Source organism: Chenopodium quinoa, unplaced genomic scaffold, assembly GCF_001683475.1.
Source record: "Chenopodium quinoa cultivar QQ74 unplaced genomic scaffold, ASM168347v1, whole genome shotgun sequence".
NCBI classification, from domain to species: Eukaryota; Viridiplantae; Streptophyta; class Magnoliopsida; order Caryophyllales; family Amaranthaceae; genus Chenopodium; species Chenopodium quinoa.
The window spans coordinates 1,211,103-1,283,191 of NW_018742287.1; the positions used below are offsets into that span (position 1 = coordinate 1,211,103).

General features: G+C 38.1%; 1 protein-coding gene across 1 annotated transcript; it reads right to left on the reverse strand.

Annotated features, from left to right (window-relative positions):
* Positions 1 to 27,566: 27,566 nt before the first annotated feature.
* On the reverse strand, positions 27,567 to 40,128 carry LOC110685057 (vacuole membrane protein KMS1-like). The gene is made up of 8 exons (XM_021861522.1): positions 39,763 to 40,128; positions 37,856 to 38,067; positions 37,472 to 37,550; positions 36,817 to 37,116; positions 35,197 to 35,354; positions 28,870 to 28,986; positions 28,587 to 28,766; positions 27,567 to 28,159 (listed from the first exon to the last, which is right to left on the reverse strand). The coding sequence occupies exons 1-8, from the start codon at positions 39,842 to 39,844 to the stop codon at positions 27,989 to 27,991; spliced, it is 1,299 nt and encodes a 432-aa protein (XP_021717214.1). The 5' UTR covers positions 39,845 to 40,128; the 3' UTR covers positions 27,567 to 27,988.
* Between the last annotated feature and the right edge of the window lie 31,961 nt (positions 40,129 to 72,089).

Below are 72,089 nucleotides of genomic sequence, written 5' to 3' on the forward strand. Positions count from 1 at the left end.
AAGTCTAGGTCTTCCCGCAGATCACGGGCCGGATCCGAACCTTGATCAACAAAATATCTTCGGCAAGCTGCCGAACCGGGGGGGGCAGCGGCTGAATGCAGCATATCCCGGAGACTTGGCTCCCCGATACGCATTATGTTTTCCAAGAGAACATGCTAGCAGCTGTTGGCCTTAGCCGAAAGTTTAAGGATGGTAAGCTTCTTCGGCTGGGGCCGAGGCTTTTTAATTATCTCTTTTTCTCCTCACTTCGCTTTTTTATGTTGTGCCAACCTAACTGAACTGACCTTTCCCCTTTTCTTTTTCAGAGCGGGATGAGACCAACGTCGGCATTAACTACGCTCGTCTTGGTGTCAACCGAGAACGAGTTGTAACTGATCGGGCCCCGTCTATCACTGAACCGAGGCATAGGGAAGTTCACCTAGACTCTTCCCACTTCCAAATTGAGGCTGTTGCTCTGTATCAGAGGCAGAAGCCTTGGTGGAAGAAGAGAGATCCCTGGTTTCATCTGCTGGACGAAGAAGCTGAAGCTGCCCGTACGGCCGAAGAGGTTGCACGGGTTATCGAAGCTTGTGAAGGAGGAGAAGGGTCCTCCAGGGCTGCTGAAGAAGAAGCTGCAGCTAGGGCAGCTGAAGAAGACGAGGCTTTGCTGAAGACCCCGGTGAGCTTTCAGACTTAACTTTGTCTTTCTTTTTTTTTTTTTTTTTTTTTTTTTTTTTTTTTGTATTCACATTCTTCCTCCCCCTGTCTTATACAGTCTGAAGAGAGTAACAGACACAGAGAAGGGAAAGCCCCTGTTTGTCCCGAAGACCAGATACAAGAAGAGTCTTCAGACTCAGACATGGACGAACAACCGCTTCAGAAAAGGCGCCGAAGAATGGCCATCATCGGCCCGCATGACTTTCAGCGGAGGCCGATGACCATCGGCGTTGAAATAAGGGAACCCGAGGAAGGCAATGGATCGCCGAGGGTTCCCCGGCCACAACCTCAATCACCTCAAAAGACCCCTCCGCCACCTCCTGAGATGGAGGTGGATCAGAAAACTCCCGAATCTAAGGGAGGGGTCCAAGAAGAAGTTCAGGAGAGTGCTGCTGAGCACAAGAATAAGGATGCCGTGATGCCTAGTGCTGAGGGTTTCACGGCAGACATTGCAAGAGAGGTTGAGGCTTTCGTCCTCACCCCTGAAGAAGAAGAGGTCATAGTAATTGACTCTTCTGAGAAGGATGATGCTGAGCCATCCAAAGCTAAAGAAGCTCCGTCATCATCCTTTCCTTCCTTCCAGACTCTGCAATCTGGAGAAATGGGTTTCTCGGCCCCCCGAATTCCAATCCCAGATCACATCTGGGACCTCATATGGGGTCAGAACCGAGAAGGTGTTGCAGCCTACTTCGGCGATTTTGCTGGTACGTCCGAAGTAGATAGGGCAAGAATCTGGTCGCTGAAGGCCACTGCTGGGATGGGCGAATCCAGCAGATCAGTTCCTGACCCAGCCAGGTCTAACCAACTGCTGATGATGCAGGTGACTTTCCTTGCCTTTATTTCCTCTAAAATCCAGCTCTATTTTTATTTTATTATTTTTTTTTTAACTTGTGCTCCTATTTTCAGTTCGTGCACAATCAGACTCTTACTGTAGAGCTGATAGATACCCTACAAGATAGGGTAGACGCTGCCGAGCACGACAAGAAGGTAGCCGAAGAGGAGTTAAAGCTTGCTAAGCTGAGGCAAGCAGCAGCTGAAGAGAAGCAGCAGAAGGGTGAGGAATACGAGAAAAAGGCTGCTGAAGCCTTCAAAACCTTCTGCGACGCTATGGAGAAGGAAGTTTTTCCCCCGCTGATGGAAGGGGAAAAATTCCTCCAAGAGCACATGGGAGTGGACGTCTCCAAATTCAAGGCTGCCATTGAGAGCCGAATCCAGGAAGGAGCTGCTGCACAAGCTGAAGTGCAGCAACGGCTAGAAGCTCTTGAAGCCAGCAGAATGGCTGCTGAAGAGCTGCTCCAAGCCAGGGATGTCCAACTCTCAGAGGCTGCTGCTGCTGCTGCTGAAGCTCAGAGAGCTAAGCTCCAAGAGGCTGAGGATCAGCTGATGGCCAAAAGGGAAGAAGTGGCCCAGGCTCAGACAGAGGCTTCCCAAGTTCAGCAGGAGCTGAATAAGCTGAAAGGTTCCTCCTCTAAGCTCGCCGATGAGCTGAAGAAATCCAAGGAAGACTTGGAGGAGACCCAGAAGAAGTTGGCTGATGCTGAGGCTCTACTCAAAGTCCGTGTCTATACGCAGGAAGAATATGAAATGGGTTTCAGAAACGGGTTCAGAGTATGCCGAAGAGTCTGCCTTCATGCTGAGCCGAAGTTGGACTGGTCCAAATGTGCTGAATGGGTCCAGAATCCCGAAGACCCTCATATGAAGTATGCAACTCCAGTCGAAGCTGAAATTCTTAAGGTTGAGGAAGCCGAAGAAGAAGCTGAGAGAATGGAGTTGGAGGCTGAACAGAGGGAAAGGGAGGCTCGGCAGAGTGCAAAGCCTGCTTCTTTTGCTGCTGGGGCTGAGACCACCATGGGGCTCAACAATGCTGACCAGTCTGATCCTCGGGCTGAAGCATAGGAACTCGGGCAGTCGTCTTCATAATCTTGCGGTTCATCATGCGCTCAACTTTAGACTTGCCGCTTTCTGAATTTTTTGCCTTGTCTTTTGCTTCAGCTTGCCTTGTCGTACAAAACAGTTTATTTTTTGCTTCTGTACGTATTTCGGCAGCTGTTAATTTCCGCTTGTGGGCGGCTGCCGATACAGTTTATTTGAACTTGTAGCTCAATTTCTGAGCATAAATTATTAATTTGATGTTCTTTTCTTCAGCTGCTTTGTTTTTTAATGCTTTTCTGTTTCTTCAATTCTGCTAAACATAAACTTGCACTGGTAGTGCTTCTTGCCCCCCCAGAAATTGAAGTATGGCTTCAGCTGAATAAACAATTTCTTTATTTCTTCAAAATGGGTATTCGAAACACAGGGCCAACTGAAGGCAATGCTTCGGATAGCTTTTTGGGATACAAGGCTCAGTTAAGGCAATATCCCAGAATTGTCCATGGACTCATGTCTTTGGAGAACAAGTCTTACTGAAGTTGGACTTCAGCTGAAAGACCAGTGTTCTTTAAAAAGACGGATATCCGAAACACAGGGCCAACTGAAAGCAATGTTTCGGATAATGGCTTTCTGGGATACAAGGCTCAGTTAAGGCAATATCCCAGAATTGTCCATGGACTCATGTCTTTGGAGAACAAGTCTTACTGAAGTTGGACTTCAGCTGAAAGACCAGTGCTTTAAAAAGACGAGTTTTGTCAGCCATCTGAAACCCAGTTACCCGAAGGTTTCAGACGAGGCTGAATAAACAATTTTCAACTGTTGCTGTTATCCTTGATTTTCTGTTTATCTTTGAAAAATGGATATCCGAAACACAGGGCCAACTGAAGGCAATGTTTCGGATAATGGCTCTCTGGGATACAAGGCTCAGTTAAGGCAATATCCCAGAATTGTCCATGGACTCATGTCTTTGGAGAACAAGTCTTACTGAAGTTGGACTTCAGCTGAAAGACCAGTGTTCTTTAAAAAGACGAGTTTTGTCAGCAATTTGAAACCCAGTTACCCGAAGGCGAAGGTTTCAGACGAGGCTGAATAAAAAACCCTTAAAGAGTAGATAGAACAAAGAAAACTTTGAAAGGATAAAAAGTTGTAAACATTTATATAAATGGCGGCTCCAAGGCCTTTCATTAGTTCAAAATGTACTTACAAAGATTGTTCTGCCCCGAAGGGTTTACACATGATATTTTTTCAGTACATCAGCGTTCCAGTGATTTTTCAACTCAGTTCCATCCAAGTGCCGAAGTCGGTATGTCCCAGGCTAAAGCTCATCACAGATTTCATAAGGTTCCTCCCATGCAGCTGAGAGTTTCCCATGGATTCGGCCTTTCTGAACTGCAGCAGCATTCCGAAGGACAAGGTCTCCAATTCTAAGAGGCCTTGCATGGACCCTTCGGTTATAAAATTTGCTGATTCTCTGCTTATAAGCGGCCATTCTGTCTCGGGCTGAGTCTCTTACTTCGTCGAGGAAATCGAGAGATTCCCTCATCAATTGCTCATTCTCAGCCGAGAAGTGGTGCACTCGTAGGCTCTCAGAGCCAATTTCCACTGGGAGGACGACTTCAGCACCATACACCAGTTCAAAAGGTGAATAACCCGTTGCCTCTTTTTCAGTTGTCCGAAGGGACCAAAGGGTTCCAGGGAGCTCCTCCAGCCACTTGGACTTTTGATCTTCCACCCTCTTCTTGAGGGCATTTAAGATCTGTTTATTTGCAGCTTCGGCTTGTCCGTTACTTTGCGGGTGGCATACCGCTGAATATGCCAGTTTGATGCCGAACTGATCTGTATACCGCTTCAGCGGTAAGTTATCAAATTGCCTCCCATGATCGAAGACAAATACTCTCGGGATGCCAAATCGAGTGATGATATTCTGCCAGATAAATTTTCTGACAGTTTGCTCTGTAATGTTCGAGGCTGCTTCGGCCTCGATCCATTTACTGAAGTAGTCAATACCAACTATCAGCCATTTTTTCTGGTACACAGCCTCTGGAAATGGTCCCAGTATATCCAGTCCCTATTAGGCAAACGGGAGTGGATTAAGGATCGGCTGAAGATCCCTTGCTGGCTAATGGATAACTGGAGCGTATTTTTGACATTTTTCGCATTTCCGAACCAGCTCCTTAGCATCTGCGATCATGGTGGGCCAGTAATATCCAGCCCTCAATGCCTTGTGGGCTAAGGTCCTTCCCCCAATGTGGTTCCCACAGATGCCGAGGTGAATCTCCCGTAGGATATAATCTGCATCTGTTGGTCCCACGCATTTCAGCAACGGGGCTGAGAAGGACTTTTTCAGAAGTTCCCCCCTGAAGACAATGAACCTTGAGCTGGTTCTCTTCATCTTGGAGGCCAAAGCTTTATCTTCGGGAGTTTCTCCCCGAAGCTTGAAAGCTAGGATGGGGTCCATCCAACTAGGCTCTAGGTCAGCGCAGCACACTTCAGGTGCTTCGTCGACACTTCTCTCTCGACGCACTTCTACATATACAGATCTGTTCAGCTCGGTAAGAGATGAACTGGCAAGTTTGGAGAGTGCATCGGCTTGAGTATTCTAACCCCTTGGGATCAGCTGAACCTCAAAAGTTTTCAGCTCTGCAATGACTGACTTGATCTTGGCAAGATAAGCTATCATGGAGGGCTCTTTGGCCTCGTAGCTGCCGCTGATCTGATATGCAACTAGCTGAGAGTCTGTTTTCAGGCAGACGTGATCGGCTTCCAGGGAGATGCACAATTCTAGGCCGGCGATTGCTGCCTCATATTCGGTTTCATTGTTCGAGGCCTTAAAAGAAAATTTTAGTGCATACTCAAAGGATTTGCCTTCGGGAGAAGTTATCACTACTCCTGCCCCCGAACCGTTTTCGGTGGAAGATCCATCCGTAAACACGGTCCATACTTTCTTTTCATTGTCTAGCGCTTCATGGTATGAGCATTCGGCCAAGAAATCCGCTAGAGCTTGAGCCTTAATGGCAGCCCTCGGACGGTAGCTGATGCTGAATTCGGTGAGCTCAAAAGCCCACTTGGCTAGCCTACCAGATTTTTCAACCTTGCCGAGAACTTTTTCCAACGGCTGATCAGTTAAGACCATTATCTAATGGCAATCAAAATAGGGCCTCAGCTTCCGAGCAGCTACTACTACCGCGAAAGCGACTTTCTCGAGTAGAGGGTAGCGAGTCTCGGCATCCGTCAGTGTATGACTGACAAAATAGATCGGTTGCTGACTTTTACTTTCTTCCTTCAGCAATACTGCGCTGATGGTGGCTGGGCTAGCCAGCGTTGGGAGTTGAGCTAGATGCTCACGAAGCTGTTTAAAGGCGTCTTTTTGCTCTTCCTCCCAAACGAGCTCTTTTGTTTTCGGGAGTTTCAGGGCTTTGAAGAAAGGTAACCCCTTATCCGAAGCTCTGGAAATGAACCTCGAGAGGGCTGCCATTCTTCCGGTGAGCCGCTGAACATCCCGCTTTGTTTTCGGCTCAAGAAGGTCGAGCGCCGCTTTGACTTTGGAGGGATTGGCATCAATCCCCCTTTAGCTGACTATGAACCCAAGGAATTTCCCTGACTTCACGCCGAAGACACACTTCTTCGGATTCAGCTTCATTTGATGCTTTATTAAGGTGGCGAAAGTTTCAGCCAGGTTCTTAACATGGTCCTCAGGTTTTTTGCTTTTGACGATCGAATCGTCGACATAGACTTCCATGTTTCGGCCCTTTTGATCGGCAAAAACTTGATCCACCAGCCTTTGATAGGTGTTACACATTTCTCAACGTCTCCTTCGGCCAACTCAACTGTTTCAGTCTGTTGGTCCATGTCCATTGCTGATGGACTGGACTCTTCATAATCTGGCCTGCTGCCTATGTCAGCAGGTGTCCCAGTCTTTTTGTTCTTCGGCTGGCTCTCTGAGTCTTGCGGCTCAGCTGAAGAGCTAGCCTTTTCCCTTTCGGGCCCTTTACCTCTGGGTACAGATCCTTGGGCCGAAGCACTTAGGCCTTTCGGCTTTTTTGTGCTTGGCTCTCTTTCTTTTTCTTTCTCCTCCTCATCCTTGTCGTCATCTGGGCGACTACTGGATGGCTTGAGGTAGTTGCACCTTCGGGCGTCCTTTTGGTTGCCCTGTATCCTTTCGGGGAAGCCGGCGTCTGAGACGTAAATCATCAGCTGATGATAAGTTGAGACGACCCCTTGGATCTCATGAATTATGGGTCTCCCCAAAATCACGTTGTATACTGAAGGAGCGTCAATGACCAAAAATTCAATCATGACGTTCCTGGCTGCCTCATCGCAGCCGATGGTGATAGGAAGTGTCACCTTCCCATCTGGATAAGTTGAAGCCCCGTTGAACCCGGATACCGGGTAGGGTACCGGCGTAAGGTGCTTGGGCTTCAGCTTTATTTGATTGTAGGCCGTTCGGAACAGAATGTTTGTTCCGCTGCCACCGTCAACAACGACCTTACTCCAAGGTCTGCGGGGTATGCATGACCATGAAGTAAAGGAACTTCCCGGGCTGAAGGCCATTCTGCATTGCAAAAACGGCTAGCCCCTGGTCCAGCTGAGAGACGCTGGATGACTCGTTACTGAAACGGGTCAGATAGTCTCGGAGGCCTTCGGTTTCCCCCTGTTGCAGACTCATGAGTTCTGCAGTAGTCTTCTCTCGGCGGTTTGCCGTGGAAAACTTGCTCCTAAATTTGGAGGATAGATCATCCCACCCTGTTATGGAGCCTTGCTTTACTCCCTTGGAGATCCACGCTTGCGCGACCCCCTTGAGAGTGGTTGGGAAATATTTGCACCAAGTCGCTTCGGATCTGGGGCAAAGATGCATATGAGTCTCAAACGAGGCCACGTGATCCTTCGGAACCGAGGTCCCGTCATATGTGATGTGCGACGGTATTTTAACCGTGGGCACGCGCTCTTCCAGTATCCATTGCTCGAATGGTGAACTGGCGGGTAGCATAACGGCCTTGCCCTTGTTCCTGGCCGAAGGGACCGCGCTCCGCCCTCTTAGAGAGGTAGGAGTGGTTTTCGTCCCTGGCTGGGAAGTCTGGGCCTTGGCCGCAGGGAACGAGAGGCGACTGCGCACGCTCGGTTCCTTGCCGCCGAGTCGGCCGAGGACGCTTCGACGAACAGTCTCAGGTTCTCGGTGAGTAGATTCTGGCCGAGAAGCTGAGCTGCTGCTCTTATGCGTTTCTGGTCGGGAGGATGAGGATCCTTTTAAAAATTGAGGGTTCTTTTTCCTCTCTTTTTCATTTTTCCAGGTATCCTCTTCCCACTCTTCCAGTTCCCAGAAGGAAGGAAGCTTCCCACCATCATGGTCTAGCTTCCTCCGCTGATGCCGGGTATGCGGAGGAGTTCGATCACGAGGTGGTGGGCATATTTTGTGCCCTCATCGCCTCCATGAGCACTGCCAGCGCTCTTGCCACCTCCTCCGAGCTGGTTCCCGTCAAAGGGGTCCTCGGCCGAGTATGGGAATGAGGGCGCACAGTCGATGGTTGGCTTTGGGGCACTGAATGTGTCCTGTGATCGGACTCACCCCTGCTAGACCGAGAGTGACTCGGCCTATGATGAGAGTCATGAATTACGGGAGAAAGGGAATCCTCCTTGTATGATCCTCCCCCCGAGCTGGCACCCTTGGGAGAATTCCAGTCCGGCGAGGGTGATGGTGTAGGGGTTTTAGGATTTTCGCCCGCTCCTTGACGGAGGCCTTTGCTCTTGCGGTTCTTAGCCATTGCTACTAAGATTATTGCAAGATGATCTTGGTTAGAAATTTGGCTTAAAGATTTTTGAAAGTCTTCCCCACAAACGGCGCCAAATTATTTCGGATGAAAACAATGGGACCTTGCCGAAGGTCCGATGAAACGGGGAAGACTAGATTCGGTCCAAGTAATGTTGGGCCGAAGGTTTCCTGCACAGTAAACACACGTAAACTAGCCTCGGGGGTGTTGCCGAGGAAGGCCCCTTCGATGCTAAAGTCAGTACAATGTGCAGAAAGAGAACACTATGCAAGAGAATTTGTTGCTTGAGGCTTTGCTTGAATTCATGAGTATGAATCAGAATGTCCGAGAATATATAATATTGATGGCTTTTATACCTCTTCATACATGGAGAAGTTGGGCCTTAGCCCAATTGGCTTGCCTTGTGGGCTGATCTTTGACTTTAGCACAATTGGAGAGATGAACCTTGACCTTGGGCTTTTAATTGGATCATTTAATGCCTAGGCCCAATGGGACTAAATTGGACCCAAACAACACTTATTTTTGACTTTCAATATACTATTCAAACCATACTCAAGCAAGGGTGGTGGCCAATGTGTTATGCAATATGTATAGTGCTTGATCTAATGATGAAGAAAAATATATGTTTATTAATTAAGGAACCTTTTCAGCTTTCCTTCAACAATGTATGGTAGAAAATTAATAAAAATGACAATGTCATCCTCATAAAATCTGCCCTCAAACTAAAGTCAATGAAACGTGTATTTCATTAATAACACTATGTTTGGATAATTGGATATAGAGCAAAATGGAGGGAAAGGAAGATAAGAGAAAAAGAGGGATGTATCGTCCTTTGTTTGGATATCTAATACAAGGAGGGGAGGGAATTGAAAAGATTCATTTTTCTTCCCCTTTTAGTAAATCAAATTTCTCTACATTAGAGAGATTCGGAAGGAAAATGGAAATTCACCTTCCCCCTTCCCTCTTTTTCCTTCTCCTCCCTTTACTTCCCTTCACTATTGTTATCCAAAGATAGCATAAGGAAGGAATTTGAGAGACTGAAAGTGAGGGATACATTTCTCTTATTTGGATAAGATCGACATAGGGCCATGGAAGGGAAATAAAATGAAGGGATTTATTTTCATTTTCATTTTCATTATTCTTTTAATAAACGAATTAACTCTGTAGTTATTAAGATTAGAAAGAATGTGGAATATCAGTCTTTCTTTCCCTTCACCTCCCTTTCTCTTCTTTTTCTAGCTTCGCTTCCCTTTTCTTTTTCTTCACTGTTGTCATGCAAACATAGTGTATGAACCCAATTATATTTGAATGACCTTTACATCTTGCTTGGATAAAGAAAGAGGAGGAAAAGATGGAAAAGGAAGGGGGAGGGAAGAAGGAAAACCATTCCTATGTTCGGATAATAAAGAATGTGAGGAAAGTGAGATGGAGGGATTTGGCTATTTCTAATCTTGCAAGAGGGGAGGGTAAAGGTGGGCAACGTGTCGTGCCGGGCCGCCGCGGGCCGTGCCTGGCGGGCCACGGTCTCCAGGGTGTCGGGTCGTGCCGTGCCACCGTGCCTGAAGATGCGTGTCGTGCCGTATCACCCAAAATCGTAGGCCACCCCACGGCACGACATGACCCATGTGCCGAGCGGGCTCGTGCCGGGCCGGCCAGCGTGCTGGCCTACCGTGGGCCTACGTGCCTCCACCGTGCTGCTGCCTTGCTTTGCTTCTTTTTTTCTTTTTTTTTTTTTTTTTGTAATGTTTATACTTTATACTATTATTTTGCTAAAATAAATTAAGTTTAATATTTATGTTTTATTATTTATTATATTTAATATTTATATTTATATTTAGTTTATACTATGACTTTATAGTTTAATGTTTATAATTTATTATATTTATTTTTGTATTATTAATTATTATAAATTTTTTTTGTTATATTAATGTACAAATTATAATTTAATGGGAAAAAAAAGGCAAATTGGACTTTGGATGTGAATAATGCATACTTCATATTATTATTACTTGAAAAAATTGTAAAATGATAATAATAATAATAAAAATCGTACAAGGATATCAAACAAAAATTGGATAATGATAAAAATCGTACAATGATAATATTGATAATGATAAAAATCGTACAATATACAAAAATTGTCTATTCTTCATCTATTCTTCTTCTTCTTCTTCGTCTTCGCCTTCAAGGTCATCGGCTAGTTGAATAGATTGGGAACTAGCCGAACCCGTACGGTCGGAAGCAGAGGTTCCTTCATCGTTGTCGTTGTCGTCGTAAGTACGGTCTTGTGAGCGATTTCAGCATCCAACCAATCTTTGAAACACAAGCACATTTCAAGTGTTTCGGGTTTTAGACTTGTTCTTCTATCGTCTAAAACCCTCCCGGATGCACTGAAAGCTCGTTCGGAGGCAACGGAGGAGACTTAGATACTAAGAATGTCTCGTGCCATTGTCGCCAAAGTTGGATGCTTCGAGCTTTGTTGTTTCCACCATGCAAGGAGGTCGAGGCTGTTTATCTCATCGTCGTCTATGCCCTTGGTGAAGTCGTAACTTAGGTACATTTGCAACTCTGAGACATCGCTTTGCGTTCTCCTTATTGATGAATCACCTCAAAACCTTGAAATCAAGTTAGTAGCTTGTGAGAATAAATGTTTGGCCTTTTTACTTACATTTTTGGATGGTTGGGAAAGTCCAGAGCAAGGAACGGTGCCATATTTGGTTTCATAAACTCTATATAAAGCAAAAAATTAATCCTTCACATTACTCTTATAGGTTTCTACATTATCGTCAATAAGCATGCATTGAAAATAAATGTCAACTAACATAAATGTATTTTCATACTTTTGCCTAGGATCTAATATGGAAGCAAAAATATAAATTAAAGGAATTTCACTATAATATTTACGCCACTTTGTTTCCATTGCTGGAAGATATTGATCATAATCACTTTGGTTGCGATGATCAGCAAAAAGCTGAGCAAGTAAACATGCATTTGAAAGAAAGTTTTGAGCACAAGGATTATAAACAGAAGAAAAACAAAATGTCATGTTATATAATAATTGTAAAAATTTCATATATCTTTCACATTTATCCCAATCATCCTCATATATACATTGTTTGAAAGTTTTCCGTTGTAAGAAATTGTTAAAGGATTCTTATATTCAATTGCCTTGATTAACATGTTATAGGTGGAGTTCCACCTAGTTGGACAATCGGTTTTAATTTGATTTTTATTGCTCTTATCTTTTGTTGTCTTAGAAAACTTTTACATTCTTGGTATCTCATGTTTGAGCTATTAATAGACATAATAGCTTCTCTAATTTTGTTATAGTATGGACCAATTGCTCTATTTTCATCTTGTACACATAAGTTAAGAACATGGAAAATACATTTAGTATGAAGTGCGTCACCATCTAATATTACATCGGTTAAATTTTGTTTCACATAATTAGCAGTATATGTCATTGAGGTTGCATTGTCAAATGTCATAGACATGATTTTTTCTCTAAGGTTGTATTCATTTATAGCTTCCATTAAATGGTGGGCAATGTTAATACCGGTGTGGGGGTATTCTAGCATTTTGAAATGGATTATTCGTTTTTGTAACAACCATTGATTATCTACTCAATGGCAAGTCACACATAAATAGTGATATTTATAACCACTATCCCAAGAATCGACAGTCAAAGATACTCTACAATTAATTTTACTCAATTCGTCTTGTAACCGCATTTTGTACTCTAGGAAGTTTTTCATGGCGGCGGAACGAACGGTTTTCCTAGATATTCTTTTATGTTGGGGTTGTAATGCTTTATTAATGTAAGTGTTAAATGGGTCACTTTCGGAGAAAATAAAAGGTTGTTCGATGTGTACTATCATTTTCCCTAATTCATCCCCATCCCTCTCATAGTTGTAGGTAAAACCGTGTAGATGAAATTGGAAAATTTTTGGTTGGGTTAGATCACTAGCTAGTTGTGCATATGTTCTAAAGTGTCTACTTAAGTGTCCTGTCCCAGACTTGGATTCTGCCGAGTATATTTTACCACATGTTTTACATTTTGCTCTTGTTTGGGCTTTATTTAGCACAAAATAATTCCATACATCACTTTTGCGGCTTTTAATATTTACCATATCACTTTCGGGTAACCATTGCTCTTTTGTGTTTGGGAATTGGGTTGTAGATTCGGGGATTTGTTGGTTAGTAGTAGAATCGAAGGCATTTAGGATATCTTGTTCGCTACCTTGGCTGGTATAAAAAATTTTGTGGGTCAAAAAAATTAGGTGGGAATTGACCGAATTGTGGAAATTGGTTTTGTGGTGGAAATTGGTTTTGTGGAAATTGGGCATATTCATATTATTCATGTTATAGAGTTGAAAACCGGAAGTACCATCGTGCCTAAATTGTTCAAAGCTTAGGGGGACGTTACCGGGGTCATTGGTTGGAATGGACGGACTCGGAATTTGGGGGCTCATTGGATTAGGTGATTCCCTAGAACTATTACCACGGACAAATTGGGCTTTCCTAGAGGATGATGGGTTGTTCATGTTGGGTGATGTCATAATTAACAAATTAACAATTATAACAATAACAATAATAATAATTAATAACAACAATTATAAGAATAACAATAATAATAATTAATAACGACAATTATAACAATAACAATAATAATAATTAATAACAATAATTACAATAATAATAATAATTAATAAGTAATAACAATAATAATAACAACAATAATAAAGATTAGTTAGATTTTTACAACCGTGCTTCAACGCTTTACGATTACGAACTTTTAATTTTTTTTCGATATTAATACATAATAATTAGAGAATATAAGAGATTAAGATAATAGATGAGTTGAATTGTGATTTGGAAGTGAATGAAATTTGGTATTTATAGGAAAATTTAGGAAAATAGTCGTTAATGGCTGTTAGAGGGGAAAAAGAGCTGTTAGAGATTAAGAGCAACGGCATTATGGCCATTTTAATAGCCGTTGTTGGGCGTGCCAGGCTGGGCCGGCACGTGGGCCGTGCCTGGCAAGCCACCCACGTGCCAAAAAACAGGCCAGCACGGCGGGCTAGTGCCGTGCCGTGCCTGTTTACTAGCTGGCTTGCACGCGGCACGGCCCATGGCCCGCTTGGCGACCACCGTGCCGGGTCGTGCCTGGTGGCAGGCCGTTCCGAGCCGCCTGCAGGCTGGCACGACCCATGCCGAGCTTTAGGGAAGGGTAATATTTATATACCATGATTAGAAAGTTTCGTTTTTTTTACTGATGCATAATAGCAATACATTTCACTCAATACTTGGTATATCATTCTTCGTAAAAGGAAAAAAAAAATCCTGTCATGTAAGTTGATCAAGTACAGTCAATCTCAAAAAGTATAGCCAAATTCCTTCTTCAACGCTTTGTTTGGATAGCAAATAAGGAAGGAAATGAAGGGGATGTGATAAGAAGGAAGGGAAGGGAAAAGAATGGTAGAGGGAGGTGAGCTCCATTTTCCATCCAAATCTCTCTAATTTTGAAAGGATTATGCTTATTCAAGAGAGATGGAAAATGGATCTCTCCCTCAATCTCTTTTCCCTTCTGATTAGGGGATTTTGCTCCCACCAATCGGAATGCGCCACGTGGGCCAATCAGGTCCTGCCAAGTGTCCCCCAGTTGGACATCTCAGGGCTTGCCATGTGGCACACGCTTATTCGTCCACCCTGGACTTATTATGTCATGACACGTGGCATACTCCATGCCTAATGGAGAAGCCGGTCACCTAGGCCCAACTTCCGAGGGAAGCCCAATCAGCCCAAGGTTAACCTAAACCTAGATTGTCACGTTTCCCGAGGTTATAAATACCTCCCTTAATCCTCATTAAGGGAGATTACACGAACAACGCAGATTACACACATTAAACACTCTCACCTAGAGAGACCCAATCACTTTAATTTCCGCATTAATTACTCCTTAATCAAGTACTAACTTGACCGTCGGAGGCGGATCTCCAACCATCCGGAGTATCCGTTTGTTTTGCAGGTACAGGCGTCCGGTTCCAGTCTCGGAATTGTAACTCTCCCGCAGAACATCAGAAAATCCCGAAACATTTTGGCGCCGTCTGTGGGGAGAGTACTTCTGAGATGGCACCCACATTTGTACCGGCTTCTGAAGAGAGACGTCCCCTGGACGATCCTCTAGTTCAGTCGGACCACGATATCGAGAATGAATTTGAAGTTGAAGCTCACAGAGCTTCAGACGGGACCCTAAGGGCCCGACGTACCCGTCATACCGAAAGGAGGGAACGGGAACATCTTCAAACTGGAAGCGAGCCAGCAGGCGCACCGCTTGTTCGGCAGCAGCCGACTGATGGGTCTGCTCCCATCACAAGGAACGAACTTATGACCTTCCTGAGGAACTTCAAGGGAGAAATTCAAGAGTTGATCAACAAGAAGCCGCCTGCTCTGGACAAGGAGCAGTCGGCTAAGAAACCCTCCACTTCACGGAAGAGGAAGCCAGTTCAAGGGCGAGAGGCGACCCCTCATCCTAAATCTAGGAAGTGGGAGCCACCTGCCCTTGATTTCACAAAATACCGTTTTCCTACTCCAGGAAATAGGAAACCTGTTTGTCATATTCAGGCGAACGGGTCGAGGAAAACATACACAGACGCTCGGCTACTGCTAGAGCAGAAGAAGAGTGACCGATTGTCAGAGTCGGCCTCTACTTCATACTTCCAAGACAGTCTGCGAAATACCTCGATGAGGCATACTCAGTCGTATCATGAGAGTTAGTCAGGCGGCACCTCCCGTCAGTCCGGCTTTCATAGCGACCAGGCGGTACCAAACTTACCGTTTGTACCGCAACAACAGTATTTTTTACAGCCACCTCTGTTTGGTGGACATGCAGCAAAAAATGTCCAACCTATGGACTGGCAGCTACGGTTGCTTAGACTTGGTGAACAGCCGTCGGCCTTCTCCAAGGAAATTACTGAAGCCGCTCAGCCGGCCAAAGTGAAAAATGTATTAGTAGGCGCCTATGACGGCACTACTAACCCAGAAGACCATCTGATGGCATTCACCAACCTGATGTACCTTCAAGGGTTGGATGATCCCACTTGGTGCAAGTGTTTCCCAGCGACTCTCAAAGGAATCGCACAACAATGGTTCGGCAACCTGCCGACTGGTTGTGTAAATAACTTCAAGACGCTTGCTTACTTATTCACCTCCAACTTCGCCATGAACATCCCTGCGAAGAAGACGACCCTTGATTTAGGAACAATTCAGCAGGGCGAGAAGGAGGGGCTTCGTTCTTACATCAGGCGGTTTAACCTGATGAGAATACAGATTCAAGGGTTACCGGATGAAGTAGCCTATACTGACTTTTTCAGAGGTCTCAAAGACGGGTCGACCTTCAAATTTGATTTGATCCAAAAGAGGGTGGCGACTCTTCAAGAGGCCTTGATTGAAGCGGAAGCCTATATACAGGCGACTGATCTTTGTAGTACGGTAAAACAGTCAGACGGGAGAAGGTCCGACAAAAGAGAAGGACGACAGAAACAGTCGTCAAACAAAGACGAGAAGAGAAAAGAGGTCTGGGCGGCTGATTTATCCATACTCCCCAAAGTATGCGTTTAACAAGGATAGCCAATTTATCCTAAAGGAAATCAAGGGACGGATCTCAATTGACAAGCCGGTCCCCATGAAGGGTTCTGCAAACAACCGGAACCAAGAAAAATTCTGTGATTATCATGAAGATGTTGGTCATCACACCAATGAATGCATCAGTCTCATGCGGTATCTGGACCGCCTGGCTGAGCAAGGTGATCTTGACACTTATGTCAAGAAATCTACGAGGAACACTTCCTCGAAAAAGCAGTCAGCCAAAAAGAATCAACAGGCCGACAGCTCCGATACAGATGATGCAGTCGTCTACACCATTGCAGGCGGCTTCTCAGGAGGCGGCCCCACTATTAGGGGCAACAAAGACAATATCAGACGGTTAGATGTAAATTCCGTTCACCAAGAACGACCCTCCAAATATTCATTTCCTGAGATTGTCATCACTGAAGAAGATCTAGGAGGGGTAAGAGGGCCGCATGACGACCCTATCGTTATTGAATGTAAAGTGGCCAACTAGAGAGTTGGCCGAATCCTCATAGATACCGGAAGCTCCTCAGATCTCATCAGTAGCAAATGTCTGTCGAAACTAAAATATCAGATTGATTGCATACATCCGGCATCCCACCCTTTAGTAGGGTTTGGAGGAGGAGTCGTCCACCCAGTGGGACGAGTAGATTTACCCATCCGCCTGGGCGAAAAAGGGGAAGGACGAAACGTGGTAGTCCGGTTCCTGGTAGTAGAAGAACTCTCGGCCTACAACATGATTCTGGGACGACCAACCCTGAATAATTCCAAGGCTGTTATAATCCCATCTCTTATGTTGCTCAAGTTTGAGAGGGATAATGGAACAGTCAGGTCCCTAAGGGGAGATCAGAGGATGGCCCGAGAGTGCTATCTCTCGGATGTCAAGCCCACTGTTATGGCCAGTGGGTCGAGCGGTGGAAAAATAGACCTTGACAATGTCAAGGAGAGTGCGCCTGTTCAAGAAGCAGGCGGCAAGAAGAGAAAGGCATCACAAACAGGGGCCGCAAGAAAAGACAGAAAATAGCAATCATTGGCAGAGGAGCGGTTGGATGAATTCCGCCCTCAGCCAGCTGGTGAGCATACGGACCTGATCTTAGATGACTCGCGTCCTGACAGAACAATCAAGGTTGGGACGACTGCTCTAAGGGACCTGGGTGATGACTTGCACAAACTATTGAAAGAATACAAGGACATCTTTGCATTCGAAGTCCATGAAATGCCAGGCATTAGTCCTGATCTGGCGGTACATAAACTGGCCGTGGATTCGAAAAAGAAACCGGTACGGCAGAAGAAGCGGAACCATGGCGAAGAAATAAGTCAGGCGGCAGCCGCCGAAGTTAAAAAATTACTTGATGCAGGGTTCATTCGGCAATGTTACTTCCCAGACTGGGTTGCAAATGTGGTGCTTGTTAAAAAGCCGAATGGCACCTGGCGAATGTGTGTAGACTACACATACTTAAACAAGGCGTGCCCCAAAGACAGTTACCCTCTGCCTAAAATTGATAACCTGGTCGACTCAACAGCCGGCCATGCTTTTATGAGCTTTATGAACGCCTACTCTGGTTCCCATCAAATTCCTTTATGGAAGAAAGATCAGGAGAAGACGGCCTTCGTCACTGATCAGGGGTTATACTGTTACACGGTCATGTCGTTTGGTCTTAAGAATGCCCCGGCCACTTTCTAGCGAATGATAAACACTGTGTTCTTTGATCAGATTGGGAGAAATGTCGAGGCATATATTGATGATATGATTGTCAAGTCTAAACTTCAGAAAGATCACCTGTCGGACCTCCGAGAAACTTTCGCCACACTCAGGCGGCACCATGTCATGCTCAATCCCAGGAAATGTTTCTTTGGAGTTGAGTCTGGGAAATTTCTCGGATTCCTTATCAATCAGAGAAATAAAGGCGAACCTTGAGAAGGTGCAGGCGGTCATCGACATGCAGTCGCCTCGTACCATCCGAGAGGTTCAGAAGTTAACAGGTTGTCTGGCGGCCTTGGGAAGATTTCTAAGCCGATCAGGCGACAAATGCCTATACTTTTTCCAGGCAATTAAGAAAAAGGCAAGGTTTGAATGGGGGCCGGATGCTGAGGCGGCCTTCCAGAAATTGAAAGTTCACTTGCATTCCTTGCCGAGGCTGGTCAGCCCTTTGTCCAAAGAAGTACTCTACATGTACCTGGCCGTCTCGGATCATGCGTTAAGCGTTGTTCCCCTTGCTGAAAGAGACGGTTGTCAGCTCCCGGTCTACTTTGTCAGTCACGTACTGAAAAATGCCGAGTTGAGGTATCCCTTAGTGGAGAAATTTGGTCTTGCACTCTTCATGGCTGTTAAAAAATTGAAGCCCTACTTTTTGGCACATGCAGTCGTCGTGTATACAGACCAACCTATCAAGCGGCCACTGACCATCATGGAGTCGTCAGGCCGAATGATCAAATGGGCCATAGAAATACAGAGCCTCGAAGTTACCTTCGAGCCTAGAAAAGCAGTGAAGGGGCAAGCCTTTGCTGACTTTATTGTTGAGATGACTCGTCCTCCTGACTCTCAAGTTCCAGACCAAGTCTGGAAGGTATATGTGGATGGAAGCTCTACTTCAAATGGTTGTGGAGCAGGCGTCATATGTCAGTCGCCAGAGGGCGACAGGTACGAGTATGCTCTACGCTTCAGTTTTCATGCCTCAAACAATGAGGCAGAATATGAAGCTTTACTAGCCGGAATCCGCATGTGCAAGGCGGCAGGGGCAAGAAAAATAGACGCCTGTTCCGATTCACAATTGATAGTGAGTCAGTACAATGGCGAATACGAAGCAACCCATCCGTCCATGATCAAGTATTTACAGGCGGTCCGACAAGCAGTCGGCTCCCTTGAGGATTTCCATCTAACCCAAGTGCCGAGATCAGAAAACAACCAGGCGGATGCACTTTCAAAATTAGCATCATCCGCCTCCTGTGATACTCCTCGAACTGTTTTTTGGGAAGTAATGGAGAAGAGAAGCATCGAGGAAGACCCTATTGGAATCCTAGACAGAAGCTCAACCTAGATGGATCCAATCAGGGCATATCTGACAAACGGTACCCTGCCGGATGATCATCAACAGGCGGCAGCACTGAAAAAACGAGCAACCAGTTTTGAAATAATAAAGGGAGAACTTCACAAAAGGGGGTACCTTCAACCCTTCTTAAAGTGTGTTACTCCAGAAAAGGGACGAGAGATACTAGACGATCTTCACTCTGGTTACTGTGCTTCCCATATAGGCGGTAGGACGCTTGCTCAACGGGCAAGGCGGCATGGCTACTTTTGGCCTACTTTAGAAGCAGATGCAATGGAGATGGTGAAAAAATGTGACAAGTGCCAAAGGTTTGGCAAGCTAATTCACCGTCCGGCTACTGACCTCACTACCATTCATATCCCACTACCGTTTGCTAAGTGGGGCATGGATATTCTAGGTCCATTTACGTCTGCTACAGGCGGAAGGAGGTACATACTTGTTGCCGTCGACTACTTCACTAAATGGGTAGAGGCGGAGGCTGTAAAGGGAATCAAGACGAAGGATGTAATTTCATTCATTTGGAAAAATGTCATCACTCGGTTCGGGGTTCCCATGTCTATGGTTTTTGATAATGGTCCCCAATTTAAGACGCCTGTTCTCAAAAGCTGGTTGGGTGACCAAGGAATTGCACACTACTTTGCATCTGTCGGCCGTCCACAAGCAAACGGCCAGGTAGAAGCCTTTAATCAAATCATCTCAGACGGTCTCAAGAAAAAGATTGAACGAGCAGGCGGCCTATGGGCGGATGAATTACCACATGTTCTCTGGGCCATTAGGAAGACTCAAAAAGGGGCGACTGGAGAAACTCCATTCCTCCTAACTTATGGTGCGGAAGCTGTTCTTCCAATAGAACACTACGAGCCGACTCTTCGAGTAATGCTATATGACGAAGAGGAAAACTGGGAAGCCATGCGCCTGGCATTAGACTCACTTCCTGAAAGGAGGGGCAATGTTGTCTTGCGCCATGAAATTTACCGCCTGAGAATGACTAGATCATACAACAAAAAAGTACACAGGCGTCCACTCAAAGTGGGGGACTTTGTACTTAGAAAAATGGAAGCAGTTGGAAGGGCTAATGAGTCTGGCAAACTAACTCCCAACTGGGAAGGACCCTACCGAATCTGTGAAGAGGTCAGGGACGATACCTACTGTCTGGAAACACCAGACGGCCAACCGTTGCCTCGAACTTGGAATGCAGATAATCTTAAGAAATATTTCTTTTGAATGATATAAATAGTCAAGGGCTACTTAATAAAAGTTTGCATACTTAATATTCAATTTTGTACTAAGAGGGGCACGACTACTAACAAACAGTCGGCTACTCTCCATACTCAGTTTTCATTTTTACTTAAGAGGGGCATGCCTACTGACAAACAGTCGGCTACTCTGCATGTTTAATTTTTATTCTTACTTAAGAGGGGCAGGCCACCTATACATTTACAGTCGCCTACTCTCCATTGAGTATTTCACTTTATCATCAGAGGGGCATGCCGTCTGTACCTTTACAGTCGGCTACTCTCCATTGATTATTTTACTCTATCTTCAAAGCATGTCGTATGTACCTTTACAGTCGGCTACTCTCCATTGAGTATTTTACTCTATCTTCAGAGGGGCATGCCGCCTGTACCTTTACAGTCGGCTACTCTCCATTGAATATTTTACTCTATCACCATAGGGGCATGCCGTCTGGATATATAGTCGGCTACTCTCCATAGAAGAGGGCCGACTGGTTCCAAAGCACACAGCCACCCCCCTTATACTTAGCTAAAAATGATCAGGGTCTAGCCGACCCTGTGCCTAAACAGGCGGCTACCCTCCTCTTACTTAGCACCTACGTTCACCAAGAACTAACCAAGGCCACAAGCCGAATGATCAGTCCAGGCGCCAAGCCAACTGATCCAATCTTTAAACTAATACGACATGTCCCAACATCATAGCAGGCGTCCGGCGGCATCCCTCCGGATGAAATTCGTCGCAGAGAGCAGCTCCCTTTTGGGTGGAACATTGCTCTATAAACTAATTACACGGCACCTATACGACTGTCCCCAAGGGCAACCACGTAGCCTTTTTTGAGACAAGGATAACTCTATCACTAACCAAACCAGTGGTAGCAGTTGACATCTGAGTCAGATGACCGCCTGTATTACTTGGGATAAATGCAGGGGGTACCTCTTGAGTTAATAGCCAACAAACATTGGCGAATCAAAAGGTTCAGCCGGCCTCCGCCGCCTGGTACCTTTACTACTCAAGCAGGAGTGACGGCGACTGAGTAACACCAAAGTTAACTCATAGTCACTCTCTCAAACTTAGTATGGAGCCTAAAAGGTATGAGTCGTCCGCCTGTTTTTAGCAAACAGGGGCTCTCAACCACTACTCTTGCTAGGTTAACAACCTATGAGTTAAAAGCCAACAAACATTGGCGAATAAAGGGGAACAACCGGTACCCACCGCTTGATACCTCTACTACTCAGTTACTTGGTCACTCCTTAAAAATTTAGTATGAAACTAAAAAGGTGTTCATACAGCACCTGTTCACACTAGATTAAATATGGCGGGGAACAGTCGACCTAGACGGCCTAAAGTCTCTAGCCTAAAAGCATGACATGTAGGAAACCACTTTCCTACTTGGTTAATTTTACAAATGACAGGACCGCCTGCCTAAAGGGGATCCAGTCTTTAAAATGTTTCGAATACCGATTGGATAAATGGCCGACTGATCGTCTAGCCTGGAAACAGACAACCAGTCGTCCAGGGGCATAGGCGGCGTGACTAACTATCCGTACCTGTCTGCAACTATCGGCCATGTAAAACAGTCGGTATAGTGTACAATTGGATATCAGAATATTCAATACTTAAACAAATTTGAAGCAAAACAAAAATATTCATTAAAAAGAAGCCGGTCATTAAAGACCGGCAAAATATTCAGAGACCCGGCCCCCTGGCCGGGTAAATACAAACAAACGGCACGCAGGCCGGGGAAAGAAGACATAAAGCTTATGAAGGGGGCAGATCTTCAATATTAGCAGCTGCCGCCTGGTCAGCACTCTTTTTGCTGGACTCGGCTTCAGCTGCATCCTTCTTTGATGTATTACCCCCAAGCGGCACAAGCGCCACCACCGGCTGCTCCTCCTCCTCCAGTGCCTCTTCCTCAGCAGCCGCCAGGATCTCTTGATTATATCTATTAGAACACTGGCGGTACGTTTTTTCCCAGGAGGCAAAGTCGGCATTGGGGAAGAGGCGGCTCCAAGTCATGCGCTGGATTTGAGCAGAGTCTTCCATCATCTCCCGGACCAGCTCTTTCTTTTCTTGCTCGGCCTTTTCCGAGAGCTCCTGAATAAGACTCTTCTCCTTGGTCACCAGGCGTACCTTTACGCTCGCCAAGGATTTCTCCAAGGTTTCGTATGAGGACATCTTTTGGCGAAGAGGTTCAGCTCGGCCTTGAGGTTGTTGATGGTCGCCTCCAGCTCGCTATTCCTCTTCTGGGCCGCCTCTAACTGAGCCCGGATAGCGGCGGTAGCCTGCGCCTGATAATAAAGAATATCAATGGTCAGAACTTCATTTTGGGCAATTTGAAACATTGTCTTATCACAGTCAGAGGCGGCCATAGCTTTTGCAGCCTTTACCTCTTTGTTCTTCCGGCCAAGCGGCTTGCGAAGGCCGTTCACTCGGAGCAGGGCCTAAGTAAAAAGGGGAACAGGCGTCAGTTTCCAAACAAAAAAGAAAACAGGCGTCCTGGAATTCAAATACTCAAAAATATGCTAAGTATACCTCAGCAAGGACCCCTGCAATCCCGTCTAGGTCAAGGGTGCCGACACCCCTGACCGCCTCCCTTTCAGCTGGAGGAACGGCTTTGATCATAGACTTGGCCACTTCGACCAAGTCAGGCTCCTGAGGGCCGGCTGCATCAAGCATAAACAAACGGATTAGACCTAGTAAAGGAGGGAGCAAGTCTAAAATTTACAAGGACAATTTCATACTTCTAGGTGGCCCAGCTGGAGTTTTAGAAGAAGTGGCCGGCTGTTTCTCAGCCGCCACATGTTTCCTGGAAGAACCAGGAGAGCTCGCAACAGTCGTCCTCCGGGCCTTGGGGTCCGGCTGTTGGGAAGAAGAAGCTCTTGGAGCGCCCGTCTAAAAAAGAATAAAAGAGTCAGTATATGCATAAACACAACTCCAAAAAGAGGGTGAAAGGTTCGAAGCCCACCAAGGGTGCCCCCTTGTTCGGGGATTCGGTTGAAGACTGTTGCATGATGGAGGCCCGCAACATGGCCGCCACAGTCTTGGAGGCGGTAATTTTGCTCATGGCGTCCGCTGCAAAAACAAATAACAAAGTCAATAAAAGTCATAACAAGAAATGCATGGAACAACAGAGTATTCGACAGGTCGGCTACCTCTTGAGCACCGACTGCTGAGGCCACAGGCGGCCAAAAAGTACTCGTCGTAGAGCCATTTGAAGCTCGGGACGCAGTGCAGGGGTACTTGCTCTCGTACCCCTGAAGTAGAGTTCACCTTCGACTCTACTTTGAAGAGTCCTTTATCTAGGATCTCTTTCTTAGCCTTGGGGGGAACAGGCGGCATGCTGCGGCCGCCTGCAAGAAGGGGCGGATTCCTGTTCCACCTGTTGAAGCGCTTGTTCAGCTCTGTGTCTGAACTCTCAATGATAAGGAAGGTGCTCCGCCAGTCCTTCCATTTGTTTGCTTTACCTCTCGTCATGAGGTAGCCCCTGTGGCTCGTCAATTGATACCAGCCGGTACCGCCTGCCTTAGGGGTCCGGCTGAGGTAGTTCATGTGGGCGAAAGCCTCGAAGTTCGGCTCCACCCCGTGCAGTTCGCACCCGGCCACATAGCCGAGTACATTGACCCAGGAGTTTAGGGCTAACTGCCATAACCCCAACTCATACCCATCCAAGATCCGCTGAACAGCCGGATGTAGTGGGAAGCGCATCCCAGCCTTGATGGCCGCCTCGTAGCAGCCAAAGCAGGCGCCATCTTAACTGGTACCAGCCGGCCAGACGACTGTGTCTTCTGGATCCGGCACGAACACTAAAAAGTCGGGGCCCATTGTGTGGTTTGCGATAAAGCTCTCCACTTTCTCTTGCATGGCCGTGATCCGGCCCCGAGGTACCGTGCAGTAGTAGGGGGTATTTTGCTCTCGGTGAGAGGCGGATGGCTCCGCCCAATCGTCCCCCTTCTCAACTGCGTGAGAAAGCCTCGCCTCTTGTAGGCGACTGTTTTTCTCTTCTGTGTCCAGAGAAGCATGGCCAGAAAAGCTGGACTCGGAATCGTCCTCTGACGAGTCCGAAGAGGACGACTTCTCCCCTCTCCCGGAGGGGCCCGCCTCCTCTCCTTTAAAAGGAGCAGGAGAGAATGTAGAATTGTCAACTGTAAAATTGGAAGGGGTCACTTTGACTCCTCCCTCAGAACTGTCGGCTTTCAAGCTGCTTTGTTTCACTTCCACATCTGGCGCCTGGTCAGATGTTTCACTAATCGGCACCCTGTGGGAGAAGCCGTCTGAGTTTGAGATCCTGGCAGTCTTTTTTGTTCTGGCCATCATGCTCTCCATAGATACAGATACAGTCGGACTTTGTATAAAGGGCAAAGATGGGTCCAGAAAAGGGCAGGCGGCACTCCTAGTCCTAGATTCAGCCGTCCCCGGTGACCGGCTGATCACTAACCTAGGTCGTGTCGTGTGCTTCCGTGGTGCCATTTCAAAAAGATAAAGTAAAGAGAAAATTAAGAGTAAGAGAACCGACGGTTACCTGAACGAGTGACGATTGATGAAGTTCTGAAAATCCTTTGCAGTCGGCTTGTCAGAGCAGGCGGTAGGTAGAAAGGGTCCAAAATGTCAGAGCAAGTTCAGGGGTCCGAATGTTCTCTCACAAAGTTTTCAAGTGTGAAAATGACCGAAGTCAACACTCCTTTATATAGGCGAAGTGAGAAGGCGAAGGGTCACTTCCAGAATTCAAAATTTTGGCGGGAGAATCTCTCGGCCTCTCGCCGAGTGACACCTGTAGCAGGCCGTCGCCTGTTATAGGGCGATACCTGTCACAGGTAACACGTGACTAGTCACGTGCCACCTATGAGGGGAAAATGATTAGGGGATTTTGCTCCCACCAATCGGAATGCGCCACGTGGGCCAATCAGGTCCTGCCAAGTGTCCCCCAGTTGGACATCTCAGGGCTTGCCACGTGGCACACGCTTATTCGTCCACCCTGGACTTATTATGTCATGACACGTGGCATACTCCATGCCTAATGGAGAAGCCGGTCACCTAGGCCCAACTTCCGAGGGAAGCCCAATCAGCCCAAGGTTAACCTAAACCTAGATTGGCACGTTTCCCGAGGTTATAAATACCTCCCTTAATCCTCATTAAGGGAGATTACGCGAACAACGCAGATTACACACATTAAACACTCTCACCTAGAGAGACCCAATCACTTTAATTTCCGCATTAATTACTCCTTAATCAAGTACTAACTTGACCGTCGGAGGCGGATCTCCAACCATCTGGAGCATCCGTTTGTTTTGCAGGTACAGGCGTCCGGTTCCAGTCTCGGAATTGTAACTCTCCCGCAGGACATCAGAAAACCCCGAAACACCTTCTTTCCTCCAATCCTTTGCACAAACAAGACAGTCTCCCTCCTTTTCTCTTCCCTTCTTTTTCTTTCCTTCTATCCAAACAAAATGTTAGACAAGGTGTATTTGATATCAAGCAGTATTAGGCCCTGTTCTTTTGAGTTTCTGGGCAGAGCATAGCAGGGCAGAGCAGAGCAGATTTCAGAATTATTATTGCATTATTATTATCGCATTATATTATCGCATTATTATCATTAATTATTACTATTATTATCATTAATTATTTAAATAGATTTAAACCCGTGCGATGTACGGGTTTTATTCATAATTAAACTTAACATTTAATATTTAATTGAAATAACCAAAAATATTAATACATAATATTACTATTTTTTTTTATACGATTAAGGTTCACACATATACAAACAAATTTTAAATCTTTTAAAGCAATTATGATCACCACTGTTCATCGCATTCAAGAATTTTGCGGTGTTCAAATTCTAAAATATGCTTAATTGCCTGCAAAAGTTTTACGTTTATTTGTGTGAAACATTAAATGATTTTATATAGGATTGAAAAACTAATGGATTTAAAGTGGCGATAAAGTTTATAAAATATGATAAATTTTATTAACGTAGAGCTTAATCTTTTAGCCGAATAAATAATAAATGATGAACATTTTTTTTTGTTGGAAAAAGAGAAAGGATATATTTTTAGTTTCAATGATTTGTATCTAATTCAAAACTGATATTTTTTATAATTCAACGCGATTTCATATTTTTTTATTAGTATTTTTTAAAAAAATATTTTATTATAATCACTTCTCATATTTCATTATTTTTTTACGTGAATATCATTTTTTAAAGTTTAATAGTATTTTTGTATATATACGAAATAAAATACATTGATTCTTTTCTCTTAGATAAAATTTTCAATTTTAAAAGATAATATTTATTTTTATAATAAATTTAAATCTTTAATTTTAATCCTACGTGGAGCTTTAAAATCTTAATCCTACGTGGCATAATCCTGTACGTAACGCTCTAAAAATACTAATCCTACATGGCGCTCTAATAATTTTTTAAAAAATTAAAATCCTACGTGGCTCTCTAAAATCTTGGGAAAAAAAACTCCCTTATATATATATATATATATATACATATATACATATACATATATACATATACATACATATATATATACATATACATATATATGTATATATATACATATACATATATATATATATACATATACATATATATATATATACTTCGTATTATTATTATTATTGCATTATTATTATTATTATTATTATTATTATTATTATTATTATTATTATTATTATTATTATTATTATTATTATTATTTGATTTTTTTAGATTTTTTTTTACTCTTTTTATAACATTAAAAAATGTGTTAAATAATATAAAATATTAATTATTATTAAATATTAGTTATTATTATCAATTATTATTATTATTATTATTATTAATTATTATTTTCTATAAATATTAGTTATTATTATTAAGCAAAACAAAGCAGAACAGATCAGATCAGATTTCAGCAAAGCAGAGCATGATAGCTCAAAAGAACAGGGTCTTGTTCGGTCTAACTTTTTAGAAATCCATTTAACAAGAGTAGTATTGTTTTATAAAACTCTATACCTCATTTCCTTCCAAATCTTTCCCAAAATCACCACCGCCACTAATTACAGATGACCAACAAGTCAACTGCTCGTTACAACCACCATCACTAAGTCAACCAACATTACTTAGAAAAGTAAGAAAAATTTTGATTTCATGTAGGAAGAAACATGACTAAATTGCTGCAATTCGAGAGAAAAGCATAAGGTTCATTATTGTCTTAAGGTCTCTGATGAAATTGGAAGGGCTTAGCTATGTATAATAGAACTTTCAAATAACAAGACTATCATCCAACTCGTACCAGCAACAAACAACTCAAACTCAATGGAATATTCAATAGTGTGAATGCAAATTTATCTTGAGCAAATTCATCAAATACTAATAGTGAACAAAGCGTAAAGATAGCAAAAGAAGATACATGCAAGGAACTTCTTTGTCTCTTGCATTACGAAAGAATCGTGACATATCCCAATACCCAGTGTGAAGTTACAAACATCAGGTCGAGTTAATTTAAAAAATTCAAACACTATAAGAAATGTTAACCGTTACTTCTCCTTGCCACCATCAATCCTATTTCTATGTCTATACAAGGCATCTAAGGCAGTGGCTCTTGCAGGAGGATGAATATGAGGTAGAATTCTAACTGTAAGAAGTCCGTTACGCAAATTTTTAACCATCACCCATAACTAGATCTTGTCATGAGATTGAAGCAGAAGAGGAACACAAAAAAATCCTTTGATTCAAGTTCCTCAACTGGTTTCCTCTCACTGTTTTGGAATCGAAGACTTCTTTGTAATCGAGGATAGTTCCTTTTCTTGCTCTTTCTTTAAAAAACTCTGAGCAGTGGAATTCACAATCTTGAAGAAAAAGTTCAGGAGGACAAGCCATACAACAGTATTCCAAATTGAATTAAAAGAAAGGCCCCACTTCTTTACCTGCAACAATGGTTTCAAACATGCTTTACTGATCTGACCTAAATGATAAACCCGGAATAACCTTGGCTTAAACCCAACTCTACCAATTATAACTTCATAAGGTAACCCTTTTATGACCCAAACCAAATAAACCTGACCCCATCCCAAAATGATGTGATCAAATATATTCATTTATTGAAATGAACAAACGGAAAATAGACCCAAAGTTAAGTAGCCCGACCCAAAATTAAAAGTTAATTGATTCATCATGATAAATTAATTAAAATAAGACCTAAACATGACCCTACCCAAAATGAACTAGTAAACCAAGTATAACCTGAGCTGAATGGTCACAAATGAAGCCTTATCTGAACAACCCTTTTTCCACCAGTAAGACTCATTAAATGTTCAAGGAAACCTTGAAGCATATTAAAGGAACAACCCCTACCTGGACATTAGTAGCCACTGGTGGAGCAGTAACAAGATACTTGTCTTTCGCAGCATGAAGTTTGGCAACTAATGTAGGCAGCACAGCGGCAACTCCAGGTATATGACTAAGCACCCATATTAATTCATTCTCCACCCAATTTAGGAGCTGATTGTTGCATACTGAGATGATAAAAATTGTCTGCAGCATGAAAAAAAATAGGTGGATCAAGATCAATACACAAAAATGAATAAATACATGCCTCAAGCTTGGAACAAGTTAAGTCAGGACAGCATCAACCAACCTGAATATGCGTCTTTATAATTGCCTTTCCAACTAATGTAGCAAGGAAAAATTGCCAAAATGGTATCCCAAATTGTCCACACATTATACCCGCCAGATCAAACAGAGGATTCGGCACCTAAAATACACATAGGTTGCTCGTCAGATTATACAACCCTTACATGAAGAAACACTAACATGCATATAAAGGAACTCCACTTTTCACCAACAGTAATCATTTTAAAAGTAGCTATTTCTAAAGGAAGCCCATGAGACTTTCTAAATTCTAATCATGTATCAACTCATATACATTATTGCAAATAAGTAATATTATAATAATAATAATAAAATTTCTATCAGGGTAAACAAGGTCTTAGGCTCTTATCCTAGAAGTGAATTTTGTAAATGAACACCTCTCTCTCCCCTTGTTGAAGCAAACTTCTGGGTCTCCTATTTTCTTACAGAAAATAAAGAGAGATAAAGAAAGCATCATTTTCTTTAATCTGCACTCAACACAGCCCGCAAACCTGGCCCTTCTTTTATGTGAGTTTGTCAAATAATAATCGTTTCATTTACCCTTTTGTAGTGTCAGAATAAAACGGAGGATAATGAATACCCCCATCTCAGCTGACAAAACAAACTGTGCGTGGGCTGCGACAGAATGTCTACCAAAAGCTTACCCCAAACCTTTGGACACCAAAAATCTACCCAAGATTGATCCAAACCCGTATAAACCCGTTGAAATCTAAAATCAACCCCATCTGTTACTAACTCAACCCGAATTCAACCCGACTTGTTACTAATCCGACTCGAATTCAACCCAATCTGTTATTAACCCGACCAAAACCTAATGTAACCCGACCCAAATAGTAATGCAATTAACTCAAATTGACCCGAACTGAGCTAACTCGACCCAAACACTCAAATTGATAAATCTAAACTAAACTTATTTTATCCGAATTTATATGAACTTATTGTTTTTTATCTAAACTTATTTGAACATGTCATCTCGAATATGAACTTATTTGAAATTGTTATCCCTAAAATAAGTGGAAACAATGTGAATAGATCATAATAGGGTTTGAACTTATCTTCTAAAAATCTAAACTAAACCTGTCTTACTGGAATTAATATAAACTTATTATATATATCTTATCTAAACTTCTTTGAACTTATTAACTCGAATTTAAACTAATTAAAAATATATCAGAAAAAGGTCTGAACTTATCTTCCAAAATTCTTAAATAAACCTATTACCGGAATTAATATGAACTTATTATATCTATCTTAAATTTATATGAACTCATTAGTTCGAATTTAAACTTATATGAAATTATTGACCCTAAAATAAGTGAAAAAAATGTATTTTAAATTTATTAGCTCGAATATGAACTTAACTGAAATTATTTCTCTTACAATAAATGAAGAAATTGATAATGATAAAACATGAACGTCAATACATGAACTGTTAACAAACCGACCCGGAAAATGTACCCGAACCCATAGAATAAAAACTCGCCCGTTACGTCGCGATGCGGCCGAGACGTAACAGATTTGAAGGCCACCGTTACGAGATTTCCCGTTTTGTAACGGGATTTTAAAAAACTCCTAAATTTAGGCCGATACGGCCGATACACTGCTGTATCGCCCAAAAAGTAGCTTTAATCCGTGAGTCGGTAGAATTTTTGTGGTAAACTCCATTGTTTCCGACATGTAAAAACTACATAACAGAGAAATAGAGAGAGAAAGAAGCAAAAAAACCAGAAAATAAAAGTTCGGCTAATAACGAGGTAAATATGGTGGAAGTATGAGATAGCTGTTATCAATTATAGGAAGGTGGACAATTGTCATCTTTATGGTGGAGTATTTTTTTACTGTTGACTTCTCATCCTTTCTTTTCTACTTTATTTTTTATTGAAAGTTGTTTTGTTACTGTTAAGTACTTCCGTATTATACTTGGTAAATTAAATTTAATTTCTACCGCGATGACCGCAACCCGGTCCGCAATCAACGCATCATTTCCGTTACCGCAACACCGCGACCGTCTCCGCGATCGCGGCCGAAACCGCATTTTGTTCTATGCCCGAATTTGATATGACCCAACCTGAAATCAACCCGAGACCCAGATTAACCCAATATTTGAGACCCGAACCCAAACATGACCCGACCTGATTATAACCGGCAAATTATTGACTTGAACCGAACCCGAATCGAACCCGTGAATAACCCGAACTCATTTTAACCTTTTAAAACCTTAATTAAATCCGACCTTTTATCCACCCGTCCCGAATGTAACCCGACCTATTATTGACCAGACCTAAACCCGACCCAAACTCGATAAGATGCATGATCCGACGTGACCCGAACTCGACCCGCATAGGTTATGACATTAACCCGAATTGAACTGAACCACACTAACTCGACCCAAACCCGACTTGTTTACCCGCTACTTAGATTCAACACGGAAAACTGCATTATCTCCACGGATTGCAAACAAGTACTTTACCCGATAAATGGGAATGAGAAAGGAGCGACCAGCAGACTAGCTACTTTATTGAAAATAAAGCTGGGAACTCTGGTGCGAGCTAATAGGTACAGAGCTGGATTTGAACCAAGGACAACTAATGCTGCTACTGATGTTCTAGCTAAGGAACCAAGGGCCTTGAACGATCTTTTGTACAAGACCATTATTTTGTGTACACCACCGATGGCCTGTAGTATAAGTGTCTGAAGACATTACTATAATTGTAGCTACGGATGACTGTACAAGTACTAATAATCCTCTCGAAGGGAACCTTGCTGTAGCTGCTTCTACTTCCTTGAATTAATTATGTGCTCCTTACCAAAAAAAAAAAACAAGAACGAGAGGGCCCGGATATTTCTTCTTAGGCACGTAACATAGTCGCTTTCCTAATAGTTTATTATAGACCCTCTATGAAACAAAAGGGTTAACACGATATAACTATTGAGATACAAAGAAAAGAAAAATTGATTTCGGTTGTTTAACTAAACCAATCTACAATATATTTGTGAATGTGTTTGTCTTTGTCATAACACTCATGAACAAATTTGTCAAAAAATAAAAATGAAAACGGCAAGAGTAAATGATTTTCCTCATTATCATCTATTCACATAAGGAAAATCATCTCTTTTTATAGAGAATGAGGGATGTACATGAAAGAATGTCTTTTCCCTCAAGAAGCATGTCTTTTCACTTAAAAGACATTAGCATAACTTAATTATATTAAATATCATAACTAACTAGTTGTGTTACAAGCACGTGAAAATTTAGCAAGAGACATTTTTTTCACTCAAAAGACATCAATTTAATTTAATACTCCCTCCATCCAGAAATTAAGTGCTCGTTTCTTATTTTTCACACGTTTTAATGCAAATAAATAAAGCAATTCGATTCCTTAAAACAATGATTGGTGATTCTTTAAAAGTAAATAGGAGAGGAGTGAAATGAGTGGGTGGGAATTAAATGTTAAAAGTAAATTTTCCCTTAATTTCGGGACGGAGGGAGTATACAATAACGTTCATTGCTAATTTTTCATTTACATGCATTCCTCTTGTAACAAAAACATATCATTAATTTCCTCAACTCCCAATGATATAATTGTGAATCCAAAAGGCAAATATGTACATGTTCCAACATGTAGACCTGCACTGATTGACTGACCACCCTATCCCTCAAATTTAGATGTACTTTCTAGTCTCTACTTCATGCCATCGATAAACCATCTACATAGATGAAGCCTTCAAATCACCATCCATATTATAAAGGCTGCATCACTGATTATACTACAGCAATATAACCTCAAGGTTCTACGGTTTTGGTATTAAAATTGCAAAATAGAGACCACATCAATTGATCCTATTTCTACATCATACTACTCTGATCTATTTGAGCATTCCATCATTCAAAACTAGCCCTCTATAAATAAATATCTTATCACTACTTGGATTTTAACTTTGGCAGGTAAGTGAGACATTGGCTTATAAATAATTTGGCAATTCTTATAGGATATACTCTTATAAAACATTCAAAAACCCTAGCGAAAAAAATCAGAATCCCACAATCTTCCCTGTTTCCAACTTCATTTGGAAGATGAATCATTAGAAAGTTAAGGTGTTTTTTGAGGACAATAAGGATAAAGTGTATTTCATGGACATATGTGTTGCATAGGTACAAATTCTGGCTTGATCCTTCAGCGTGAAATGGTTGTAGCTTTAATGTTGTATAGTGCAGAAACTTTCATTTTTTAAGGAGAAGGAGAATCTTAATCATTTTCTACTCCAATGGGCCATAGCAGGTAGGTGAATTGGCTTGTTTTGGGAATGGAAAGCAACATAAGGTGCATTGGAGGTGCGATGCCCAGCTTGATTGGCAGAGTTTCCTATGTCCTCCATCCCTTGTATTCATTAAACTTTAGGTAGTAAAAACTACAAAGTATGATAATTAGATAAGGGAAAAAAAAAATTGGTAGTTACCAATCACCATATGTTTGCAATTGATTTGTTGTTATTTTCTGGAGCAAATATTACAGCAGTTTCTTTATAGCTACATGCAAACCTCTTTTCTAAAGCTTCTGGTCTATTATTTAAAAGAAAAAAAAAAAAAAAAAAAAAAAGTGATGTCAATTTAAGTGGTGTGATTCTTGGTGACAAGGCAAGCATCCCTCAACTCTTAAAGATCCAGAAAGTAGCTTCCCTGAGAAGTTTTCAATTTTCGTGATCCAAAACTCTAGTTGATAAAATCCAGCCATGGAAGCAAAGTACTTTTTCTGGCATTCAGATCTTTTGAAATCAAATTTATTCTACCCGTACTGGTTTTGAAAAGAACTGCAGAGGCTGTTGTTTGTTTATAAGGACTTGGGATATTACTCCAAAAAGCTTTTGTCACTCTGTCATTCTAAGATAGGAGGTAGAAGAATTATCAAGCAATTGACTGTTAGCCTGTTTGGAATAAAGGAGCTATTTGCAAGCTCCTTGGGGCTTTGAAATACAAGAAATGAAAATTTGGGTCCGCTGGTGGACAATTACTACATAAAGGGGAGAGATTAATGCTCTATAGCTATTCAGGTTCTTCCAGAGTCCAAAACAAAGGTTTGGGCAGTAGAGCTCTGGTCTCGGACTATGGGGGGCTGGTGTAATGTACTGCAGAAAGATTCTCTCTGAGAGGTTTTTCTGTGCTCTGATGCTACCTGCTAGTTTATGCTCAGAGGTTTATCTGTGCTGCTGCTAGCTTTAGTTTTATAGTTTGTTCTAGTGGTCTTCTAGCTCCTTGGTTTTAGGATTTTTCTTTGTTGTTTAGCGTTGGCCTGTTTCAAACCCTTCCATGAAGTTAGGGAGATGATTATTTTTGCACTTTAGAGGCTTTGAGGTGTTATATTTATGTTTTGTAATGCTCTATCGCATTGGTAATTAACAAACATCTCCTAATTGCCAGAAAATATTGGCAGTTGAGACAAGTACAGAAAACTGTTAGGATGAACACTAAAATGGGTTCATGTAATGCAGAGAGAAAAGGATAGTCAAATTTATCTCAGGGACGTGTTAAAGTTAAAGTGTGAGGAATAACAAAGGGAGTAACTTTTCAGGAGATAACTGGTCCTACTATACTGTTGTGATTTCTCAACAGTTCAAAAGTAAAACTTTATAAATCTTAAAATAAAAATTCCAGAACTAAAAGAGTTTTAAATAGATTTCATTTAATAAATTCTTATACGTCACATAAGCTGAGCATGACAGCCTGATAACAAACCCTAAAAAAAAAATACAAATAAAAAAATAAAAAAAACAGAGTTTTAAAGAAAAAAGGCTATATTGGTCAAATAAGAAATAATCGTATCAGAATCCAGGAATATAACACAGCCCAAAATGGGTAGGGACTAACTTCTCCATATTCAAGGAACTAAAGATGTACTCTCCCTCAGACCAAGCGTACTTAAGAGAATTAGTTGTATTAATGCAAACATTTACACTTTGTTTGGATAGAAAGAAATGGAAGGAAAAGAAGAGAAGAGAAAGGGAGGGGGACAAATTCTCTTGTTTGGGTAAAGGATTGGGGGAAGGAGAGGGAGGGATCCATTTTCCCTCTCTCTTTAATAAGCATAATCTCTCCAAATTGGAGAGATTATGAGGGAAAATGGAGCTCACCTCCCCCTTCCTTTCTTTTCCCTTCCCTTCCTCCTTTTTCCCTCCCCTTCCTTTCCTTCCTTCTTTTCTATCCAAACAAAGTGTTAGTCATAACTTAGATCTATATTCTGGATGCTCAAGCATTCATATGGCGATAGATGCCAAAGATTGACAATGGTAAAAGATAAGGAGCAGTAAGCAAACTAACCGAAGCAAGTAGTAAGATTGTCCAGCCATTTAGGTACTGAGAATGTGACAAGAACCAATATTTCAATTGCATTAAGTGTTTGCCGATGAATCCATGGTCTTCAGGGGAAGACACAACCAATTCCTCCATTGGGTTCAATTTGCTTCCAGATAAGCTTGCTGAAAAAAGATTTGGGTAAGTCTAACATAATGAGCTAGGTAAAAACAGTCAGTAGGAATAACTAGTGCAGACTACTAAATTTCATCCAGGATTAGTGCAGACTGCTAATTTCATCCAGGATTAAAAAAGAAAAAAGAAAAAGAAAAAAAAAACCATGTTCAGAGAGTGCCAGCATATAATAGGTAGAGAGAAGACAGAACAGGAAAAGAACAAAAATACAAAAACGTATTGAATTGGAAGAAAAAAAGAGAAGGCTGATAATGAATAAGCAAATCAAGAAAAATTACTTTTCAAGAGCATGCAAAATCAGTACCACTGGCAAAAATTCAAACCATAACCTCCAAGAAAAAGATTTTCAAAAGTACTACCAAGAAAACACGAATACAACAATTGCCACTATAAATTAATCCATGTCTTCACATTCTAGCCTATAACCTAAGATTTAGAGCAAGGAAATCCTAAAATAAGTAGCAGCATCATACAGAAAGAAGACAACCGAAATAAGGATCAAATGCAGTTCAAAAAACCAGACAATGTCAGTATTATCACAGTATCATGAGCAGCAACAGATGGACGGCAAACATGGTACCCAACTGCATGGGTTATATTTGCTCCAAAACCAGGAAAGGCATACTCTTTTCAGTGTTTAGAATATGTGAGAAGCAACGTACAACAACAATTGTTAACATATCAAAGAAATCTTACAGCCTAGTACCCAAAAATCAGCCATTCTATGATCAAGAAAATGCTATAATCAAGTGGGTGATATACTAGCCAAGACTCAAGAGAATATTCTTAAGTACATCGATGATAATTTGGGGGACTGAGGGATAGATCAAATCATCGAAGATTGCATATATTTTGAGTTTGTTGCAATCAGAAACATAAAATTTAATTCAGTTTCAATAATGTGTGTGAAGTTTAGGAATTAATGAAATGTGTATGAAGTTTTGAATAATCAGATAGTAATAGAGATCTAACCCTACTGCTTACTCGAATCATACCATGAATACAAATCAGGTCGTGTCACTTAAGAGTTAAAAAAATTTAAAAAAAAAAAAAAAAAAAAAAAAAAAAAAAAAAAAAAGTCAAACATTCCAGAACAGGATTTTGACAACATTGAAGATCAGCAAACCTTGTACCAAGAAGTCAGTATTCACTATCAAACACATCCTTCAAACTTCAACATACCATGTGAAAGAGATTAGATTTTGAATACTTACCCAAACACAAAACTTAGTGGATAATAAAAAAAAAATAATAATAATAATAATAAAAAATAAAAAAAAGAAAGAAAAAAAAGTCATCACAGCAGTTCAGCATTGAAAAATAATTCAAAGTTAAAGTTTGGACATCATTATAAACAAGCATACTTAGTTGATTTCATTAACTAATAAACATAAAAACATATTGACACTTCAGGGTGAAAATGCATACTAACTTATGATGTGAGGATCATACCTGCCCTAGAAATGAAATATGGTGGAAGTTCACCCAAAGCAGTTCCAACACCCCATAAAATAGCTTCTAACTGTACTTGCGGCAAAATGCTGCTAAGAGGAACTCTTGTACCATCAACAGACTGAAATAATGGAGGTCCGAATTCAGAGCAGTCCTTGTCAAGCCATGATGGACCATGCTTCAACTGTATTGTATCATATGGAGCACTTTTCAAATCAACTCGACCACATTGCATTGCTTTTATTGTAAATAGGGCAATATGTGGCCCCAGATAGAGAACAAAAGTGTGCAAGCCGGATCCTGACAAATCAACAAGCAGTAACAAGGGATATATGTTACTGAGCTGAAAATGACATGCACTGCTGTTTTAAAGTTTCCAAATTATAACAACTAATCTGATGCTCAAATTTAAGGAGAAGGTTTCCAGCTATAATTGCAGTATTCGCACGAAATATTTATGTAATTAGTCAATTTGCAACTATGCAAGAGATGATCACAAAAAGATGTTTGAAACAGTACAAAAGATAGATGAAAGCAAATTAATATGCTTGTCATATTCCCCTCTGACAGTACCCCCAATCAATTTCTTCATATAGCTGCTACCAAGTAATGCATACAACAATCACAAGAAAAAATCTCAAAAACTGCACATTACCTAGTCCAATAGAAGATGCAACACCAAGAGCAGTCCACCATAATACAAACTCAAGGTGCCGAAGAATCTCTTGAACATGCTGCAAGAGAAAGCAACACCAGAATTAACCTAGTCACCAACGATTAGAGTTTCTCTAGAATGAAACAATTCAAGATATAATATATCCATCAAATAAACAATGATCCATCTCAACCTTAACTTTACACCTTAAAAGCACGAAAAAACAAATTACCCAACATTTATAAATCTAAGCCCCGATAACATTGCATCAATTTTGACCCAATTTTAAACCCATAGCTTCTCAATATGCACAGTATACAAAGAAAAACTTGTTTAGGTCTACATGAAAAATATAAGATATGAAATAAATAGAGAACAAAGTACCTTTTCATGGGAACCTTCAATAGTTGCCAAGAGAATTACACTTGACATTACCAAGGTACTCAAGACTAAAAGCCAACCACCTTTTGCCAAGAGATATGCAACTGATTGCTTCACATAATCAGAAATAGCAAAAACAAAATACTTCAAAGTTCTACCCGGTTGTGTAGTCAAAGTCAAAGTCTCGAGCTCATGTTGATGTTTCTCGTGTAGTCCTGAATGTAGCATATATAAGTGTCAGAAAAATTCTTCAATTAACTTTTGGAGAGCAGAACAAGAATATGTCATTTAAAAATGCCGAGCTTGCATCCAAAAGCTACAAAGAGTCAAAGACAGCCAGCTAGCTGCGGAACTAACTCGTTAATGGTTAAACAAGAAAAACGTAGTTTGATCATAAACAGTAGATAAAGTTTAACATGGCTTTACCCTATAACAAACAAACCATCAGATATGTATGTTCACTAGCCCACATAGTAGTTTCAAAAAAAAAAAAAAAGTTGTAAAGGGGGGTTAAGACTTTAAAAGTCACAAATCATGATACAAGCAGGTAAAAAAATATTATTTACATTGAATCTGGATAGTTACATAAACTCCAAGAAAAGCCAAAACGGAAAACCCAGCTCCAACTTTTCTAACCACAGATCCTGACCCTTGATTCGCATGAAGCAACCATTAACAATTAATATTCAAAGATCTTTTACAGTTAGTACATCTCATGTCATCTATGTGAACAAATGTAAAAGAGAAAATTCAAGTTGAGCAATATTTAAACAGCTTGATCAACTGAGATAAACAGCAGATCATAAAGATTAGGCCTTGTTCTTATTATCTAAAACAATGTTTCAAGTCTAATAAAGTACTAAGTTGATATGAGTTCAGATAAGATCTACAAGTACAAGTTAAAATTTATTCAAATAAGGGCTACAACACTAACCTACACCACAAAAAAACCACACCACCAGCCTACCTCATCTCCCTTGCATCACCAACACACAGCAGCATTTACCAGCCCATCAAACCACCAGCACTTCCTCACTGCAGCTTACCAACAACACTATCACGCACCACCATTCACTCAGCAAAGCAGCAGCACCTGCTCACCGCCTCACAACAGCAGTAGCCACTACTCCCTTGATTCACCATTAACCTTCACTCGCCATCTTCCCCAACCTTTAACGCTACAAGTCCCACGCTGCTCCTTCTCTGCTCCTCACTCACGCCAGTTAGCATTTTCAATTTAAGCCAGGTAGCCTCAACACCAACACACAAACCCACCGCGCATCACAGCAGCTCCAATTTGCAAGCAAATCCAGTGCAGCCCCCAAAAAATTAAGTTTAATCCAGCCTTGATAAATTTGAGTATTCACTTCAGTACCTTTAGATAAGTATACAGGCTTCCAAGTGATCAGAACATAGCCTTACTCTAAGGTTGAGGCTACTAAGGCTTTCTATTGATCACCTAACTAGTTGATTGCTCCTAGTACATTGAACCCTAAAGTCCAACCTCAAATTTACAACTAAGATTTTTTCAGTAATGCTATACATGTAAACAAAAAAACTATTAACAATAAACAAATAAAGCATTACATTTTTTCGCAGTCAACTTAAATCTGGATTTCTCATGCTATCCATCATCCAATATCTATGGAGTAAATCATACTTCGTATTATATAATGGAAACTCCGAAAAACCTAAAATTTATTACCAATACTTACAAAAATCCCAACTTTGTGCTAAAAACAGCAGAAATAACACAAACCCAGATTGAAATCAGAGTCAAATCAACAAATAACTTCACAAGTACTAACTACCAAATTTTTAAAAATGCCCAAATATAATAAATCAATAACAACTTGATAAAAATTAAAAATCAAAAGAACAATAATTATGAGTAATAATAAAAGGGTAACCTGAGATCGAAGAATTAGGGTCTTGAGACGATGAAGCAGCGGAAGAATTAGACGAATTGCTTGATTTTTTCTTGGAGCCCATCTTCAAAATCAAATTTTGTACAATTATAATAAGAACATCACCTTTGTTTGGACCAAAAAAAAAAGTGCCCGGATGATGTTTGTTGGAGAATGATTTTGTTCGAAGTGAAATTGATAGGGGAAACCAAAAAAACGAACAGATCTGTGATTATATAATCAATAAGAATTATGTGATGATTTGTTGGGTTTGTTTTAATGTGTTTTTGGCCTTTCTTTTTTCTCTCTCTCTTCAACCAACAGAGTTTGCGTAAAGAGTGAGGGAGCTACCCAATTTTATTGTTGTTTTAGGCCAGTTTACTGCGCATGTTTACATGGAGAGCATCGTGTACTTTCATGGGCCTTTTCATTCAGGACTTTGAATTATACTGTACTTCTTTCAACAATTGGACTCTATTTCTAGTTGCCCTAAAAAAGTCAGAACATCGAAAAGACGATGATGACCTTGTTTGATGATTAACGACGAGCTAATAACAGTTTAATGAAAGTACTTATTGACAGGCTAACGTCGTATCACCTAATCAAAAGAATTACCTAAATTCTCTAACTAAAGTAGATAGGGAAGTAGGGTCGAATCCACAGGGAAACAAGTCTTTCTATTCCTAAATAATTAAAATTATCTAAACTATTACGTAGCAATTTATTTTTGTGAGAATTAAACCAAGGAAAATAAATAAACAAAAGCAAATTAAACTAAGGAGAAATCAATAAATCAAAGCCTAGGGTATAGGTTCACCAATAAATAATATTCCAGGGTAAAACACAATAATCAATCATCAATGCATCAATTAATCAGATCATAGAGGGCTTTCGCTACGTATTACAATCACAGAATTAATCTACCGGTATTAAATCGCATCTCTCGAATCTTGACTTAACCATTTATAAATTAACCTGCCTATTGAAACAAGCCTAAATATCAATTCTCATCTCTCGAATCTCGAATCAATATTGCATAACTCATACAATTAAACGTGGCCAAATCTAATTGCATAGCATTAAATCAATCAATAGGAAATCAATCAAGCATTGACAATCAACAATAATAAATTGCCCCTTCATATTTATGGATCCCCACAACCCTAGAAATAAAACTACTCACACATATTTAATTCTAAACTAAGCAAAGCAAATAAACAAGACATAATTAATCAAAGCAATTAAATTATTGAAAATAAAAGAGAAAGGAATTGTTACCAAAATAAACGAAAATATTGAATTGCATAAACTCAAAGTGTAGAGAGAGAAAACAAGAGTATTAACCAAAAACTTAAAACTAAAATCTGGAAATTAGCTGATGAAAAAAAAACGTTCGTCACTTGCTTAGAAAAGCATATTTATACTTAAGCTCTAAATCCTAAACTTAAACGAAGATTAAAAGTCGCAAAACATCCCTCAAAAACACGCGCCCGGTCCGGCGCCATCTCGCCCGACCGGGCCCACCTTTTTGATAGGGGAACCTCAGCTCGCGCCCGGTCAGGCGCGCCCCCGGGCGGAGAGCTGTTCTCTTCCTTCTTCCTCGCTCGGCCGGGCGCGCCTTAGGGCGAGGGCCTTTCCGGTCAGGCGAGCACTCAGGCAGACATGGACTTCGATTGGGCCACTTTCTTGGCTCAATCCGAATTTCCTCTTTGGGTCTTTACTACTCGGTCCAATGCCTCGAACTCTTCTTCTTCTTCGCCAAGCCCTTAGTCACCGGTTTGATAACTCTTACCGCTCTTGGGCTACGGAAAATGGTCATATAAATGCGCTCCTGCTCCGATGCTCGTAGTGGCTCTAATAAGTCCGGGAAAATGCTCCAAATCCGCAATTTCCTATAAAATAATACCAAGACTACGAGAACACTAGAAAAACGCATATTAGTAATAAAAGTGGCTCTAAAGAGCCAAAAATACTCCTAAATATGACTAAGGGACGGGGGTAAAACACTATATAAAATGATCATATCCCTTATTGGATGAGATCGAGCAGGACAGATTAGTAGGTTTAAAAGTAGTTCGTGCACCTTTCAAATGGCCAAGGCAAAAGCTTAAAATCTGGAACTTCTAACTAGGCACAGACGTGATAGATCGATCACTTGTCAGCAAGTTCCAGCTTTGGTCAATTCTTCGTAAATCAGTCATAACTTTCGCATTTCTTATTGGAATTGGGCATATGACCTATCGTTTGAAAGATTTTGAAACAAGCTATCACACCCAACTTGAATCACCTCAAGATCACTTTTGGATTGAGAGATATGTGCATTTGAAGTCGACCCTACATTATTTCAATAGATTTCGAGTCACAAATACACTATTGGATAGTATGCCATATGATAATTTACCTGATACACATAATAAATATGGACCATGCTAATTAATGTAAATTATAAGATGAAATTCTTCAAAATGTTAATAATCATGAGTTAATCACATTGGTGCCCCGTTTTCTCTTTTGGTGAAAGTTAATTTTATAGAATTATAATTTTTTTTTTATTTACACATACACGCACACACATAGATAGATAGATAGATAGATTTGCATGTATGTAAGTAGGAGCATAAACAATTTTGCTCAAAGTCAAACCTACATGAAAATAACATAACCAAATTTTTTAGGGAATTAGCTAGTACAATAACATAACCTTAAAGGTAAAAGGAAAAACAAAAAAAATACATCTACAAAACTTAACATTAGTTATCTATATTAAGTCTACTGGGACTTTCATAGTTTTCAAAACCATATCAATATCATCAGCAATGGTTGTAGCATCCCTTAATACACCTTGTAGTCCCATTCTTGATAATTTGGCACAAGATAATTTATTTTTCCCTTTTCCAATGATTTGGAAAACGTTCTTTGGAAATCCATCATCTTTTAGTATGTAATCATAATCCTACAAAAAAAATACTTTATCATTTCTAGGGGTCTATGCTATAAGTTTACACACTTTCAAATGCACTACGTTAACTAACTTATTTAATATGGAGTTGATGATAATAATTAAATATTATGAAAATCACATAGGGTTTGTCTCCAAGCGTATTAGTTAAATATCTACTTTTTTTTTTAATCAGCCCACTTTGATTTAGTTTTGTCTGTTTATTTTGGTTTATTTTATTTTATTCTATTTTGGCGTACCTCCTTTATGATCTTAACCTATAATAAGTCAATAATTACACATTTTCATACTTTTTCTCACTTTATTCCCATCTTTATTCCATCACCTTCCTTTTTACGTTATCTCTCTTACTTTATCTAACATTCACTCACCTTTTTTTTTCCAAATTTCTTATATAAGTTTTTAAAATAGCCAAATAGAGCATAATAGGATAGATGAATACTTTTAAAATTGTCACATTTATATGTTGGTAAGCGTACTCAATTAAAGTCTGTAAACTAATTTGGTATAGAGGGAGTAGCTCACAATTTTTAGATAAACTTAAGAATGAACATTCATGATGACCATGAATGAAGTGGTTGCATTAAGAGAGACATAGGTCATATAAAATTTAATAATTAGAATGTGCGTACCTTAAGCCACTCACAAGCCGCGCATGTTTTTATATCCAGTATCAAATATTAATACATCAAATCATAATCCAACTTCATTTCCAAACATGACTTTTCTCTAGCTAATACTTGCAAAACCTGGTGAAACCTACAATATTTGCAAATAATAAAAAAAACAAGGTAAAAGATAATTCAACTATTAAAAGTAAATGATAATTTTATGGTACTTGGCATTATTTTTCTTCTCATAAAAGTATGAAATCAAAGAATTTCTTTTCTTAGATTACCCCCATTCAATTTTTCTAACAAAGGGAAATTATAAAGTGCATATTTAATGTTACAAAATATGAAAATAAGCAAGCCTAGAGTATACATAGAAAATAGGTGCATTCTTTTGAACGCATATCCCTCAGCAAAGCAATTAAAGATTAAGGGAGAGATTATGATTTTCTTTCCCCTTACGAAAAAAAGAAAATATTTTGTTAAGAGGAAAAAAAAAAGTTTGTCAATCAGAAAATAAAAATTGAAACTGGGAAATTCAACTTAATTTCCCCACCCAGATTGGATTTTGGCAATAGTTTCCACATCAATAATTGGGCTTTTTCCCTTTGTTGTCTTTAAGTAAAAAGGGCCTTCATTTGGTCGATAAATTCCGTACCTAAACAAATTCCCAAACATTAATTTGCTTGCAAAATTGATAATTGGGTCCACTACGGAAAAACTAAAGTATTTCAGCAAGTGCATTCTCACAAAGATAATTTCTCTTATACTTGTCAAAATAAAAAAAAATTAAAAATAAAAGATAATTTCTCTTGTAACCACATGAATCTACATGAATAAAACAATAAGTTTAACGCCTATATACATTATACATTATTTTTTAAGTGTGTGTATAGCACAATTTGATTTATTATAATGAATTCATGAACTGAGTTAACATAAAGTTTGGTACTAAGAAGTCTATCAAGATTTCTAATAACAATGGATGTGTTAATTAGCTCCTAAATTACATAGATCATAACTAATTTCTGTTGATCTCGATTAATTTTGGTGACGACAAGCAAACTCGATTTGGTAAAGGTGTAATAATTGTGCAGGTTGTTTAGGCAAGTTATATGTTAAGAACTAAGTTTTGGGGTTGGAACTAAGAGAAGTCCTTAATCTCCAAATGGCATACACTGTTGACATTTGAACCGAAGAAAGCAAAGAAGGTTTCAAGCTTTAATGTTCCTTTAGGAAGGATAGAAGTTATCAATGTTCAATTGGAATATCGTAAAAAGCTATGAGTATTACATGAAGACTAAGAAGTATGATTTATTATTTTTAGACTTTATTTAAGTGTTTAGTGTTTTATGATTGGTTGGAACAAAAGGAATATGAGACTTAATTAGCTTAGAGATAAAAATTGAAACGCCTAGTTTTATAAAAATTGGATTTTATTAAATGAAAATTTTATCTTATAAGGTATTTGGTTTTAGTTAAAATTATAAAAGATATATTTTGGAAAAATATAATATTAGATATTTTCTTTTTAATAAAACAAATATCTTTTCTCTAAAATAATTTTAACTGACTCCTTAAATTACTCTCCAAGAAAAAGATTTTTTTCAACACTTCTATCCCACGTTTAGTTAAACGTTCCTCCTGACTTATCTCTACTACTTGAGTTAGTTCCTATTTTTAGGAACACTGGCTCAAGTAATGGAGGATGTGTGGAAGGTAGTTAGGGATGTTGGATCATTATAAAAGGGGAGTTAAGTTTTAGTTTTTAGTGCAACCTGACAATCATACAATATTTGAGTAAGAAATATATCTTATGTCAGTGAGAGTATTCCTTTGTTCCAACTATTTGTAAAATCATCTAAACACGTAGAGTTCAAATTACTCAGTTGTAATTTGGGACAGGAATAAGTGATCTTTGTAAAGGTTTAGTAATAAGTCTTGAGTGTAGGCTTTGGAGTAGAAGCTAGAGGGAGCACGCATTTTGGATTAGCTTAGGTTTTTAGTGGAACTTAAGTTTTGTCAAGTTTCAATAGGCTGTAACGGAGTAGTTGCCCTATTTAGTGAAGTCGAGTTCAAAAATTCTAAGTGGTCGTGGTTTTTCTCCTTGTTGGACACAAGGAGTTTCCACATAAAAATCTCTTTGCATCTCTTTATTTCTTCATAGAACGTTTTTAATTTTCACAAAATTTGGAAATACTAGTTCCTACACAATTCACCCCCCTCTTGTGTGTTCCATCTAAGTTAACACGTGGTATCAGAGCAGGTTACTAAAAGAAAGCAGGCAACCTTGTTGAGTTGAGATCCAAAGAAAATGAACACGCATAAGAAACTTAAAGAAGGTTACTCTACTTGATTAGAGGCCTCTGATGTTTAACAGGAATTTCTTTTCCTATTGGGAGAACCGCATGGAAATCTTAATCAAAGCTGAAAACTTTCAAGTGTGGTTAGTTATCGAAGTTGGTGACTTTGAGGTAACAATAGTAATGCCGAAAATGAGGTAATTCCCAAACCAATCTCCGAGTAAGATAAAGCTGATTTATGAAATTTGGAGGTTAATGCTAGAGTAGTAAAATTGCTCCATTGTGGTCTTGGACCTCATGAACATAATAGTCATAGGTTGTAAGAACGCAGAGAAAATGTGGGATTTATTGCAAGTCACTCACGAAGGAACAAATGAAGTTAAGCGTTCAAAAATAAATCTTTTGATGTCTAAATATGAATGTTTTGAAATGAATCCAAAAGAATCTATTCAAGAAATGTTAACTCGTTTTAATTTATTAACATAACTAATGACTTAGTCCCTCTTGGAAGAACTATACCAATTGATGAACAGGTACGAAAGATCCTAAGGAGTCTTCCACAAGATGAGAGATAGAGAGCCAAGGTTTGTTGTAAGAAACAAAGGGTTTCACAAAATTCAATATTGAGCAACTGGCTGGATCTCTCATAACTCATGGGCTTTACCTTGGAGCAGGTAACATGAAGAGCTCCAAAAACCGTGGACTTGCTCTTAGGGTTGAGGAACAAGAAGATTTAGAACCTGTGAAGAAGAAGTTTCCATGTTGGTTAGAAAGTTTAGGAGGTTCTATAAAATACTGAAAACTACAAACCAAATGGCAAAAACCCAGACAAAATAGTATCCAATTCCAAACAGGATCCCGAGTGCTTCAAGTGTAGAAGTTCTGAACACCTCATTCGTGAGTGTCCTCGGTGGGAAACTGATCAAGGAAAGAGCAAAGGGAAGGAGCAAACAAAAGAAAGATGCAACAAACCAACCTATGGAAAATCCGACTACCGTATTAAGGCAATGATTGCGGCTTGGGTTAATGACTCAGAATACAAAGATGATGAGGAGCCATAAAATGAAGAGATGGCTAATAATCTATGTCTAATGGCCAAAATTACAGAAAAGGAAGAAGTTTAAACAAATGAGGTATGTTACAAAACCCTTCGTGTTTTATCTAAGGAAACATTAATTGAATTGGTGTTAGAAACGTTGGTTGATTTTAAAAAAACTTGGCATTTTAAAGGAACAAAGTGATAAAGCTCTCAAGATTAGTAAAAACCACATCACCTATCTAAACTGAACTAGATCATACGTTCAAAGTAGGTTCTTTGATCTTTTGGATCAGAACCCTGTGCTAAAAGAGTCTTTTGAACGTACTAAAAATGAGAATATTACTCTTAAGGTAGAACTTACTTAATATAAATTGTTTAATGCTAGTTTAGATTCTGCAAGTTCCATTGAGACATATGCGTATTTTCAATGTTAATTTTAAGAAATTGAATAATGACCTTGTTACTGTTAAGGAACAAAAAGAAAAACTTGAAAAGGAACTTGCTTCAGGTAATGCTAGCAAACATGAAGTTCCTAAGGTTACTGCTAAGTTTATTCTTGATGCTCAAGTTAGAAAAAGAGAAAGATTAGGTTTTTCCTATAAAAAGAAGAGCCCTAAGAATAATAAATATGTAGATTTGCCAAGTAGCAAGCTCTGCTCCTTTTGTGGTAATGCTGGTCATTTGAAAGAAGCTTGTTCCAAAAGGAATAAGAAATTGCTCAAGGATGAAATACTGTTAGACAGGTCGCCATGAGGGGGAAAACACTTGGTACCTCGATAGTGGGTGTTCCAAACACATGACTGGAGACAAATCCAGATTTCTCTCACTGAAGATCAATAATGAAGGAACGGTGACTTTTGATGACAACAAGAAAGGCGAGATAATCGCAATTGGAAAAGTAGGAAATTAAAGTCAATTTCCCATGCTATTGACAATGTATTTTTAGTCGAGGGCCTCAAGCACAACTTATTAAGCATCTCACAATTTTGTGATAAAGGCAACTTTATAAGTTTCACTTCAAACTCCTATAGAATTTTTAACAATGACAATGATGAGATTATCTTGGAAGGAATTCGTAAAGGGAACACATACATTGTGGATCTCAACACAGTTCCTAAGAACAACCTAACTTGCCTCAGTGTCATTGAAGATGAAACACTTCTATGGAATAGATGTTGAAGACATGCTAGTGCTCCTATCATTGACAAACTTAGGTCACAAGAGCTTGTTGCAGGCCTTCCCTCAATAAAGTTCCTAAGTGGAAAAGTTTGCACTACATGTGTGAAAGGATAACAGGTAAGATCCTCATTTAAGAGTAAGAATTGGTGAGTTCCACTAAGCCTTTGAAACTCATTCACATGGACTTGTGTGGTCCAATGGGGGTACAAAGTTGAAGTGGTAAATGAAAGTAATGGTGTACTTCGAACAAGTGTATTATTCTGATAAAGGGTTCGGAATTAAATAGGGAAGCTAATTATTTAGTGAAGTCAAGTGATCAGAATGTCTAGTTGGAGGCCGCTTCCGATCAGTGAGATTAATTATATTAATCTCACAGCTTGCTCTTGACTGAACCCTACGGGTCACACCCAATCACGTAACCGAACTAAGGCGATAAATTAATCCGAAGGGTTAAATACGTCAATAAAGATATTACGAACTCAGATGTCGGATTCCGAGCTAAGAGCGTCGAAGCCGAACGTCAAATGTCGAGTCGATTCTAGGAACCGACGAGACGAGAAAATAAGTCAAACAACATACCCTAGGTCAACACCTAGTCGTAGCCTCGCAATGGCCTAGCAAGTAGCTAGCCATGCGAGGGCTAGGCTAGGAGGGCTGCTAGCCTAAGCGCTAGCTAAGCTGCAAGCGCAGCAGCCGCGTGTACGTGCTAGTTGGGGCATGCTGGCCGAGCGCGCATGCTAGCAGTGCTAGCATGCTGGGACTCGCTAGCTACTGCTAGCACTAGTAACCCACACCACTCGCCAGCGAGAGCAGCAGCAACAGTGCGCACAAAAGCCTGCACTAAATAATGTGCACCGGCTGGCAGGCCCAGCTAAGGGACTAGGCCGTCAACGAGGCAGCCTTGGTGCCTATTACATCTAAAAATCGAATTTTTGACTTTTTATTGACTTTTCTTGACTTTGACCAAGCGCATTGAGTCTTAGAGTCAGAAGAAGGCTTTCGGGCTGAACTGGTAGAGATATAATGAGAATTGGGCTAATATCATCTAAAGGCCCAATTTTAAAAACTGGTTTAGAGGCAAAGTGGGTAATTTAATTTTTGAAGAGAGTTGGCGCCAAGAATCATAACCGCACAACAATTATGGAGTCAACCATAACCGCTCCAATTTGCCTATAAATAGAAGCGTGAAGATCAAAAGAAGGACATCAGCAAATCAATCAACAACAAGCATTTCATTTCATTTAAGTTTTCTTCTTAGCTTTCATAGTTTCTCTTGGCTTAGTAGCTAAGCGATAGTTTAGTTTTCTCCTAGCATGTATTGAAGATCGTTCGACTTTTCCAATTGTATGATCATGGAGGTAACCTCTCCTTTGACTTATATAATTGTAGACCTAACTTTATCCTTTAATTAATGAAATACATTTGTATCTTTTGTCATATGTTTATCTACTCGTTTCTTTAAGCAATCTAACTTGTTTTACTTTCTTTGGGAAAGCTTCCTTATTGTTTACGTTAGCGAGGTTATCAATCTTTGAAACCAGTAACTCGAGGGGGCAGCCCCCTAATACTCTAGAACAAGATAGAGTATTTAACTTGTTGGAAAGAACAATATTTGCCTCAACAAGTTTTTTGGCGACCACAGTGGGAGATTACTAAACTAAATCCATTTAACTTTGTTTGTTTGGAAGTTTTTCCCATGACTCCTAAGCGTTCAACACGTAAAGCAAACACTCGGGAATATGTTAATTCATATGCACTCAATTCTGAGACTACCTTAGAGGATCAGCAAGATCTAGTAAATCAACTGTTAACAAAACACATGGCATACTCTTCTGAACAATTCGAGCCTCATACTCAGAGGTAAGAAGAATTTATTTTAGAAGAAGGGGAAGGTCGTTCTCCAACCAGAAACTTACTCAATACAATCTACACAAAATATATGGACATTGTAAAGAGTCTGATGGAAGATCTGAAAGAAAATAATAAAGAGCAGTTTGATAACTACTATCGTGTTATGGTAGAAGAAATCGCATGAGTGGTAATTGTCAAGTTAAGGAACTTTGACTCTACTACCTATAACACCCCTAAATCTCCCTCTATGGAAATACTAGTATAATACGTATAATTATATTGTAGAGATAGTCTTAGGCATATTACCGCCGCATGATTACGCAAGGCTACTCAAAATACTTAGCTCAATAACAAAACTTGCAGTGGAAACTCAACTTTCTTTTATTAATACTTATAAAAATAGTAATATTGTTATGAGTACTCAAAATAAAGACAAGACCAACATTCCTAAACTAGGTGAAGCAAATCCCGGGACTCCCATATGCTCATTCATGACTCCACATGAAAATAGTCAACACTGCTTACCATTACGGTAAACAGGGAGAACTAACCAAAACAAATAGGAAATACGGATTAGCAAAATATGCTAAGTACGATAAGTGCAAGATAAGTAAACTCAATTTATTTGGAAACATGCTTATAAAACCAATTCCAATAATTAATCCAATGAATTCCAAAACTCATGTTTCAAAACCAATTCTCAATAATTTAATAATTCGATGAAACGATTTATAAAACCAATTCCAATAATTCAATATTTCAATAATCAATTCAATAAAACCAATTCCTCTTTTTAAAACCAATTCCTCACCCAAGTGTGCACACTCCCAAGCTATTCTCCTTATATTGCAAGGCTATACTTGAGGAAAGACTCGGTCATACAAAATTCAAAGTCTTATCAACCAAATCAGCATAGTGGGATTACTAACAACATGCTTGTAAAGCTTTAATAAATAATTCAATAAAATTTCTCTATGAATAAAATCAACCTTTATAATAGGTTAACTCAAAACTCCTTTTTATTTAATTCAAGGTGCTTTCAGAATCAACCTTTTATTAAATACTTGAGACTTAAATCTCATACAAATAACTTTTCAAAATCAATACCTTTATCTTTGAAAAACCTTTTTAAAAAACTCTTTAAAACAATTCAACATACTTTTTTTTTCTTAAAACCAAATTCCTTTAAATATAATAAACAATTTAAAACCATTCAAAACATGATATTAAAATCAATACTTTAAAAATTCATTTATTAAAACAAATATTAAAATCAATATCTCCAAACATACTTTATTTCATAAATCATGATTCAAATCAATGTAATTCAATCACCAATAAAATCATATAAAACATGCTATTGAAACAATCACTTTCGAAGGTATCTAGCCACCTACCCGTACCTTGATTCTGAATATCAATCAACACTTCGCACTTTCAAAGTTCAATCACGAAAACAACTTGCAATTAACATAACCATAAGGTATCACAACATCTTTAGACATAAACCCAAATCTAATGTGCATGGACTATAAAACTCTTTTTAATTATAATACTTTAATATAAATTTATAACTTTGAAATAGGCATTTATATTTTAGAAAACTAACCATGAAGAAAATAAAGGAATAGGATTAAAGAGAATTGAATTTGCGTTGGAAAGAATAGGAAGAACTTGCAGAGGTCATAACTCCTTCAATATAACTCTGAATTGGGTGTTTCTTGAGCCTAACCTCAAGGATTATTTGAGAGGAACAATTGTCTGTGAAATAGAAAAACTCCAAAACTGACTATAGGTGCCCTAAAATTGGCTCCAAATATATACGGGCAGATTTTCTTTTAGAAAAGAGGAGTAGAAAAGTAGGAAAAGGTTGAGGGAAAAGAAGAGTGAAAGAGAAGAAGAGAATAGAGTTTTTGGTGTGAAGAATATGAGAGGTATGAGGGGGTATTTATAGGCTAGTTCATGCAAGAATTATGGTCGGAGAATGTAGGAAGAATTATGGTAAAAAGAATAAAGGAATTACTTGGAGAAGAGAATGAAAGAAATATGGAAAGTTTTGATATTAAGGTGATTAAGAATAATAGAATTAAGGAAAGTGTGTTGTCATGAAAAATAATATGGCAAAAGAGATTACTTGGGGAATAATCAAGAAAGATATAAGGTAGGAAAATAAGATGATAAAATATTTAGGAGATGGAGAAATAAAATTAAGGAAAATAAGAGATTTTAAGGAGATAATTAAAAATACAATTTTTCAAAATAAATCTCCCAAAATTTGACCATGAGGGCCGAAAATATTGAGTTTCCATAGCTCAAATTTTCGAATCCTATTAGTATATTTTAGGGAGTTATTTTGCTAGATTTAAGGAATTAAAAAATAATCGTGTAAATAATATTTATTGTATAAAATAATTAATTAAAAAGATACCAATTATTCACTATATAAATTAACCTAGAAAATCAGATTTTCCACACTAGGAAAATTCGAAAATCTTAGTCAGTAATTAGGAATTTTCGGACCTTATTAATTAAATAATAAAATATAGTTTTTGCTTTAATTAAAATATCCGAAATATATAAATAATCCGGCTTTTAAAATAAATTAAATGGATAATAAATCTTATCCAAAATCTAAATATAATAATTAGGTTTCAAAATACTTTCGGCGCCAAAATTCAAATATAATTTTGGCTCCAAAATTCAAATAGTAATTTAAATTACTAAAGTATCCTTTTTAGGAAATAATAATTAATTAATTAATTTAGAATATACATATCAAAATACGGGGTATTACACTACCCAACAAGCAGTTACCAGCCAAGTGGATAGGACTATTCTAGACATTAATGATACTTTGAACACTACTAACGTGGCTTTATCAAAAAGTGTAGTAAACGAAGTAATTACAAGGCTTGAACCTTTAGTAGAAAGACATAACCAACTCAATGAGAAGTTGATGAATGTTCTAACCGTTTAGGTAGTGGGAAAATGAAGTAAATCAAAGAGAAGAAAATATGACTAAATCTCATGCAAATCCGCCCCCTCTGTCAGTTCCAAGAAGTATCCCTCCTATTGGTTCTGATGAGGGGTATCAGGGTCAAGGGAGAGTTAATGGTCCAAGGCAGGTTTAGAGTTAGGCTATAACCATAATGGCCAGGGTCCATCTTCTTCATCCTTGCCCCCATCTGTAACCACTCACCCATTAACCTCTTCAATGGGTAATATGCCTCCTTTAGGAGCAGATATTGGTGTCACTTATTGTAGACACTTGATTGTGTCTCCCTAAAAACCAAACCCAGTGATGAGTACCTTTCACGTCTTTGATTAACGAGTTCGGTGAAAAGTTGAAGAGTCTTATGAATTTTCCTTAAGCTTTAACCATATTCTAACCTTACCTAAAATGTTTTAATCCAAAATCATTCATTTCATGCCTTTAAACCCAAAATAATTCATTTCGTGTCTTTAAAATCATTCATTTCGTGTCTAACACATAAAAACGTCCAAACCAGATTATTTTGGTACATAATCTCAATCCTATTTCCAGTTGGATGGGGTTTGAAAAGAGATTTCCAACGATATATTATAAGCCCAAATCCGACTTAAAATGAACAAGTTATGGCCAAAATACTAAACCGAGCCCAAACTGAACCCAGGTCCATCTTACCTATGACCCAATGATCATGTGGAGGGTCCAAATACCTTAATCCCAATCCTAAACCGATTAGGATTCCTTAGGAGCTTCTAGAATCCTCTAGAAGGTTCTAATTTATCCTTTCCCCGAAAGATAAAGATTAAAGAATTTGATATTGAATAAAACATCACTTTTTTGATAATCATAATCCCGGTCAAAACTGAATTTATACCTCATAATTTTTATCCAAATATTAGATTATTGGATAGACCTTAAAGTTTTCTTTCCAATGATATATCATAATCCGAATTCCGATTAGAAACGAAAAAGATGTGATTAAAATACCAAACTCTATCCAAAACTGACACTATCCCACTATTTCGTCCATATATTTTATTCTACAAAAGATATCAATCTGATTCTAATTGGGTTCGAAATTAGACTTCAATATCTTTCCAACTATATATTATTTATCTTATTTCGATTTCTGGATCAAAAGTTATGATAAAAACAAAAACCGTAAAAACTGTTGTCTATCGCACCGTGATGGACCTAGCGTGACGCGATACTTCCATCACGCCGCGATGGAACCTGTTTGAGTCCGATTTGAATTTTGACTCTTTTCTAATCCTTCGAATCTCTTTTTTTCTTATAAATAGAGGTTGTTTCACCCCGTTTTCAATCATCAACAAGCTTGATCAATAACCAACAATCATCATCAATACCCTCTCTAATATTCTCTCTCTCTTGATTTCTCATATTCTTAGCCTAGCCTAAACACATCCTTGATACTTTCTCCAATCAAACACCATACCTTCTTTGCGAGACTCGAATACTCCTTTCTCTCCTCGACGTTGCCTTTGACCTCGGCGTGAAAGGTTGATAGTTCTGAGGGTTTGGTCCCAAATCAATATTTCAATTCACATTTGATTTATTTAATTTGTTGATTTATCTTTCTTGAAGTTACTAACGTGTGTATTGTTTTAATAGCAAAAAGGTTGAGGCATCAAAGTGAGTAATTCAATCACCCTCATTATTATTACTTGATTTTGGAGTAGAAATCATGTTTAGAATATTATTTTAATTCCTAGTATCATGTTAGGATGTTATTATGATTTCTAGTATCATGTTAGGATGTTATTTTGATTTCTAGTATCATGTTAGGATGTTATTATGATTTCTAGTATCATGTTAGGATGTTAATATGATTTCTAGTGTCATGTTTAGGTTAATGATTTGATTATGATTATTATTAGTGACATGTTAGGATTTGTTATTAAACCGTTTAGTATCATTCCTAGGATCTCACTAATGATGTTTTGATAATTTTGATGATGATGATTGTTGTGTCAATTATATGTTCCATGATTATTCATAATAGATTGTTATTGTTTGATCACGCCCTTTTTGCAGGTTTAAAGGGAATTTGTACTTGAAATCATGCCTAATAAGATAATTAATAATTTGATTTAGGCTAGCTAATATGATTTTAATTCAAGTGATCATCAATAATAGATTTGATTGTGCATTAATAATCAACTAACGTAGATTAAATATGCTTAGGATTAATTTGATGTATGTATGTTGATTGGAAAGTGCACATGAATATCATAAGAATTGAGTAGAGGCCGATTTAGGGCGGGTTCAATCTCTTTTAGGTTGGATTCGTACCATCATCCCCAAACATCTAGTCATGGTTCCGGACCACTATGGAGTTACCGATCTCCGTGATCGTGAATGGGGTGTAACCTTCGCACCTGTGAACGGTTTACAAGTTCCTAAAACTTGTTGGTAACTTTTCTATTTCTAGCTTCCTTCCCTTTGGAGCACCGCCATGCCTTAAAGCATGAACATAGTGGGGCTCAATAGGTTGAGTTTTAAAAATTCCCTACATTTATGCAAACTATGGTATTGGAAACCTGCCAGATACAACATGCCATACATAAGTTGTTGGATCTGCACAGAGGGTTTCCTCTTAACCTATTGGTATGAGTGGTCACTAATCTCCCACACAACCTGGGAATTATAACCAATAGCCATATGGATATCCAAACTTTGGCCACCCTACACAAGGTTCCTCATGGAATCAAGGTCAAGCTAGTGGTCTATATGGTGAAAGATATCTAGCGATGCCCTAACCCAATCCTCATACCTTAGCAGGGACAGGCGCTGGATATAGGGGTTTCTATAAACCTCAAGGGAATCAACATAATCCTTTTCATATGCAAGATACACCTTTTCAGCCTAACGAACCAATGTAAGGTCAACCTCCACAAATGGGACAGGAACCTTTGCTTAGGCAGGTGGAAGAGATGATCAAGGGGGCCATGGGTTAGAATGGTGGAGATGCTAGGAGAGGAACCTGCAGTCCATACTTGGAATGGATTGATACGATGTTGAGGATTCAAAGTTCTTGAATTCTACCCTCTCTTCTTTGGCGATAGTACTATGTCTGCTAAGGAACACTTAGTTAGATTTAACTGTCATTGCAGAGAGGCGGCAGATAATGAATTCCTTAAGCTTAGAATGTTTTCCAGTTCTTTTACTAGCATTGCTTTCTCTTAGTTTACTCACTTACCACCTAACTCAATTTAAAATTGACAGGAAATGCAAACACAATTCCTTCGCCATTTCACTAGAGTTGAGGCAGGGGTTACTATAGGTGATTTGACTAAGACAGTGGAGAAAAAGGGAGAACCAGTAGGAGACTACATTCATATATTTAAGAATGCTAAGATTAGATGTCACTTAAACATACCCGAATTAGAGTTTGTGTCTATTGTCCAAAAGGGTTTATCCTTCCCCTTTGGGGAGAAGTTTGAAGGACAATATTTCCCTGATTTTGTGCATTGTCTAGCGCTGTGATGGCTTATGAAAGGTGTCTAGAGGAAGAGTCTAGGTCTAAACATAAGTATTATGCTAGCATGGCTGAAGAGTGTGATCAAGAAGAAGACATGTTTGAGGTAGCAATAGTTGAATTTGTGCATGGTCCTTCATTTAAGTGTCCACCCTTAACTAACAAGAAGTTCACTTATAAAAAAGACTTAAAATCTGATATAAAAAAGAGGGAATATACCTTTGATATTAGGAGGTGTGATGAAATATTTGATTAATTATTGAGTCATAAAAAGATTAAGTTAGTAGGGAGACACAAAACTATAAGTCCTGAAGAGGTTAAAGGAAAGAATTACTATAAATGGCATGATGCATTTACTTGTAAGACTAGCAATTGCATAAATAAAATTCAGGATGAGATAGATAAAAAACACATAAATTTCCTAGATGAGAAAGTTAGCTCTTGTGAATTAGAGTCAGAGTCTGCATCAGAGTCTGAAGTCTATGAAATGAATTGTTTTATGGTAAATGCTAACATGGATATTGTGTAGGATAACATACAAAAGCTAAAAGAGGTTATTGTTGCAGTCAGATTGTATAAAAGGCTAGTCAAGGAAGGAGTAATTGTATAACCACAATGCCAGGATGAGGACTACGAAGACATGATGATATATAGATGACACTTTAGTTCTATTCATACTACTAATGAGTGTTTGGCTTTCAAAGGGTTTCTAAACAAATAGATCGGAACAAACGCAATAAGGATTTCAGAGCAGGAATACTAGGCGACGAACCTTGCTGAGTATAACCCCAAAGGGAAGAAAGGCAAAGCCAAGTTGTCTGAAAATGATAAGAAAACTCAGAAGTCACTTGACACAATAAACAATCAGAGACAGAAAGCACTGTCTTACAAAGAAGCAATTCAATTATTTCCTCTGCAAGTTAAGGCAGTAGAGGGATTTAAGAATCTGCGTAAAAAAACTCATCACAGGAAGAGGACTAAGGTTAACAATCTTACCACTTTTGTGATGAATAGGTTAGGTTATTACAAGGTGAATGAGGGAAAGGAGAAATCTGACAACCCTTAGCCCATGGCGAGACAAGAAGAGTATGTACGCATGAAAAGAAGAACAGAAGGAGTGTTAAAGGAAAGCGTGACAAAGAATGATAATTTGAAGCTTAAGTAGAAAAGGAAATCCATCAAAAAGGCGAAATCAGTCCGAAGAAGTCTAAGCAGCCAAATTTAAGCGATGGTAGTTCAGTTGGATGAAGATGCCCTGAAGAAGGGAGTCCTCAGAACCATTCCATCACAAATTATTCAACCTGAAGTTGACACAGTGATTGAGCAACCAATGGATAGTGAAAAATCTACTGAAGGAGCTAGTGATGATATCCAAAATCATCCCATGGTGAAGGAATTGATGGAGAACATCCCTGAAAAAGATCAAGTTCCCGAATTTCACAAGGAAGAAAGCTTGGGTGAGGATTTGATAGCCATAGATCAATCGGCATCCGAGTTAGTAGACTATGACCTAGAGGGTCTTGATCTGAAAGTTTCAAAGTGTGATCTGGAATTTCTGTCAAAGTATTCAGAAGAGGATTGCGAGGTAGATTACAATACCGTGACTTTACTAGTGGAGTTTAGAGCTCAAGTGGTGAAACCCAGCACCAGTTCATGGGCAGATGAAGTGCATCAGGTAGAAGCCGGAGGTAAGTATAAACTCTCTACTATATCTGCATAATTGAATAAGGCAACATCTAGTTCTCCTAGTAGAGAAGCAGTGACACATGATCAGGAATAACTAGTCATTCAACATTTGTTGAGAAATTACAATGTTAATAATGCACATAACAAACCTCTCTTCGTGACTGTGAAACTTGAAGGGTATGAGCCAGGAAAAGTATTAGTTGATACAAGAGCCACTATAGTTTTTAATAAAATTGGTAAAAAAAAAGAAAGATTTTGCTAGTGTTAAGATTAATATTGTTGGTTTCAATGGTAAGTCTAAACGTACTGAAGGGTTAGCATGTATTGAAATCCAAGTAGGTACAACTAGGACTATTTCAGCATTGTTTATAGGAAAAAGAGAAGCATCTTGTATTGTTATCCTAGGCAGAGAATGGTTGCATCAAACGCATGCTATCACCTCATCTTTGCTTCAGAAAAAAATATTGCGGAATTGTGATAAATACGAGGTAATTTGTGCTGATGTAGAGGCTTTTATGATTTATACTAACCAAGGTTTTCCCAGGGTTCTTGTGAAGTCAACACCAAAGACAGATGAGATTGTACTCAAACTTGATTCTAAATCAGTTCCTAAATTAAAGGTAGTATCAAGTGCAATCACTCAAATAGAAGAGGCTGATGCAGATGAAGACAGACACAACTCACTTGTAGAGTCCAGCTCTGGGTTTGAAGTACTCTAGATTGAATATATTTAGTATTTTTTTTGTGTACAGTTGTCATAGTTGTAATGTAGACAAATTTTATGGATATTTACACAAAAAGCAAATTTAGATATGGTACTTTATTAGCTCTTCAAAATTTATATGCAAGTCATTATTCTCAGTATGGTATAGAGGTTAACACATTCATAGAAGATCCAAAATGTTTATCTGACTACTCAAAATCTGACGACCATACTCGACAATTGCAAGCTCTAATAAAGAGTTTTATGGTGGGGAAGAGAATGAGAAGGTATGGCCCAAGAGTGAAGATATCAAACAATTAGTCCAGGATCCTCTAGAAGAAGTCAATCTCGGAACAAATGGACTACCTAGGTTCATTTACATAAGTAAGGCACTACTTGAAAAGGATAAGTCATTGTTGATTGACATACTTCATATATATATAAGGATTGTTTTGCATGGGAGCATCAATAAATGCCTGGTATAGACCCTTCTATCATCCAGCATAAGCTTCCCATCAAACCAGGTTACAATCCTATAGTCCAAAATCCAAGACATTTGTTGCCAAAATTGATTCCAAAGATAAAGGAAGAAATTGCTAAACTCTTGGAGGCAGTATTTATACAACCCACCAAATATGCAGAATGGATAGCTAACATTTTGTCTATGATTAAGAAGAATGGAAAAATTACAATATGCATAGATTATAGAGACATCAACAGTAATTCCCCAAAAGATCAATACCCCATGCCTGTAGCAGATATATTGATAGATGCCTCATCAAGACATGAGTTTGTATCAACGCTAGATGGTTTAGCTCGGTATCATCAAATATGGATCGCTGAAGATGATCGCTCAAAGACTGTATTTAGGTGTCCAGGTTCTTTGGGGCTTTATGAATATGTGGCAATGTCGTTCGGACTTAAGAATGCAGGGGCAACGTATCAGAGAGCTATGAATCTCATATTTGATGAAATGATAGGCAATTTTATAAAGGTTTATATAAATGATGTTTTGGTGAAATCCCATGACTTATCAAAGCAATTAGAACATCTCATTCTGGCTTTTGAAAGAATGAGAAATTTCAATCTAAAAATGAATCCCCTGAAATGTGCCTTTGGGGTTAAAGCTAGTAACTTCTTGGGATTCCTAGTCGATAGGAATGGTATAGAGGATGATGAAAACAAAGCTAAGGTTGTTCTTGAAGCATCACCTCCGACCAACAAAAAGGAATTACAGAAGTTTATGGGACAAATCAATTATGTTTGAAGGTTTATCACTAACTTGGCTGGAAAGACGAAAGTGTTTTCCCCTCTCCTTAAACTCGAACAAGGAGAAGAGTTTAAGTGGGAACCAGAGAACCAAGAGGCCTTTGAACAAATTAAGAGGAAACTGGCTACTCCAACAATATTAATTCATCCCAAAAAGAATGGAAAGCTATTAAGGTTGTATCTTTTAGCTACAAAAGATTCAATTGCAAGCATGTTAACCCAAGAGAATGAACAGGGTCATGAATAGTCAATTTTCTATCTAAGTAAAATCTTACATGATACTGATTTAAGATATACCAATGCAGAAAAATGGTGTTTAAGTTTGTATGATGCTTCCATCAAACTTAATCATTATTTTATGGCTTTTCCACTGGAGATTGTTTCACCAACAGCGGTACTCAAATGCTTGTTGAATCATCCTTTCATCAAAGGAAGGTTATGCAAATGGACTATCCATCTATCATAATTTGAGCTGACATATGTGCCTCAAAAGGCTGTCAAAGGACAGGCGCTGGTAGACTTCTTGGCTGATCATCCACCCATGGAAAATGTAATGGTACAATAAGAGAAACCATGGGCTATGTTCTTTTATGGATCTAGTAGGAGAGAGTCAACTGGGGCTGTAATTGTGATTTGTTCACCTTCCGGTGTAGTGACTAAAATGGCGATCACTTTCTCAACTCAATGCAGAAATAATAGAGCAGAGTTTGAGGCCTTGGTAATTGGATTGAGGACTCTCAAAGATATGGGCACTATAAGAGTCAAGGTGCTAGACGATTCTTAATGGGTAATAGCCCAAGTGAACAAAGAATACAAAAGGATTTCACCTCTAGCGATGACCTTCGCATCTATTATTCAAGAGCTAATCGATGCTTTTGAATATATCAGAAGAAAATAAAGAGGCTGAAATTTTGGCACAACAAGCTTCATTGCTTGATTGTGATGGTTTTAATGAATCGGTTATTCATATAAGCATATACAAGCTTAAACCTTTAGATGAAAAGGTGAAGGTAGAAGTGCACAAATACAGTATCCTTGCTCAAGACACAGATTGGAGAAGAGAAATCAAAGAGTACTTGATAACCCTTCAAGAGGAAAGGTGCCAGCTAAAGTTTGGCTTGCAGCTACGAAATATTTCCTCATGGGAAGTAAGCTATATAGATTAGATCCTCAAGACCTATTTGTGTCAGTTCAAAGAAAGTGTTAACTATTTTGGCCAAAGTTCATCATGGTATATGTAGGTCACATCAGACTGGGATGAAGATGAGGTGGTTTATCCATCATATGGGTTTTTATTGGCCTTCTGTTAGACAAGATTGTTTACAATATGCAAAAGGCTATAAACAATGTTAGCTCTTTAGACCAATAAGCAGGGTACCAGCGATAGAGTTGCACCCTAAAATCAAGCCTTGGCCTTTTAGAGATTGGGTAATGGATGCAATTGGGCCTATTAAATATCCTTCACCAGCTCACCATGAGTATGTTCCTGATAGCTACAGATTACTTCATAAAGTGGATCGAAGTCCAAGCTTTTAAGAGCTTTAATGCAAGGGCGGTAATCTTATTCTTGGAAGAGAAAATCTTTACAAGATATGGAATTTCTGAATCCATAACAGTGGATCAAGCTACCATGTTTACAGACATGAGTTCATTTCCTATCTCAAGGAATTCGAGATTCAAAAGATTCACTCTACCCTTATTTTTCTCAAGCTAATGGATAGGCCGAAGCCACTAACAAGGTAATTTCTAAAGGGATTGCTAAAATGGTGGATGAAAATCCTAAGAATTAGCATGTTCTCCTACACTATGCTACTTGGGTAAATAGAACATCAAAAAGAGATGCAATTGGGACTACCCCTAACCAATTGGTACATGGGCATGAACCAGTTGTACCAGTAGAGCTGAGCGCTAAGTCTGCTAGGATAGCCAATCAGATGGACATAAGTCAAGAATATTACTAACAGTCTATGTCTATTGAAATTAATAAATATCGAAGGAGGAAGACTTCAAGCGTTACCAAAGATTGAAGCCCCAAAAAAAAAACAAGTAGCAAAGTCATACAATAAAAAGGTGAAACATAAAATCTTTTTAGAAGGAGACATGGTGTGGAAAATGAAACTTCTGGAGTATGACTATAAAGATCACATCTTTGCCAAATGGTCCTCTAAATGGGAAAGTCCATTCAAAGTTCATAAAGTCATGTTTGGGAATGCCTTTATACTGCAAGATTTAGACGGGAAAATGTTTCAAGGGCACTCAATGGAAAGTTCTTAAAACTGTGCAACCTAAGTATTTGGGAACATTATAAAGTCTTACAATAAAAGCATCCGTCACTGGAAGTTTTTGTAGTACCCCGTATGTAACACCCCCAAAATTCGGGTCATTGTAAACAATAAGAGTAACCCTTTTCTTTTCAAAACCGACCATCGAACCTTGGGAGTGTTACTGCTACACTTATTTTTCCATAGAAAACAAGTGCAAAGAAAAAACAAAATACCATTTTATAACTAGGTGATCTAAGTGGCGACACAGAATTAAATATTCGTTACATCCAAACCGTAAAACATTTTAAAATATTAAATAAAAGAAAATAACTAAGTTCAAAATTAACTAAAATGTTTTAGTTACGTGATTATCCTAACGTCTCCTCACACGTAACTGAGTACCCTTTTTCCAACTTGCAAAATAAATCAGAAACAAGAAAAGAGAGAAAACTCCCCAAAATCAGATAAACAAAGTAGTTCCAACTCCATCCCGTAAAATAATAATTTTAGTTCGAAAAATATTTTACACAACCCAATTTTATCGACATTATAATAATAAGTCAAAAATCAAATTGTCACATAAAATTTATTACTTTAGTTAAGAAAGGAAAGAGAACGCCAGTAAGCCGGGACTAGTCCTTGTCACCACCTACTTTACAGAGGGTCGCGCGTAACCCCAAATGGCCATAAAATAAACAGAATGTCCCTAGTGTGCACACCCCTCACTAATACCCATTGATTAGGAGGAAGACTAAATAGCAATATACGTCAATTTAAACCAACTAGTAGCAACCATAACCACTAGTGGGCAACTTGTTCTTCACCGTTTCGGGTTTCATTTCCCTTCTTAATTTAATGTATATTTTAATAGATTAAATTGTCCGATCACATTGCACACGAGTATTGCACAGATCAATTTAATCCCAAGTAACAATATTTTAGTTTCAGTACTTTTAAAACAGAGTCATTTTACAAGACATACTAGTTACAACTCGTTTCTCAATAGGTCTTGGAGACCATCAATCACATATAATCAATCATCCAATTTCCAATATTTTAATTATATAAAACTCATACGATACCAAATAATCAAATTTTCGAAAATATTATACTAGTACACAATAATATAATAAATAAATAGAAATGTTGGGGTAATAGGGTAATAGCGCCAATTTTCACTATTCATGAGCACAGTGATAGAAGTTTTAATTTTTATTTATTTATTATATTATATATACTTGCGCGCGCAATGCGTGCGCCCCCAACGGTATTCTATGTAGCTCGGAAGATGTATTTACGGCTCATGATCTATTAGCGAGATGATATGCATATTATAATAGTGTTACTAATTAATGGAGGTAAATGGTGTAAATTGAGTAATTGTGTATTATAGGTTCGTTTATTAGAGTTGTTCAACTAAATATGCAGATGGAAGCGAGTAGCCATATGAGATTGGTAAATATAGAAGGCTCGTAGTCAACATATGTGTATATTGATTTCAATTAATGACACTAATTGTAAGAGTAGTAAATTGTGAACAGGGGTTGTTATTTGTGTTTGTAAACATTGTATTAAAATGTGATAAATTGTAATTAATTGTAGATTTTGGGACCAATTGTCAGTCGTGGCCAAGATCGCTGATAGCATTATGAAGTTGTAATTTTGATCATATTAGATTTTGAAGGTATTGATGTGTTATAAAATATATATGGGTAGTATATATTTGACATATTTATTTATTTAATTATATTATGTTATTATTTTTTGACTTTGGTACTTTAAAAAATTGGCTATTGTACATGGTTACTATAATATACAAACAAGGCATGTATGTGTCTTTGTGTGGTGTTGCTCTTGGTTTGATAGTAAAAGTTGTTGTAAGTTATACTTCAGGATAAGAGTCTAAGTATACTAAGCCATTATATAGTAAAGGAAATGATCATAGTAGGGCAACAATATTTGAGGTAATGAATTGTGGTATATATCTATTTACACGAAATTAAGCTATGAAGTATACTAAGCCATTATGCAATATTAACTTTATAATTGAAAATAGCATTTACTGAACAGAATTAGCATTAAAATATACTTTGATTGAACTCAACTAATATAGCTTCCATAAGAACTTCATATTTTATATATAATAATAATCATGATTTAAGGATTTCAGTACATACACATAAGTTCAAGTGCAAAGTAACATATTCTACTTATACTTCTTACAATACATACTTTAAGCTAATGCTATGACTCGATGCCCAAAATATAGCCATTAGCATACTTTACTTGTAGCCAACACATATGGCTATTTGACTACAGTTCTAGCTACATTGATGGTTTTATAAAGAACAAATTAAACTATGCTTGTTCTTTTTAAACTCCCAAAAATTTTATGCCTTTTATAATATAGGGCAAATAACAACTTTCACTAAGAGACAACATTAATTATTCCAGATAACATCATCACTATGAGCAAAAGATGATGAACAACAGTAAGAGCTAGTAATAGTTGTACCTAGATAACATCATCACTATGAGCAAAAGATGATGGACATGTATGTACATAGTAGAACCCGAGCATATTCATGGCTTGTCAAAGAGACTTGTAGGAGATTCAAAGTCATTACCAGTTTTGTTGTCATGAACTTCTTGGAAAAGGGATGTCTTATGCTTCTTCTTAATACCATTGTCCACAGATGATGTGTTAAGGCCTGAATCTGTAGCTACTGCTTCTTTGGTCTTTGTGGGGCTGCACTTGCGAGAGTGTTGGGTCTAAGTTGGTAGCACTTCCATAGAATAACTTATGTCAGAATCTTTGAAGGATTCCATCTCTGGTTGTGAGAGCAAATAAAGTTTTGGATCAATTTCCTCATAGCCTAGGTTAGGTTGTATTCATTGATCTGAGCAATTTCAGCTAGCATGGCATCATCTTTTGTTAAGTCCAATCACCAAAGGTTTCTTTCCATGAGCTATTTCCTGAAACATTAATTGTCGCTGCAGATCTTTTAAAGTATCAAATGTGGTAGTTATGGTTTGAGTTGTAACAACTTCAGATGATGTTGCTGCAGTCATCCCTTGTTCTGCTTCATCTATTATCACAACACCTTTGAGGGTCCAAATCAGGACATTGTTTGCTGATAACTCCCTAGTAGGTCCCACTTTAAGCGGAAATGGTTTGGTAGAAAGAGTTTTCTAAATTGCTGCAAAAGCTTCAAGGTTTTCCTAGAACATATGTATTCTGTACATTAGCTATGCAATTATATATAATTAAATTGTCCTTAGCATAAGCCATTATACTTGAAGTTGTAATTTTGCAATGACAACTATATACATTTAAAATTATATGTAAATCATATTAAATTGATACATTACAGTTGTTTTAAGACAACATTAGTACTGGTAATTGTACAACAGGATTATGATAAAGGGTGTTGATAGGTAGTCAAAGGTTTCATATTGTACACGGAGTTAAAGGACTAAATTAAATATAAGCATAACTTGTAAAGGAATTATATTTTATAGTGTCATATGTATTTGAATCACATTTAATATGTATGAGCACATTCAACTTAGAGGCACTTATAGTATTCTTGATACTGCTGATTTCACTTGCTGATTTCCTGAAGAGCTTTTTTGTATCATCATTGAAAGCAGTGATGTCATAGTACTAGTATCATCTGCTGCTTCGAATTTGAATGTCACTCTATTTGTTATGGGAACAATAATATCAAAGGTAATGTAAGGCAAAATTGTAGGATGAATTATGTATAATGTGTAAGGAATAACCTATGAGCAGAAATGGTGTCTCCGTTTTCCTTTTTGCAAGATATGCATTGGTATCGAGTACCTACAGGAAGATTAGTGCGCTTTGAACAACCAAGATAGCCAGCATATGCATACACTCTATTTAAGTCAGCTTCTAGTATTGTGACTTTTATCCAAGCTATTACTTCTTGCATAGTATCTGTTGGCTGCATTTTAATGTGAATGGAGATATTAATAATGAAAATAAAACATAATTGTGGTATTTGAATATCTAATTTACATATATCAATCTAAGAGTAATAATTTTTTGCTCCTAAGCCTTGCAATAGTGAGTATTGTCTTTTCTTGAGGTGGATATTTCACAGTCAGTATCCTTGCTTGTCTGTCTAGCAGCACCTATAGGTACACCCTTGCCCTGAAACATTGATATAGTCTTGGTTAATTACTGATTATTATTGATTATAGTTATTGAGTACATACATTAATGATAAAGTATGCTTCAAATTTACCATTGTCGAAGCACATCTACTCTATCTCCTTGAGGATCAAGAATGATCCGAGTGCACATTGCAGTACTTAAAATGAAGCTTGAGAATAATATAGGCGTTAGATTTATCAATCAGTATATTTTTTCCTCTATGATATACTAAAAAGAAGTGAGTTACCTCTCACAATGTTTTGAGCTTTAAGAGCAGTAAAGCCCACTACATTAAACCTATCAGCCCAGTTACTTAACAAATTACCCTCATTCATAGTAAGGTCATTGCATGCTGATATTGTGATGGATTGGTCATGGCTGATGTACATGTAATCAAACAACATGATCTATTGTGTTAAGTAGGTGGGAAAAGATCAATTTTGAAAGAATAAAGTAATGAATACTTGTAAAATAAATTAACCTTGTATCAGTCACCACAATTTCACGAACTAGGCTCTCATATCCACGTGAATTGGTAATCATGCGTGGCTGCTCTTCAACATAGAGCACCACAGCAACCACATCTACAACAAAGAAAAAAATGATCACATTGAAGAGGTTAAAGAAATAAGTTCTATTTTATTGAAAAGAAAGTGCAATCAATCCAAAAATGTTCAATACCAAATTTGTTACTTGGCTCAGCAGTCCTTGGGATACTTGCCAGAGACTGGTAGTTAGGAAGAATTGGACCAGCTTTTGGGTTCACTCTCTGGATAACAGTTTGCTGTCCAATTGTCATCTGGTATGGAAGTTCCTCTACATTGATTCTGTGCTGATCATCAATGACACCTATAGGTGCCCAAGATATTTCATACTTGCCAGGTGGCTTTAAAACATCTTCATAAGCCTGTATCTGATCTCCAAAAAGAGCACATCGCATCTTGTTTCTCTAGTAGGTATACATAATAAATTTTAATGCTTCAAATATTATTATAATGTATTAAACCAGTTGGTTTATGTAAATTATCGATTTCCATATTTAACTGTAAATCACATCAGTAGGCTAGTCATCTTGCTTGACAAGGATTGTGTGTTATATAGTTCAGAAAATGCATAGTATGTTCTTAAATCTAAGGCATTTGTTTAATAACAAAGTTAATATATAATTTGTTAATATCACTGACATGTAGAATAGCATTGAACACATTATTCTCTTTAAAAAATTTATATATACATACATGAACAATTTTCTCCTTAGAATTGTTAAATAGTATGCAACAACCAATAGTATTATTTATTCTTTATAAATATTGCATAAAAAAAAGGCAACCTTCCAATATATAAATATCTATATTAGTAATGAAGTGTTCATTATTACATGGATGATCAGTAGTGAATAACCATAGTTGGCATAAATCAAGCACATGAACATATTAAAGAATCAAGGATAAGGAAAATACAAACCCTGTCATCTTCTACAATTAGAGTCTAAAAGAGAACTCTAGGTTTCTTGGGAGAGACTCTTGGAGGACCCTTTTCAGTGACAGTAACCTTAACTTTGTAGTCCTTACTTTCACTATTAAGTTCATCTAAGTACACCGGTTCGAGCTTCATGTTTGTAATGAAAATTATAAACTGCCAAGAATTATAGTAATGAGATTAAGGGGTAAAATTGAAATCACATATTTTTATTATTACTAATTTCATATCTTAGCAATCACAAATATGGAACTAAATAATGAAAGCACATATTCTTATTACTACGTATTTTATGTGCAGAAAAGTATGAAAAGCATGTTAACAAAGAATGGAATATAGAGTTGTTTAGATTGCATTTGTTGATTTCAAACGGTTATCTATATATGCAAAATATCATAGTGTAAGCCATAATAAATCAACTATAGCATGTGTATTCTAATAAAAGAAAGTTATAGGCATGTAGATGCCATGTAATCTACATCAATCTTTCCTAAAATGGTAACAAGACAAAATACTGTGATATGAAACCAAAGGAATATGATATGAACTTCAAATATTCTGTTTTTAAGGTACTTGATGAAAATGTGTCCGAGTCAAAAAAAGCAGTAGCTACTAAAGGAATTTGTTGGGATCATTTAATATTCTATGGACATGACAACAAAGTAAAAGGTAATATTGTTAATAAATACAGAATCTAAGCTTGTAGAATATCAGTTATGTAGATGAATAAAGTGTACTTTCATAATATATATGAACAAACGAATTTATTATATCAGAAGAATAAAGTCAGGAATTTGACATGAAGATATAACTTTAAAAAGTATAACAAATAATGAAATGAATTAGAAATTACCAGGTACCTTCTGGGGAGGATGAGAGAATAGAGCTATGAATTGTGAGTTAGGGGTTCAAGGTGCCTCGCTATTTATAGGAAAAAGGGGAGGGGAATGGTGAGTGTTTCAGCAAATCTTTATCTCACTATATGGTACAGTAGCTCACCCATACCTAGCATGTACTGAAGTAGTCGAATAGTACAATTGGTGTATGGTTTTAATTTTTGAAATTAACTTGAAAGTACTATGTTTTCTTATTGCTGAATGAAAAGTAATACTTTGTATGAATTGGGAAAGGTAATAGATTTTAAAATCAGAAAATAGTACACAAAAGATCAATTTAGTGTATCTTTTCTTCACCTAATCACAAATTCAAAGAAGACTATAAAATTGTTTTTTTATTATTATTTTTATTTTTTATTTTTTATCATGTACTCCTAAATAGTACTATTGACTAAATGTACTACTTACTTATATAATAAGAAAAGTGTTTTTTTTCCTCTTTTGCTTGTAGGAGTAGTAATAATACATATTCATCCATATTGAAGTCTCTAGAATGTAAAGTTGAATTCTCATAGAGTTCAAACCCAAAAAGTCCAGCCCATTATGTTTTAGACATAATATTTGTAGCCCATTTTTAAATGAGTAGCCTAACCATCTTAAGAAAAAAATTGAATAACATATATTAAACGATATGTTGATTTTAATATTAACTTTTAATTCGTCCACATTATGATGCCAAAAACGTAATATTGTAAAATAGTTAATGTTTTTTTGGTCTTTGTAAGTATCCTTCACAAATGTATTCTTGACATTTAAGTAGGGGTGCTTATATGCTGAGGCTAGTAATTATATATATGTAGGTGTTCAAATTAAATGGCGATATTATTTGTCTAAGTTTCAAGGGTCTTTTTAAGTTGTTATGTTATGCATGACCAGATCTTAGTTTTTAAAAAATTGAATGACAAAATTCATGGGTTTATTTTAACCATATAATTTTATGTGATAAAGTTCTTTTTTACATAGGTCATATTTTGGATTTTGTATTGGAATAAGTATGTAAAATTTGGTGTTAAAAAAATGTGCTAATTTGAAATAAGCTATCTTTCTTTGTTATTAAATATCTTAATTAAATAACTATATAATTGAATTATATTAAGGTAATCATAGGGTCATTTGTTTTGTTACAAATAGATGATAGTTGTTTATTCAATAGCAAGGTTTTACTGTATAAAACATACCTACTAATGTAATAAAGCTATGATACTTCGGTCTAGAAGTAGGAATTTGGGAGTAATAATTTATAATCATAATTAAATGGTACATTACAAAAACTTTAGTAAATCAAACAGAGAGCGATCTATTGTTAGGATTAAAAGTAATAATTTGTTGGTTAAGGAGAATTTGCTTGAAGCATCTTATCTATACATCTATAAGTTAGTAATTTAACTAACTCATGTGGTATTAAGTTGGTGTTGTTGGAGAAAGTAGAATAATGTACGCGAACTTGCCATGCCATGTTGTAACTTTTGATCAGCAGTGTAACTTTTGCTTTTTTGAGGTATATGAGTTATATTGTAGGTTATTTAACATATTTGTTTGTATGTAAATGTTTCCTCAAGAGTGGACTCCTCTCCTGGAACATGTCTTCAGCCCTGTTGAAATCTTGTATGGAGCTAACAATCGGACATGGAATGCTCAATTGTTAAAAGTCACATACAATGGCAATTGAAACATGTGTTTGGATATTGGGTGGGACATATTTATTAATGACAATAATGTAGTTGATGGAGAGGTGCTTATGATTTACTATGCAGGTAATCGTAAGTTCTACATAAGAATTTTTTCTAGGTCTGGAATTGAAAGAACATCTTTTATGAAGTATGGTGCAATGGAAGGAGAAACTGATTCAGAAGATATACAAAACAATATTCGCAAGTTGTTTGACATTAGCAACAAGCCTTTTTTCTCTGTAGTTGTTACTCTCAATTGTATTAAAAAAGAGATAGTTTGGTTAGTTTTCCACTAAAACATAATTATTCTGCACAATACCTTTTGGTTGTAGTCTGTATTTTTATTGATTCTAATATGTATTCTATGCAGAGTATTCCAATGCACTTCGCTGCACATGTTTTTTCTCAAGCCGAGTTCAATACACTAGTTCAGATTCAGTATGGAGATGGAATGTGGGATGCTTTAGTAGAGACAATGATGCACAATGATGGGAAGGTGTGCAGCAAAGTAAAGAATGAATTTGCACAACTTCTATTGGATCAACAAATATCACCAGGCAGAGCTGGTATTATGTTTCTAAATAATGAAAATCCTATCGTGTTGGAATTAAGACTCCTCTAAATGTAAGATCAAGGTGGTCATTTGGATAGGTAGTAGTTTTAGGTTTTTGAAGGAACTTAAAGTTCTTAGAGCAAAGCATGGTAATTATGTTATGTATGGAAGTTGTTTGTATGGGGAATAATTTATTGTGCTTTATTAGTACAAAATTGTGTAACATAAGGAATAACACCAGATAATGTAACGGTAGTTTAGAATGCAAAGGTTAATGCATTTGCTGATGTAATTGTCCATTTCATGAAATAAGAATTGAAGATCTCTTATGAGATTTTATAGCTTATTGTAGTGAATGCTTCAATGCGAGGATATGTTTGATGATCAGGTTTCCACCTTGGTGATATGTAGCTAGGTTACAAGTTTACTTGAGAATGAGAAATTAATCATGAGTAAACTAACATTTTCACCATTTGTTGAGTCAACTCAATGAGTAAACTAACATTTTCACCATGTTTCATGACCAGTTGTTGAGTCCATACAAGTTTTTAGATATATTTCATACTTTAGTTAAGTATTTTGATTAATACTTAGAAGACCATATAACCTTTTTAACTGGTATATAGCAAGAAAAAAAATAGTAGAGAATATAAGATCAAGAATAGTTGGGAAAAGTCTGCTTCTACAATTATTAGTCTGAGTACACGAATTTATAAGGAATCTGAATAAGGGTTTGTGTGTGTGTTTTTTTCTTTTTTTTTCGTTGTTTTTTTTTTGGAAGATTTGACATGATGCTTATGAAAGAATTTTGGTATTTTCTTCTTTTTTATCTTAGCTTAGGTAATTGTATTGGAAATCTTTTTATTGGTAAAGGTATTCTTATGATTTTTTATGGAATACAGATTATATACTGATGGTTTGTATGAGGTTGAAGCTATGTAATTTAAATTGAGGAGATATTTACTTTTGCAAGGCATTAATCATTTAGGCAGGTGTCAAATTAGGTTGATATAGTTGCTTATATCAATAAACAGATACTAAATAACGTAGTCAATGCATTTACATTTCCTCTTGTTATGACAAGAGTCAGAGTTTAAGAGCCTTGATCCAATAAATAAATAGAAGTTGAAGTTAAGACTAATTCTGATTGTTTTTTCTTTGAATGTCTATGGTCTATCATAGAAAAGTTTAAATTTT

Bases quoted from the DNA above. Each gene is read 5' to 3' on its own strand.
- LOC110685057 (XM_021861522.1), bottom strand. From the start codon at position 39,844: ATGGGCTCCAAGAAAAAATCAAGCAATTCGTCTAATTCTTCCGCTGCT. The intron at 37,117-37,471 runs GTAATGTGCAGT...TTGATTTGTCAG, and splicing joins TGCATCTTCTATTGGACTAG to GATCCGGCTTGCACACTTTT. The intron at 28,160-28,586 runs GTAGGGGTTGTT...CCATTGTTGCAG, and splicing joins CAGTGGCTACTAATGTCCAG to GTAAAGAAGTGGGGCCTTTC.